Below are 72089 nucleotides of genomic sequence, written 5' to 3'. Positions count from 1 at the left end.
TTTTATTTCATTATTTATTAGTTTCGTTTTGACATCATCAAATCGGGGGATATTGTTGGGTCTCATATTTGTATAGATTAGATGATGCAAAACACATATATTATACTTATAGTTTATCTGCTCAATCTAGACAGTCAGTCTTGTCTAAGTAAGTGTAAATAATATAACTTAGATAAGCTCATTTGTCAGATTTTGTTTAGTTAGTTAAAAAGTTATGTAGATGGAAGTTCATATGTGGAAGACTAAAGATTATCTCCTGATGAGCAAAAGACCCTGAAGACTCTATCAACACCAAAGGCACTGAGAATATTATCAGCACGAAGAGCATTCACTGAAGACCTGATCAGTGTGTCTATATGTTGAAGTCCTTACACTGATGGCACACTGATCAAGTGATACACTGATGATATACGTTGATGGTTATACCCTGCTAAAGCTAAAGTTGCTCTGAGTTGAAGCTAAAGATGATCGGAAAATGTCTCTAAAGCTGATGTTGACTCCCTGACGTTGGTTCTGATATCCGAATCTGGAGCTGATCAGATTTACTTACTGAAGAAGTATTTTAAAGATCTGATCTGATCCATTCCTTAAATACCATATCTGTTATTATCTTAGAAGAATCAATCCAATCAAATCAGGTATTTGATATAACAAAAGATCTAGAGAAGTCTCGTGTAGTTTACATATTTAGATTAGAATACAATCCCTTAATTTTAAGGATTTCTTAGTATATATTCTTGTAATGGGGTCAAACCCTAATTACTGCTTTTTGCAATCGCTTTGTGCATGTCTTTGTGTCAACAGCTTTGTGCACCTCGTTCTCTTTGTGTGAACCTTTCTTATTAAAATATATATTTATGATAATCCTTTCGGGTGCGTTTGGTACAAAAAAATGGAATTGTTGCAGAGAATGGAAATGCGGAGAAAGAGAATTGACTTCGTTGTTTGGTATAACTAAGAATTCACTAGAGAAATGTGTCTGAAAATCATTTCTTTTCTTTGGTAGTATTAAAAAGTGAAATAGAAATGCATTTTTTTTTACCTTGTTTATTTATTTTCAAACAACATGGTTTTTATAAAAATACATTATGATGCACATCTTAGTTTGCCAAAATAAGTGTATTTTATGTTTATAATTTTTTATTAAAACATCACTTTTTACCAAATAATTTATTTTCCTGTTAATTAAAATTATTTTATATATATCTAATATTGGAAAACATATTTCTAATATAAATGAATAATTTACAAATAGATTCAAACTAAAGAAATATTATCACACCACATAATGAATACAATAAAAAAACAAGAATAATGAAATAACAATAGAGTTGTTCAATCATTAAAAATAGTATAAACACCACATAATGAATAATGAAGTTTACATAAAAAAAATGGAATAAATTAATTATTGGCACGCCTTGAATTCCAATCAGTAAACATAGTATTAGCAAGAAGATCTCGACGATCAGTCCCTCCTTGCGAGGTCTCCACAGTAGAAAGAATGTTGTCATGTTTGTCTCCAAATTGGGTGTGATTTGTAGGGATTTTTTGATCAAGGGGGTCTTCCGGAATGGTCGTACGTATGAAGTTAGGCATCAAACAACATGTAATGATTATGCGTGGCATAGATTCTATTGGATGGTATGCATTATCACGTAAAATAGCCCATCTAGATTTAATCAGTCCAAAACATTATTCTATTACGTTCCTTGCTGATGAATGTCTCATGTTATACAACTCTTTAGCATTTGTAGGAGGTCGAGACCAATCGTTAAGATGGTAACGTTGCCACGATAAGGTGTTAAAAACCTTCACAATTTGTATAACCGGCATCACAAAGGTAGTATGTTCCTACAATAGATTCTACATATTTAGTTTGATTATATTGATAATATTATGTAGCTTTATGTTTTATGTATGTCATACCATGGGGTATTTTAAGACCATGTGGTCTACTAATAACATCTCGCAGTACTCGACTATCTGTTGCGGAACCCTCCCATCCTGCTAGTACATATGAACTAAAGATCTCTCGAACACACTCCAAGTGCATTAGTACAAAGCTCACATTTGCGTGTTCAATAAGGTTTTCTCTTTGTTGCGGGGACTTTAAGTTTGATATATGTTCGATCTAATGCCCCTAGGCAACCCTATACATAAAACAAATTATTTAATTAATATTGGAATTAAATAAATGTATAATAACTAAATTCTAACCTTAAACCACCTCCACCTCTCATCAGTTTCGTCATTAGGTATTGGCATAGGTTTCTTGTAGAACTCTTTATGTAATCAACATACCGCATCTAAGACTACCTTGAAATATCGACTTACAGTTTCGCCTAACCTTTTGAATCTTTCTACTATAATCCTATTTTTATTCGTTATGTGCAAGTACATGGAAGAATATATCAACTTGCTCATCAACTAACATGTTTTTGCTATTTTTCAACCCCCCTCTTTGTTCAAGAATGTCACATAGTCTCGTAAATGCATTTCTATTCATTCTTATGTTAACCACACTTTTTTTTATCACTTTTATAAATCATATCATGAATACTATCACGTCCATTATGGTAACTCATTAAATATTTTTCCCGTAATATTGTAGCTTTTTCTAAACGATTCATAGTAAAATCATACATCCACCAACGTATCATGACATACATTGCATAAAATGCTCTTACGGCGGATGTCCTAACAATTTTTCTATTTTGTACAATCCGTTGGTGCAAAGGTGTTCGTGTCATCTACGTATATACAAACAAGGAAGAGTTAGGACAAAAAAGCCAAAAAAAATGCTATAACTATTGAAAGAAAAATCATAACAGCGACTATTTAGAGCTGCATAACTTAGCCAAAAATAAACCAAATAAGCTATTTCTTGAGCCTAACATATAGATAATACAGAAGACTACAATCTGAAAAAAAAATCGCCTCATTCTGAGCCGGTATGAAGATTTTATGATGGTTCAAAGTTTGACAAAAAAAGCTAAAAAAAATGTTGAAACAGTTTACAAATATCATAACAGCCCATGTAGACAAGACACATAACTACAATCTGGAAAAAAAATCGCCACATTCCAAGTTGGTATAAAGATTTTATGATGGTTCAAAGTTGGACTAAAAAGCTAGAAATTGCTGAAACAGTTTACTAAAATCCTAATAGTCCCTGTTTATGGCTGCATAACTCAGCCAATACTATATCAAATAAGCTATTTCTTGAGCCTAAAATGTAGATAAGACAGAGCACTCCAATTTGGAAAAACAATTCGCCTTATTCCGAGCTTGTATGAAGATTTTATTATAGTTCAAAGTTGAACAAAAAAACTGAAAAATGTTGAAACAGTTTACAAAAATCCAAACAGTCTCTGTTTACGGTTGCATAACTCAACCATATCTTAATCAATTAAGCTATTTTTTAAGCCTAAAACATTGTCAATATAGAGAACTACAATATAGAAAAACAATATAGTCATTCTGATATCTTATGAAGATTTTATGGTTTTTCTAATAAGAGAAAAAAAGAAAAAAAGAAAAAACTGAAATTGTAAAAAACAAATGGCTTTTCTACACGAAACTCAATTACAAACCAGTTACAGCTAAAATCACATGTAGTACTCAAAATTGACCTTCAAATAACACAAATTGGATCACAATAACAGATTCTAATAAACAATTGGTTTTCAAGAAACTCAAATTGGAATCAAATAAGAAAAAAGACAGCAACAATTTCTGAGAACGAAATAAAACATACCTTCAATTGACCGACAATTGATCAACAGTAGAAGCATGAGTAGGGTTTGATCGATTACTATTTATCGTGAGGGAGGAAGTCGCAGAGCATCAGGAGGGTTTATGGTGAAGAATTACATGAAGGAGGAATGATCAAACTCTATGAAGTCAAAACAATCTTGATCGAAAATCATGTAACAAGCTTCGAACGTGAGACGGATTTTTTGGAGCCCAATTCTCCGATTTTTTTCTATTTCCCAGGAATTGTTTCTCTCCTTTTCTCTATAAAATAAAGAGAATTAAATAAGTGGAAATGGAATTGACTTATTTCCCATTTCCCCCTTTTTAAGTGCTTACCAAACAAGAGAAATGGAATAAATTCCATTTCTCTGCTCCTGTACCAAATATCACCTTATTCTTCTATTGTTCTTTCTTGTTTGTATCCGATATACGTATCTACAAAGTGTTTGGGACCTTCAACACTACAAGTTGAATTTCGCAACGAAATTCTTTCAATGGGGGGAGAATGTGACAACCGTAAAAAATTGGTCAACGATCATCAATAGCAAACATGACGAATATCGACGTAATGTTTAATCATTTTTAAATGAAAATACAATGTTATGTATTTAAATATATAAGAAAAATCAATCGAAATGTCCAAAAACTAAGAACATATGCATGTGAAATTTGTATTATTATGTAAAAAAAAAAAACTAACATATTCATAAAATACACGTCAACACGATCCCGGAAATATAAAAAATGAAAAAATCTAACTTCATATGAGGAAGTTATGATTTTTCTATGTTTTGCAATCAACCCTACGTAGAAAAATATGTCATAAAAGTTAGAGGAGAATTGGTTGAGTTTTAACCAAAACAACGAAAAAGATAATTGAAGTACTCCTTGATACGAAAACGGCAATATAAAAAACGTCGAAACTGGAGTTGCTATGAGAGAGTTCTAGTTTTTGCAAAATATTTTTTAGTACGCCCCTTATATAAATATAAATTTAAAATAGAGGGGGAATTAGCTAATAAAGTGTAAAGGAATGTTGTGGCCGGTATGAACGCGACTATATAAAGAACGTCGAAAACGGAGTTTGTATGCAAGTTATGAATATTTAAAGATTTGAGAAAAATACTCGCTTGAATCGATTAGATCTCGCCACGTGTCAGAAGACATCCGACCGAAGTCTGCGGAATATGCTAGGGCACAACGTTTCCTCTTCAAAAGCGCGATGCACCTTCCGGTTTTAAGCCCTATAAATTTTAGTTCAAGGTTTAGTTTGAAGGCACACAAAAAAAATCCGTTTCAGTTAAAGCACGCTACGAGGTGAGTCTCACGGCCCATTTTCAAAAACTTTATTGTTTTTTGGGGGCGAATACATGCTTAATTAATTATTTATTTTATATCAATTTCTATTGTGATATTATACATGTTAATGCATTATTTTTACAAAAACTTAGTTTTACGATGTCGTGACTATGTCCAAATATAAAACATTTATACTTTGTCATTATGATGCACGTATAATATGAAATATTGTTATACACTGTCGCTACTCTCTTTGTACAAATATAAAACATTTATACTCTGTCGTTACTCTACTCGTATAATATGAAATATTTATTATACCATGTCGTTACTTTGTCTGTGTGATATAAGATATTTATTATACCATATCGTTCCTTTGTCCGTTTCTTTTTTCAAAGATAATTAAACGCTATAATTATATATTAATATAATTACACTACACAACCTTCCTCTAATAACTTAAACTTATATTTTAAGGCTACAACTATTAAGGCTATTCATGCAATGGTTAAATAAGACAAATTCTTCGTTTACATAATCATCGTCTAAGTTTAATGCTTAGCCAAGACTCATGTCAATAATCGTTAATTTGTAATGAGCAATAGAGTTACATATACATCTTTACGGGTTGACACCGCCACATATGATTGTTAACTATAACCTTGACGGAAGAGTCATACCGATTGATAAATGTTCTAAACACTATGACGTCCGAGGGAGCGTCACAAGGGGAAATTAAACTCGTCAACAACTCGATTATGGGAACTCATTTGTAGCCTTGACATTCACACATTTAGCAAACAAATATGTAAGTTGAAACAGGCTTATATGTAGTACAACACTACTCTTAGATAAAAGTACACTCTCAGTAAACATGCTCTTGGATAAAAGTACACTCTCAGTAAACACACTTTTGGGGAGGGGGTTTTTATAGAGAGAGGTATAAAAGTACATTTTCAGTAAACACACTATTGGTATAAAAGTACTCTCTCAACAAACATACTTTTGGTATAAGAATACACTCTCGTCAAACATATTTTTGATATAAAAGTACACTCTCAAGGTCAACTTCAATCACGAAACAACAAAAAACACTAAAATTGTGACTTTTCAACACAAAAATATAGTTTCCATTCCAACCACACATTAAAACTTTACACTAAAAAAACTTATTTTAATAATATTATATTAAAAAGCAATTTCATCATTATTATATAATTGAATTTAACTTGTTTTTATTATAGTATCTAAATTATCAATAATAATAATAATAATAATAATAATAATAACTAATTAACTAAATGAAAAAAACATTATATGAAAGATAAATTTAAATTTAAATCGCCAATATTACATTACTAAAAAAACATTACATTTAATTCAACTTCCAACATAACCCAAATTTAAACTATTTTTCCGAGTTAGTATACTCATTCCATAAATGTTCAATCAGCGCATTTCGAAGTTCATAGTGAGCGTCTTTATCTTTGATATTTTTATGTCGAGCAAGAAATTCTTGAAAGCGAATATCGTCATCAACCACCATCTCAACTTCTACATTTGGCATTTCACCTCGCTCTTCTATGTTGCATTAACATCACGTTCGTCTTCAATGATCATGTTGTGCATAATGATACATGAAGTCATTATATCATGTAATATTTCTTTACTCCATAAACGTGCAGGTCCTGCAACAATTGCAAAACGTGATTGCAATACTCCAAATGCACGTTCTACATCTTTTCTGCATGCTTCTTGCTTCATTGCAAATAATTTTTTCTTTGGGCCACGTCGATCATGTATAGTTTGAACAAGAGTAGCCCATTTTGGATATATTCCATCAGCTAAATAATAACCCATATTATACTCTTTCCCATTTATGGTATAATTAGCAGGAGGAGCAATACCTTCAGCAAGATTAGAAAAAAGATGTGATGACTCCAACACATTAATATCATTATTTGATCTTGGTAGACCAAAATATGCATGCCATATCCAAAGATCATAGTCGGCTACTGCTTCGAGAATAATAGTCGAGCATCGACTACGGCCTGAATATTGTCCCGTCGAAGCCGTTGGACAATTCTTCCACTTCCAATGCATACAATCTAAACTGCCCAACATTCCTGGGAAACGTCGTTGTTTACCAACTTGGAGTAACCTTGCAACATCATTTTCATTGGGTGCTTGTAAGTATTGGCCAGCGAAAACCTCCACGACAGCACGACGTACAAAATCGCTTCAAGCTTTCTAACACCGTTGAATGTTGATTCACCAATCTTGATATACTCATCAATCAAATCTGCTGGAACACCGAATGCTAACATTCAAAATACGGCAGTTAGTTTTTGTAAACTAGATAATCCGAGTTTACCAACTCCATCCCTACGTTGAAGGAAATAGTTATCATGGATTGCTACAGCATCAACGATACGAAGAAATAAATTACGACCCATTCGATATCGTCGTCGAAAATGCACTTCCAGAAATAATGGATTTTCTGAGAAATAATCTTTATATAGATTGCGATGGTCATTCTCCCGATCACGATTGATAACAATATGACCTGGAATTGATCCTCGATGAGAACCTTGATCATCTTGTATTTGACGAATGAGATAATTGTTGTTGGAAATAACTTGTAATGTTGCCTGCCTACGTAATTCATCGAAAGACTCATCATCTGAAGATGAATTATCACCCATGTTTTATGGTTTGAATAAAAATGTGTTTTTTAAAACGAGCTTTAACTCATGTTTTATAGTGGAAAGTACTTGATTTCATCTATCACACTCAATATTTTTGTAATATTTATTTAATGTTTTTATAATATTTCTATAATATTCTTACAACCTTTAAAGAATCTTATAAGATGTTCCAGGATATTATTCCATTGTCTTGTCCAATATCTCATATTTAAGCTTTTGGTAAGACTTTGTAATATTTTAATAACATTTTCATAGAATTCTTACAACTTTTTTTTAATATTTTGCCAAGAATATTATGTCATTGCATTGTCTCATCATATTACATTGTAATTTTTTATAAGATTTTAAAATATTTTGTAATACTTTATTTTTTCCATATAAATAGAACACTAAAGAACAACATTTAAAGAACAAACAAGCTTAAATATCCATTTTTTCATACAAAAATGTCCTCAAGCAACATTTATGTCATGTATATCTCGACGTATCTCAACATCCAATTATTGGGATAAACCAATCCGAGGATAAATTTTGGTCTTGAAGCACAATATCATGCAATTCAGTCGTTTAAAAATCAACCAAGACCACGGAGATCATTAGAATCCCGCATGGGGACCATCTTGAAAGCGGTATCCAAGTTTAGAGGTTGTGTAAGCCAAATTGAGAACAAGAATCCAAGTGGTGCTTCAGAACATGATATTGAGTATTCTCAAATATTATTTATTTATTTATCTATTTATCCAAATTTTGTAAAACATGTAATGTATTTTGTAGATTGATCAAGCAAAAATTTTATTAGCACAAGATCCAAACTACAAGAGAGGTTTTATATTTGGGCATGTGTGGAACATCCTTAAAGATGTTGAGAAATTTACGGATGCCAATCCAATGCCTGGATCTCAACAAAAAGGTAGTAATATTTCTCACTCTCAAACATCGTCGACTACATCCGTTGAACCCTCGTTTGATATCAATGAGGAGGTAGGCATTAAGTTTACTGAAAGACCTATTGGTGTGAAAAAAAAAAAAAAAAAATCTACAAAATGAAAAAAGAAATATGCTCAGTATATTAGACGCCAATAAAAAAAATGTTTGATGCTGTAAAAATTGGCAATGAATTTGGTTTAAAAAAACTTGAAGCTCAAAATGAAAAAAAAAAAAAAAATGGGTTGCAAATGAAACAAATCGTTTGGCTAACATTACAGAAGAAAACAAAATTGTGTTTACCGATTTAAGCACTATCTCTGATTCCGAGTTTCTTGAGTATATTCAAAATGAAAAGAAACCAATAATAAGAAAAAAAAATAGAAGAATCTCAGGGACAGGGACGGGGACGGGGACAGGGACAGGGGTCTCATTATCAAAGATCTCAATATCGAGCCTCACAATATCAACCACTTCAACATCCAGGATCTCAACATCAACTATGTGAGTACCAAGGATCCCAAGAACAAGAAGAAGAAGTTCAAGAACAAGAACAAGAACAAGAACAAGAATGACCCCAAAATTATAGTTAATACTTTCAGTATCTTGGCGGAGCGAAAAAGGATTTTAATAATTTCTAGATTTGTATCTTAGTTTATGTTTTTTTTTTGTTAATTATCTATGTTATATTTATGAAGTTTAGATTTTTAATATGCGTTTAAATTTATTACGACAAGATTGAATTATCTTTAGACTTCTTAATTAAACAATACCTTAATACTTATAAAATATAATACAATACTTAAATTATAAAAATCAGTCGTTTGTATAAATTATTTTGATAGTTTAAGATGGTTCATTTTTATAATACAATATATGTGATAATATATATATATATATATATATATATATATATATATATATATATATATATATATATATATATATATATATATATATATATATATATATATATATATATATATATATATATATGATAATCTGAAACAAGTCCATTGAATATAATATTAATATATATTGAAAAAGCATTTTGGGGTTATATGGAAAAGGCCTCTGTATTTACATTTACAGGCCAAAATTTGAATATACAATAATACCGGCCCTTTTAGCGATCAATTGGAGCAATAATAGCCGGCATTCCACTATTTTAGTGGGCCGTTGGAATAGCTCTCATTCAACATACTTTTGTATAAAAGTGCATTTTTAGTAACTTTACATTTTGTATAAAAGTGCATATTTACTTTCAGTATAAAAATACATTCTCATTAAATCTACTTTTAGTATAAAAGTATATTTTCAGTAAACATATTTTTGGTATAAAAATACACATTCGGTAAACATACTTTTATTATAAAAGTCTCATTTCCATAAACATACTTTTGGCATAAAAATTCATTTTTAGTAGACATACTTTTGGTATAAAAGTATTTTAGATACAAATGCTACAAACCTGTTAACTCACCAAAATCATGTTCAAGTTTTTAAAATCACACGCATTTCAAGGAAATCAAGAGATGGAAGCTCACACGACCGGAAGACAAGCCATGAAATCGCAATCACTTATAAACTAGTGATGTAGTTCTATTAAGTAGCCTACTATTTAAGGCATGAGATTATTGCAACCATCGATATTATTGTAATATCTTTTCAATAGTAATTCCTTCACTATTTATGTTATATTTTTTTGTATTGTTCAATGTATGTTCAATAATTGTGATCCATGACAACGTCGCACAGTCAGATGTTTCTACCGCCAGCTAGGGGTGTGACCGTATTCGGGTTTCCATCAAATACTCGTCACCCCCGAATATCAAGACAAAGCAACTTTACATGCCCATTTGGCATGTTTGCCTACAAGTAGATGTCATTCAGATTATGTTATGCACCCGCCAAATTTCAAAGGTGCATGGTGAGTATTTTCTCCGATCCATTGATTCTGAAAGTCATGTGCGAAGAGTAAAATGGAACTTAAAAGTTTGGATTAACGACAGATAAGCAATTGAGAGTGACAATATAGCAATGACTTAGCAGTGGATTGGCATTGATAACGGCAGATTAGCAACAAATTAGTGATAGATTATGATGGATTCGCAACGTATTAACGACTTATCAATGAAAAAATAAAACTCTAGGTCCCTTTATGACATGTGCCCTATGCGGTCGCACACTCATACTTTCTTAGGTTGGTACATGTCATACCATACTCACTACACTTTTCTACTGTCACGTCATTTTTTGCCACACCCCACAAAACTGGTGTGTGTCATACCACACTTTACCACAACCACCACATTACACATTTTTATGCATGAAGTACAACATTTGAAGGAGTGCCCTTTTCACGCGTGGTAAATCTATACCACAGTCCAACTATACCACACTTTTCTTTTGTACCTCGGTAGGCTTTTACCACATACCGCATCTTACCACAGTATGCAATATAAGGTGCACATAGTAGTCTTAGGGTTGATCCTATACATGTAACCGCCTATGAAAATCAAGGTGGCCTACAAAAACGTTATTTTTTAGATTTTTCCACATCACTGTTGTTATGGGGAGAACCCAAATGGTATGATAATTCTTATGAATTTCGTATGTGAAAGTAGTGAAGTCTTTTTCATAATTTTAAATAAACGTCCTACTTTGAAGCAAAAAAGAATATAACTTCGTGACATCAAAATTTAGAATGTTATATGTCAATAGATAACCCTTGTTACAAAAAAAAAAACAAAATGAAAAAAAAATAATAAGCTCAAATGGGTTTTCCATGGACATAGATGCTCCAAATTTGATGTCAAAGTCAAATTATTTTAGTTCCAAAAGTAGGTTAGTCAGTAAAAAATATGAAAAAAAAGTAAAAATTAATAAATAATAAATAAATAAATAAACTCAACTTTTATCCTTCATAAATTTTGCATACAAACTTAGTTGGAGCTTTATGTTTTTCATTGTGTTATTTGTAATAAGAGTTGTCAATACATACTATAATAAATGAAGATCAATTTTGTCACATGTCAATCTTTCATAAGTTTTGACACATGTCATTTTGTGATATTTTTAAAATAAAATTATATCCACATGTCAATTTCGAGATTTTTTCAATTTTTAAATTAAAATCACATAATACTTATACTTATATATGTAAAGTATTAAATGTAATAAATGTGATAATAAATTGCAATTAATATGTTTTCATTCCTTATTTCGAAATTTTATTTTAAAAAATATTTATTGTTAACACTTTGGTATATAATCTTTTTTAATCAACCCGTGTATTACACTGGTTTTACACCTAGTATATAACATTCACCGATTGGATGACAAAAAGTCATGTTTTTAGGCACAAAGTGGTGTAGAGGGTAGTCTTTTATGTTTGTTATTCTTAAGGCTAAGCGGAGTGGGGATGTTAAGCCTACTCGCTATGCTCGTTAGCGACTCTTGAACACTGCCCCCTAGTGCTTGCTAGGGGAGTCGCTATCTGATCGTCGTTACCATTTTGGCGAGAAGAGAGAGAGGGTTAGGGTAGAAGCTGATTGGAGACTGGTGGAGACGAGGTGGAGACGGGTGAATGTCCAATTCCTTGTGTTTCTTTTTTCTTTTCTTAAGTTGTATATATTAGTTTCCTTTTGATCATTTGCTCTTCGAACAATCAAAAGCAAGAAATAATATCCAACCCTAAACAACCAAACCCAAAATTAGAAGCGGTGACGAAGTATTTTTCGTTTTCTGAGTAAATCGGGCGAAGCATAAATGAGAGGCGATGATATTGGATTTAAGTTCATAGGTTTCCATTCATAAATTTAAGGATGTTGTTCCTGATTTCCCTATTCATGATTACACATCAAATCCACTACCAGAAGGGGGCGACATTGTTTTTTGGAAGCATCATCTCACATGGAAGAATTCTTGTCCATTATCTTGGTAATTTGCTACTCTTGTTTTAATTTCTATTTCAATAAAATCTAACTATTGCAATATTTTTCTTTTTGTTGTCAAGGGTATATAAGGGTAAGTTGAAATTCCTTTGAAACAGAAGAATTTGAGAGATTACATTTCAAGGTTTGTTAAAAAAATAAGTTCAAACAAGATTGTAGTAAAGGATTTGAAGGAACAACAAACAAAATCTCACAAGACCCATAATAACATCTGATAATTTTTCACCCATCATTCTAGTTTGTTGACACCTTATTTCTGTTGTTTAATTATGTTTCTGTTTAGCTATTTCCTCCATTTGTGTTATTAGTTAGTTAGTTTGTTTTCATTCGGTGATTAGGTTGGATTGATCGCCATTATGTCATTATGTGGTCATACTGATGTAGATTTGATGCACATGTGTTTTGTTTTAATTACATTGAATGTATAGTGTAATCCTTTTGAGGTAAAATGAAGTTCATCTGTTTTGCTTTATTTTCCCATCTGTTTTGCTTTATTTTCCCATCAATACACTCAAGTGTTTGCATATTTGCTTGAAAGAAATGTATACCTAATGTCCCAATCTATTTTTCAATTTATTGTGATTTCTGGATCCAAAACCTTCTCACTAAGCAAGGCAACTTCAAGCTTCTCTACTTCCTTCACAAAAGGCAAAAAGGGCACCAAAGTCTTCTTAATAGTTCAAGAACACCACAAAGAGGCTAAAGGGTTGATTTAGGGTTTTAGAAGGTTTGGGGGCTGGTAAAGAGGCCAACCCTAAAGACTTATGATGCTTAAATAGGGTACACATACTTAAAATTAGGGTTTCTTGCACCCCTCGTACGTCGAGCGTACTCCTCGTATGACTAGCGTACGAGGCCGAGGCTTCGTGATCCTTCCTCCTTGGTACGCTAAGCATACACCAGTGTACGCCCAACATACTGCACTTCACACTAGTATGCCCTGCGTACTCCCTATGTACGCCCCGCGAACTAGGGTTTCCTGTTAAAACCTAAAGTACTCTAAAGGCCATAACTTATTCGCTATAAATCCGATTTCAACGATCCTTGTATCCATGAAAAGGTAACATGAAGCTCTATGCTTTTATCAGCTCATACTTGCCATAAAATTTCCCGAAGAAAAATCTAATTGCCATAATGCACTTCACACAATAAGTGTTTTTATTTATATTCAATAGTTTTGAGACCATAGTTAATTAGGTTACTATTGTGTTTCACTTCACATGTTTTACTTCCCGAATAATTGGATTATTTAAACATCCACAGTCGATCATCCTTTTGGAAGTAAGTAGTGAATTAAGACTGTCATGAATCAGACTGTAGATTGTCTAAGGGTTTAGACATAGCAATGGTTTGCTGCAAAATATTCATGAGTACTTTTGGAATGGGGACTTAAGTATTGGATTAAACCACGCTCAAAGAACTACTTCATGGATTTAATCACAAGTAATTTTGAGACGATAATATCTTATATTCTTGAAACGGACATATATGAGTTGTTGTTTACGAGTCAGTTGTGCATTGATAATACGTAAACGCATCAGTAACTTGATGTTATAAAACATATTGTTGTGCGCCATTTGATGAGTAAATAGTGCAAGCATATAAGTCAAAGTTTATTCGTTCCTTTTGCCCTAATGGGAAAAGTGATATATGTGGGCCCCTTGATGATTTGATGATGACATCTAAAGCGCTTGGCCAAGCCTGGACTGAATTGATGCGTTCAATTAGTAGTCTGATTGCAGTCGTCATAAATGAGAAACCGGGAACAAATCTTGGACAAAGAGAATGATTACAATCCATGTCTCATGTTCATACGATATCTTGTAGAACGAAGGAATATTTAATTACTTATCTAAGGACACGTCACTAAATAGATCAGAGTTCGACAGTGGATTTTGGTAGCTACAATTTGCTAATCAATTTGGTAGTTATACTTGCAGTTATAGTTATTGGACTTATCCAAATAGGAGACTGTTGGGTTAGGTGTCTTCAAACCTGGCAATTGAATAGAATAACTTTTAGAGAGAGAAGAATGATTTATTAATTTATTACTTGGTTAATAAATTAATTATAAATAAAAAAAATTACTTATTAATGTATTATGGAAATAATATATTAATCATAAATAATATTTTTTAATTAATATTTAATCATAATTTGTTTTGGAATTAATTTTAAGATTAAAGGAATTAACTGAAACTGTAGGAACTAAACGTGGAAATGTTCGATATTTGAGCATTAGGCAATTCTAGAACCTCCCTAAAGTAGGGGGACCAAATTCTAGATGCTCTTAAGGTTTCCTTGGGCTCTAAGGGTGCCTTAGATGATATAAGGAGGAAGTTAACGGATTAGGGTTATCTTGGATGTACATGCCTTATTTGATACCTTCCTAGCACCTATATAAACCCTCCTTAAGGTTAAATTTCGGCCTAACCCTTCATTTTAAGTACCTTCGCCGAAATTTCGATCTACTCCTCTCTCTCTATAGTATTCCTTGGTTGCTTGAGTTTTTTTGTGAGCCATTAGAGGCGTGACACCTATAGCGCTTGCTACCAAAGGTCTTTCAAGCAAGGATTCGTGATTGTTTATAATAACAATCTTAAAGGTATGTATTACAAACCTATTATGTGATTTTTGATTATTATCCATAGATATAGGGTTTATGCTTTGTTGTTCATTATTGTATGTTCAATTAGAGAAAATGTAGATCTTCAGTTAGGGTTGCATGCACACATAGGATTGTATTTTTTGCCTAAAACCCATCAATCATGCCACTCATGGCTCCAACAATCTTTCTGATCCAACTGATCAGAACAACTCAAACCAACTGCTGTCGCCAAAACCCATGCTAAAAGTGGATGTTACATGACCACAGTCCTACGAACTGACCCACTCTGGTCCAATCCATCTGAAGAAATCCATGACTAATCATGGATTTGCCACACCTTCACCACTGCACAGGGACCGATGAATGTTAAAGGCAACCCCGCAGTCTTACAACACTCCCATACTAATTACCAACCTAGTGAATGCTACGGGCCACCACGCAGTCTTACAACACTCTTACACTAATTGCCAACCTAGTGAACGCTCAGGTCATGCCTGGAACCCTAACCTGGGTCCATCAAAATCCTACTATCCATCACCAAAAAGGCGTGAACCAACTGCTGGAAGTTTCCTAAACTCCCAACTCACACAATCCTCACTCCATACGGTCACCTGAGTCGTCTTTCCACCCAACGAGAATGTGAATCTCATCCTAGATTAACAACTGATCCCGCCCTAAAAATATGAATGGTTCTCCCCCACTTCGATTCGACGAAGTTCTCCCAACCCACAAACTTTAATGGGTTCCCAATCCATCTTTCCTCGTTAAGGTCGAACCGCCGACAACTTGCGTTTACGAAAACTAGGGTTCCATCACTAACCTATCCCAATGCTAGCACAACTCTTGAAGTCCATAAAAACACTCCCCGAATTCTCGGAAAGTCCGTCAAGTCTAGACGCATTCAATGATACAGCACCTAAATCTTTAAGTCCTTCATGCTGGTGACACAGACCGATGCCCCAGCAATAGATCAATTTCCCTGGCACTCCAGTGGCCAACCAAGCTCAAATGATAAAACCACTGAACCCCGACTATACTGGAGAACTAACCTATTGAACCTAACCATAGACCTTCCATACAACACCCCTGAACTGGTCCCGAAAAAGAACCGGAACAACAACCGAACACAGTGAAACCCGCTCAACAAGATACAACCCCTTCTGACCCATTAATTATTCATGGCATGAAAATAGCATATAGTAATTCTTGATGGTACTACCCAAAAAATTAACATAGAATTAAACCAAAGGTAAAGCTTAACCAAACCGATACAAAATTCCAAGCAAAAATAATAATAACAACCAAAGAGAAAGTAAGAGATAACATACCCACAGTATCACATGTTGGAGTCCTGGCCTCCCCTGTCTGACACTGCAAGGTTCGGCTCCTCCCTGTTGGGGCTCCTACCCTACCCTCACGACCATCAGTGATTCTCAAAGTAACCGGAGCAGGTGCACTCAATACTCCTCCCCTCACCATTGCACATTTGGACTTCTTATGGCCCACTTGGTTGTAGTGAAAACATAATGGGCATGCCCCATGAGGATAATCCCTTCTAACATGACCAACCCTGCCACACTTGTAGCAAACCAAACCCCTAGAACGACAAACCCCATCGTGCAGTTTCCTGCAGGTGTTACACTGACCCCGACCGTGCTAGACCCTCAATCGTTAATCTGAAGTATTGGGTCTCTTTGTGGGACCCTCCACTACCTGCACCTGATCTAGCTCCCTCTTCCCTAGGTGCTCCAAATCAATCTCCCACTCTTGGGCTCTAGAAATCATATCATTTAGGGTCTTGCAACCTGATATACTCAAAAACTCCCTGATGTCATCCCTCAGCATATCATGATACCTTACCTTCTTCATTTCCTGATCCACCGCATACTGCGGAACCAATAAAGCCCCCTCCTGGAACATGGCAGTGATTTCTGCCACAGTCTCAGTAGTTTGGTAGAGATCCTGAAATTCTCACGCCAACTGTTGCACCTCAATCACAGGTGAAAACTCATATCAGAACCTGGTCGAAAAATCATCCCACAACATTGCATCAACAACATTATCACCCACCTCATGTCCTACTTCCTCCCACCAGTCTCGTGCCCTATCCTTCAAAAGGTAGGATGCAAATTTGACCTTCGACTACTCAGGACAAAAACTTGTCTTGAACATGTTAGTCATATCCGCTAACCATCTTCTACTAGCAATGGGTTCCTTCTCCCCAGAGAACGTGGGAGCTCCACAAGCACGAAACTCATATAAAGAAAGGGTGCAAGCACCTACAATAGCCATAATCTCAGCACGGAACATGCCCAAGTGCTCATCCAAAATCTTAAGAATCCCCTCCTTGACCGAACCAAAGATCACAGGAGTCTACTCCAAAATACCGCAGGTAATCTCCGATAAGATGAACTCCCACATCTGCTTGCTAATTGCCTCAACACCTGCACCTGAGCTAGAACCATAACCAGAACCTCCTTCCTGACTGCCCATCACCAAACTGAAATATAACATGCAAATGATTAGAACATACCCAAGAATCCTCATCCCACAAGCTTCCTAGATTTTCCAAGACTTTCCCCAAATCGAGTATGGATATTGTGCTTTCAGTAGTACGGGCCCAATGCTACCTTCCACACATATCCATACTTTTATCAAGAATCATCCTGAATCCTCTAAGTCACCTTTTCAAACTGATGCATTAAATACTCATTAAACATCGAAACTAAACCCACTGAAGCACTTCCTAGGCTCTCATAGGTTCCCGACCTCACCTTGCCATCAACTATTGAAAGATTCTCACCGATGTCAACAAACTGCCTCATGTATATAGTCACATGCAATGGAGATTAGATAATTCAAGTAAAAGACTCAATCCCTAGAACAGATGGACTCAGACAAGAGCTGGGAAATAGAGTCCAATCTATCACGCTGAGATTATTTAACATGTGAAACATTTGACTTAGCATATTCACATAGTAGTTGATCCACATCACTAAGAGTCCCACAAAGCACAATGTAACGACCAAAAATTTCAACCAATTTAAAATTTTTGAAAACAAATCGATTCCATTAAAGCTATTACAAAAAGGTTTTCAATACAATTTATTTTAAGTATTCCCAGAATCTCATCACAACATAAACACGAGGAGCGGTACGATCACGCATTCGCCTTGCCACGGTCTCCTGAAGAACCTGAAAAATAAAACCACAAATGTAAGCCCGAAAGCTTAGTGAGATATCCCCAAAATACCAACCACATATACCATACACGCATAACATGCCATAACATATCCGATCACAGAACAGCCATGCACTTCGGGTCTACTGTGTGACTGGTCCGCCACACCGGCCAACAGTCCACCTGGTCCACCATCTGAGACTAGCCATAAACCTCGAGTCTACAGTGTGATTGGTTCTCCCTCACCGGGCCTTCAATCCACCTGGTCCACTCTCCGAATCTATCCACATACAACGAGTCTGCAGTGTGATTGGTCCGCCCGCACCAGGCCTTCAATCCACCTGGTCCACTCTCTGAGTCTACAGTATGACTGGTCCGCCCGCACCGGGCCTTCAGTCGGCCTGGTCCACTCTCCAAGCCTCGGCACGTCTGGTCTGCCCTCTTGGGGCCTACAGCCTATCCGGACCGCTCGTTGGGCCTTCGGGACAACCGGTCCGCCCTAGGTATCTTGGCCTACAGCACAAAGCAGGACCCGCCTCAACCCAACTCCAGTCCAAACAACCATGTGCACATAAACATACAAACATATAACAATTCACAGTCAACAAGCCGATCAAACAGATCACATAACATATCATCATCCTAACCAGGATACCGACCTAACCGGTCACTAGCATAACATCACCCTACATCTCAGGATACCGATCTCAACCAAGTCTCTAACATATACCATCCTAGCTACCAGGATGCAACATATCAAAGCAATAACATACAACAAATACCCGGATCTCAATCCGATAAAGGGCCGGCCTTGGTGCCTTAGACCCTGTTGATATAGTGAGGATAACTCACCTCGAAACTGCCGACTGAACTGATAACCTAAGCTGCTCCGATCACTGATACAATCTCCACCACTAGGCAACCACCAAGGCACTGAACTCAAAACAATATTCAACAATTACCAAAATGCCCCTGGAAACCACTGGTCAACCCTTGGTCAAAGTCAACCCCTGACTGACTCTACTCGCTAAGTCAACCCGATGACTCGCCGAGTCCCCATGCTCAGCAATTCCCCAATCCGCGACTCAACTCGCCGAGTCACCCTGAGACTCGCCGAGTTCAACAACTCTGAGTCCACTCACACACAACTCACCGATTTGCGGCTCAACCAGAAAAGATTGGGACTCTTCGACTAGACTCGCCGAGTCCAAGAACAGACTCGTCGATTCTAAGGCTATCTTCAACCTACTTGCCGAGTTGTTCTTCCAACTCGTCGAGTTCCAGGCCATCTTCATCCAACTCGCCGAGTTGTTCTTCCAACTCGTCGATTCCCAGCCTATCTTCAAGCAACTCGCTGAGTCCACCCATGTGACTCGCCGAGTACCACCGGGTCTGAATCCATACAGAGGCTTTCCAAGCCATGCAGATGGTCCAAACCATAGATCTACCTTTCCTAAGGCCATCCATCACGTAAAGTGGAAAACTTTACGTGAATCCAAGGAGATCTAGGCCTTTTCACTCTAGGGTTTGGGTTTGGGACAAGATAGCTCCTTCAATCACTCATAAACTGGGACTTTTATGCATTCTAGCCCTCCTTCATTCCAGATCTGAGGTAGCAACCTCAGATCTAACCTCTAAACTCCCATACACCAAAAGATATGATCTCTAACACCCCCAAAATGATGAATCTTAACAACAGCAGCTCAAATAATGATATAATACTTCAAAAGGAAGCTTCAAGAGAAGATTAATCCGGATCCTTGCAAAGCCCTTTGATCCAAGTCTCTTTTCCTTCAAGATTTCTTCAACAACCACCTCTCCAAGCTCCAATTCACTCAACAATGGGGTTTCTTCACGAAATTAGGGTTTCTAGAACTCAAGGGATGATAAGGAGGCTGGGGAGGAAACATAATGTTCTTTATATAGGGATCAACCTCTGGATTTAGGGTTTTCTCCACTCAGCACCAACTCGCTGAGTCCACCCATGCTACTCGGCCAGTTAGTCACTTAACACGCGACTAGAGTCGCGACCCTACTCGCCGAGTCCACTCGTGGACTCGCCGAGTCGCTCTTTCCCATATTACTCTTTTAGCCCTTCAACTTTACTCTTGCTGTTCCAGGATGTTACAACACAAAGCAAGCAGCATTCTAGCAATGGCAAATCTAACCAGCATATCCCTACTCAATCCATTCTATCCACTTTTCTAAAAATCATACTAGCATGTAATTCTAAAAGCTCACACAATCAGGCATATAAAGGCATCTCTCCTATCATAAAATCCTGAGCAGATCCTTAGCCCTAATCTAGCATGCAATTCTCATAATCATATCATAAATCATAATAAACATGTATTGGTATTTTGCGAACCACTTAATTGAGCCCGGTCGATTGCACACATCACACCCCTTTCTTTGATTCGAAAACCTTTAATAAAACAATTATTTTATGAAACTTTTCACCAAACCCTTTGTTTGAGTCCAAGCATACCCAAGAGTACACCCAAATCCCTCAAACCAAAGCTCTGATATCAACTTGAAACATCACAAAATATGAAGGTAAAAATTTCATTTTTAAATTAACCAACACACCCATTTATCAATTACTCATATCCTTAAAGATGTTTTAAAATAAAAACAGTAATCAAAGTACGATCCCAAAATCTAAAGATTGCGGAAAATATAGGTATATGTGCTGCAATCAAGATGGGCCCTTCCCTTTCGAACCGAAGTACCTATAACCATAAACAACAACTATAAGCACAAAGCTTAGTGAGTTCCTCAAATACCACATACCATACATAACATACGAGTCATACATATCAAACATACAATAGGAGGTGCTAGGTGTCAACCATAGTCTTGCCATTATGCTACAAGCCGTATCATGGTCTTCCTTGCCATGTCGGGGACCTAAACCATGGGTCTCACAAAAAAATCCAAGAGCCACCTCCTGATCTTCCATGCACGCATCACAATGAAAACTAGCATACAATCTACAACTACTTATCTACTTAACTGCCAGAGTCCATACTCTGGTCTTGCATACAGATTTTCCAGGAGCCACCTCCTAGTCTTTCACACAAATTCCAAGGGTCACCCCATAGTCTTCCTATAATACATAAACCAATAGGCCAACATTGGTGCCTTCAACCCAATAGTATAGCGAGGAAACTCGTCTCGCATTGTTGAATCACAATGTTAATCCCTGTCGGTTGGTCCGACAATTCCTAAGTTATCAATATCAAATAACACCCAATTAATAATTGGAGTCGAATCTATATCCTTCAATCCATACTTAGGGTAAAAAGACCATTTTACCCCTTACCTAGTTTGGCCCAAGACTAAAGCCTAATCTTTAAATCTAAAAAGGTCCAAAAACCAATCAACCATCTGAGGCCCGCCAAATTGGGCCCAAATCCCTACACGGGCCATAACCTAAGGCCCGCCAATTTTTCCTAGTCCAAAGACCTACATTTAGATGGCCTAACAATGCCACAAGCAACTAAGCCCAAAAGATAACCCAGACCCGAAGCCCAAACAAGCGAGGCCCAACATAATGAATAGATGGGGCCTACTCAGCATGTACGCGCAGCGTACTCGCTTGAAGGATTGTACGTTAATCATACGTGCTTGTACGCCAAACATACTCACCCTTTCAACCCAAAACTTGATTTCAACACTTAATCCCTTAAGACAAAACTCCAAAACATAAATCTGACTTCCTTGAGCTGGATTATAATGTAAAGTTGCTAACTTTATATTCATGCATGGATAAATGAATCTCTTAAGCTTAAAAAGGACTTAATAAGTGACTTAATTCATGCATGTGACCAAAAATCCCATAAAGCTTGCGCCTTTATGCTTAAGGAGACCAATACAAACTCAAATCCAAAAGAACAAGCCCTTAAATCGTCTTAACTCTTCCATCAACCCAAAAGGGACCAAAAGCATAACAAAATAAACTATAAGGAGATCTAAACATCTACAAGCCAAGGTTTAAACTTGATACCTCATAAAGCTTGCATAAAAGATGATGATTGTGGATCCAAAACCTTCTCACCAAGCAAGGCAACTTCAAGCTTCTCTACTTCCTTCACAAAGGCAAGAATGGGCACCAAAGTTTTCTTAATAGCTCAAGAATACCATAAAGAGGATAATGAATCGATTTAGTGTTTTAGGAGGTTTGGGGGCTGGTAAAGAAGCCAACCCTAAAGACTTAAGATGCTTAAATAGGGTACACATACTCAAAATTAGGGTTTCTTGCACCCCTCATACGCCGAGCGGACTCCTCGTACGCCCAACATACGAGGCCGAGGCTTCGCGATCCTGCCTCCTTTGTACACTAAGTGTACACCAGTGTATGCCCAACATACTGCACTTCGCACTAGCATGCCCCGCGTACTCCCTATGTACGCCCCGCGTACCAAGGTTTCCCCTTTAACCCTAAAATACTACGAAGGCCATAACTTCTTCTCTATAAATCTGATTTCGAAGATCCTTATAACCATGAAATGATAACGAGAAGCTCTATGCTTTTATCAACTCAAAATTTCCATAAAATTTCCCGAACAAAAGTCCAATTTCCATAAAAGCTTGTGTTGCCATTTTACCACGATACCGCTTGGCTCCAAAACCCAATCTGAACATTTGGATCATCTAAATTACATCACCCACACCCAAGTGGGTAACGATTAGAGACAGAGCATTACAACTCATCCCCACTTAAAATAGATTTTGTCCTTGAAATCATTACTTATCATTCTCGGCACACCATACAGCTTGAACAACAAATTCACAACCCTAACGCATACCACATCCTTGCCATAGGCAACCGAACCCAACCCTAGCAGAACTCTCCAAACCCGATGAAGAACGAATCCTTAATCCCATGCAAAAAAACCACTTCTACCTTCCCCGAAAACTGAAATCTCAAATTGGTATGACTCCCTCACAAACCGCCCATAATGAATTACTACCATGCCAAATCCTCATTAAATTCCAGACCAAACAAAACGCTTCCAACCCTTGATTATCTTGATGCTTCCACTGGGAACAAAATCACCGACCATTTATTGTTGCATAACACTTATAATTGACAGAAGGCTCAGATAATCCTTCGAATAAAAGATTCGTCCCTGCAATGGTTAGACTCAGATGATAGCTACGCAACAGGGTCAAATCAATTACTCTAAGATTATTTAATCCAAACTGCAAGTGACTTAGCATATTCCCCGAATAACAAGCGACTCCACACACGAATACCAAATCACTAATACTCCCTCGACTCATCTTTCTTCCCCTGGCTGCTTTCCAAAAGAAGCCAAGACCTCCCTAGTCCCAACTTACCTGCCAACTAACCAGTTCATCGAATTTATACTCGGTTGTTGAGCCCAATAGACGCACACAGTCGCCCAATGCGACTTCCGAATAAAAGCCCCATTTGGAAATAACTGCCCTAGTTATCCTGCCACTCATGGCTCCAACAATCTTTCTGATCCAATTGGTCAAATCAACCCAAAACAACTGGTACCGCCAAAACCCATGCTAAAAGTGAATGTTACATGACAACTGTAGTCTTATATCACAACCGGCCTCCAAAGACCTACCGCTTCCTGATTGCAAGCATGTTGTGGCCCTCCCACAGTCTTACAAACTGACCCACTCTAGTCTAATCCATTTGAAGAAATCCATAAACAATCATGGATTTTCCGTACCCTCACCGCTGGATAAAGACCGGTGAATGTTACGGGCCACCCTATAGTCTTACTACACTCCTATACTAACTATCAACCTAGTGAATGCTACGGGCCACCCCGCAGCCTTACAAAACTCCTACACTAACTGCCAACCTAGTGAATGCTACAAGTCACCCTGCAGTCTTACAAAACTCCTATCTAGCCATGGCCACGGCTCATGGTCTTACTGCTTATCTAACAATCCATACATATGTTGGATATAGTGTCTAAGTCCATAACTATATTTGGTATGTACTTGACCCGACCCGGCATGGTCCATTTGGGTTGCACTTCACCCGAACAATTTATGGATAATCTTTTGAGAATAGTATAAGTTATGATTTATTAATATATTATAAGTTCTAATATATTAATATAAGATCATATTATTTAATTAGTATTGATCTATAATTAATCTAGGATTAATTTAGAGATCAAAAGTATTACTAATTAAATATGGGCTCTTATATTTATATAGTGTGGGCTAATGCTTATTTGGAATGGGCTAGGCTTGCATGGAAAGTCCATGGATACTCCATGGAGCTTGAACCCATGGATCTCATGGAAATGAAGAGACATGGGTATTAGGGTTTACATGAATGTAACCCTAATCCACCACACTATATAAAGGAGGCTTTGGTTCTTGAAATCACACTAGTTGTGGCGAGTAAAGTAAGAGGGTCGATTTCAAGATAGTTGTGACTATTCTTTCAAGCGAAACTGCCCAAAGTACCAGCAAGATGTGAAGGATGGGAAAGTAAAACCCAACCATGCAGGTATATACACTATATTGTCTAATAACTCACCTCATTCTAAGTCTTGGGTCCTTGACACAGGTTGTGGTATTCACATATGTTGTGATTTGCAGGGACTAAGAAGAAGTGAGAATGTGGAGCAGGGAAAGATAAACTTGATTATGGGAAACAGGAAAGCTTCACCTGTCACCAAGATAGGAGTTTATTCCTTAGTGCTAAATAGTGGGTTTACATTAGATTTGAATAAGTGTTATTATTCGCCAGAAATGGCAAGAAATGTTATTTCCTTTCATGCATTGTATAAACAAGGTTTTACCTTTTATTTTGATAATAATAATGGTAGTATTGATGCTTTCTTTATTAATGTTCTTTATTTTAAAGCATTACCGTGTGATGGCGTGTATGAAACTGTATCTGTTGTAGATAATCTATGAAATAATGTATTGTGTATTGACTCTTCCACTAGATTAGATAAAGCATCTTTATGGCATTGTCGTCTTGGACATGTAAGCAAGAAACGCATAGGCCAACTCCAAAAGGATGGAGTCTTGGAGTCATTTGACCTAAAGTCAGATGATAGTTGTGAATCTTCTTTGCTTGGCAAAATGACAAAGTCACCTTTTATTGGCACTTGTGCTAGGGGTGAAGGTTTGTTGGACCTCATACACACGGATGTGTGTGGACCCTTCAGAACCGCCACAAGAGATGCTAATCGGTTCTATGTGACTTTCACTGATGATTTTAGTAGATATGGATATGTCTACTTAATCAAGCATAAGTCAGAAACCTTTGAGAAATTCAAAGAGTTTAAGCAAGAAGTGGAGAATCAGTTGGGCAGGAACATTAAGATGCTTCAATCCGATCGTGGTGGTGAGTATCTTAGTACTGATTTCCTTGACTATCTTAAGGAATGTGGGATTATCTCACGATTAACACCTCCTAGAACACCACAGTTGAATGGTGTAGCTGAGAGGCGCAATCGGAACTTGTTGGACATGGTTCGTTCCATGATGAGTCGAGCTTCGCTACCAATCTCATGTTGGGGGTATGCCTTAGAGACTGCCACTCATATCCTTAATCTAGTCCCTACGAAGAAGGTTGCCAAAACACCTCACGAGATGTGGACTGGAAAAGTTCCCAATCTAGACCACATCAAGATTTGGGGTTGCGAGGCTTTCGTGAGACGCGAGACTCACGATAAGCTTGAACCCCGAAACGAAAGGTGTATTTTCATCGACTATCCACAGAAATCCTTTGGCTACATCTTCTACAGACCCAGTGATAATGTGGTCTTTGTAGCAAGAAGAGGATTCTTTCAAGAGAGAGAATTCATGAGACAAGGAGACAGTGGGAGGCAAATTGACCTTGAGGAAATTCAAGAGTCAAGTGGTGAAGGAACCTCAAACCCTAGCCCTCAACCTGAGGAGGAAACTCCTGTTGAGCCGACTGAAGAGTCTATACCTCTGAGGCGTTCCACTAGAGTTAGGAATGCACCTGAGCATTATTATGGTTTCCATATTACTGCAGAAGGTGAGACACTTATCAGTGATAACAGACTGGTAAATCTGGATGAGCCTAACAGCTACACGGAAGCCATGGCAGGCCCTGAGGCTGCTAAAAGGAAAGAGGCTACGGATAGCGAGATACAGTCCATGTATGACAATCAAGTTTGGAACTTGGTTAACAATGTACCTGATTGTAAGATAGTTGGGTGCAAATGGATCTTCAAGAAGAAGACCGACATGGATGGTAATGTACACACTTATAAGGCACAACTGGTTGTAAAGGGTTATTCTCAAACTCCAGGAGTTTATTATGATGAGACCTTTTCACCAGTGGCCAAGATTAAGTCTATTAGGGTTCTATTAGCCATTGCTGCATTTCATGACTATGAAATATGGAAAATGGATGTCAAAACCACTTTCCTTAATGGAAAGTTGGCTGAAGATGTTTACATGGTTCAGCCAGAGGGTTTTGTCAGTTCAGAGTACCCCAATAGAGTGTGTAAACTCGAGAAATCCATTTATGGATTGAAACAGGCACCTCGCAGATGGAATCTTTGCTTTAATGAGAAAGTCAAAGAATTTGGTTTTTCAATGAGTGAAGATGAATCTTGTGTCTATATCAAGGCTAGTGGGAGCATAGTCAGCTTTTTGGTACTGTATGTGGATAACATACTACTCATAGGAAATGACATCCCAACCCTGCAGGAAGTAAAGTCCTGGCTTGGGAAGTGTTTCACTATGAAGGACCTTGGTGAAGCTGCCTATATCCTAGGGATAAGGATTTTGAGAAACAGGAGTAAAAGACTAATTGGACTTAGTCAAAGCACCTATGTGGACAAAGTGTTTAAAAGATTCAACATGCATAACTCCAAGAAAGGTGAGTTACCCATTCAGAGTAACGCCAGATTGAGTAAGACACAAAGCCCTAGTTCGGAGGCTAAGATAGCAGAAATGAGTCGAATACCTTATGCTTCAGCTGTAGGATCGATCATGTATGCTATGACGTGTACTCTACCTGATGTAGCCTTTGCTTTGAGCATGGTTAGCAGGTATCATGGGAACCCTGGCAAGGCACACTGGACTACGGTAAAGAATATTCTCAAGTACCTACGGAGGATGAAGGACTGGGTCCTTACCCTCGGTGGGAGTGATGACTTGAGAGTTGTAGGGTACAGTGATGCTAGCTTTCAGACTGACAGAGATAATTTCTGCTCTCAGTCGGGTTGGGTCTTTACCCTAAACGGAGGGGCAATTACTTGGAAAAGTTCCAAGCAGGAGACGGTGGCTGATTCCACTTGTGAATCAGAGTATATAGCAGCAAGCGAGGCAACAAAGGAGGCTATATGGCTAAAGAAATTCATCAGAGACCTTGGAGTTATACCAGCTATAAAGGAGCCAATGGAGATTTTTTCTGACATCAATAGTGCAGTTTCCTTAGCCAATGAACCAAGAGATTATGGGAGATCCAGACACATAGACAGAAAATATCACTTCATCAAACATCGAATCGAAGAAGGAATCCTCGTGGCAAAGAGGGTATCATCAGATGAGAACCCAGCAGATCCCCTCACGAAGGGACTGACTCGGGCTAAGCATCTCCAGCATGCTCGGAGCATAGGGCTGAAGGATGATATTAGTTTTAGTAGTTAGATAATCTTGAAATTTGTAAAATGTAATTGACATTTGATGATAAATAAAAGCTGTTATTTATGAGTAAAGTGTTTCTATCACTTGTCAATCATTTACTATATTTTTTTTGCATGTTTTGACTTCCAGAATAATTATGTTTAGTATATCATATTATTCGAACCTCCACAGTCGGTCATATGTCGGAAGTAGATATGAATCAAGCCTGTCATGATTGGTTACAGAGGTCTAAGATGTTGGACATGGCTACAACAATCATGAGTGCTCATAAGTTCTGAGCATTGGACTCAACCCACGCTCACTAGAATCACTTCATGGAATTTATCTCGAGTGATCGTAAGACGGTAATATCATATAATTCTTCAAACCTAGAGATATGATTTGTTACCTATGAGTTGGTTATGCATTGATTGTACGAAAATGCATTGGTAACTCGATGTTATAAAACGTACCTTTGTGTGTAATTCAACAAGTAGTAGAGCAAACATATGAGTCGAAGTTTATCTGTTCCTTCTTGGATTAGAAGCGATATATGGGCCCCTCGATGATTTTGTTTTGACCTATGTACCGGGCCCGGTCAGAACTAAATTGATGTGTTCAGTTAAGTTCTATGTCAAACAAATCGGAAATCGGGAAACAAAGGTTGGACAATAAGCAAGACTATGTTCCATGTATTTGTCCGACTGATATCTAGAACAGAGGATTATATGATAACTTATCTAAAATGACGCGTTCTAGTTCAACAGAGTTTAAAGAGCTACGATTGTTGATCGGTTCCTGACGTCATACTTGCAACTATAGTTATTAGACTTATCCAAGTGGGAGACTGTTGGATATAGTGTCTAAGTCCATAACTATATTTGGTATGTACTTGACCCGACCCGGCATGGTCCATTTGGGTTGCACTTCACCCGAACAATTTATGGATAATCTTTTGAGAATAGTATAAGTTATGATTTATTAATATATTATAAGTTCTAATATATTAATATAAGATCATATTATTTAATTAGTATTGATCTATAATTAATCTAGGATTAATTTAGAGATCAAAAGTATTACTAATTAAATATGGGCTCTTATATTTATATAGTGTGGGCTAATGCTTATTTGGAATGGGCTAGGCTTGCATGGAAAGTCCATGGATACTCCATGGAGCTTTAACCCATGGATCTCATGGAAATGAAGAGACATGGGTATTAGGGTTTACATGAATGTAACCCTAATCCACCACACTATATAAAGGAGGCTTTGGTTCTTGAAATCACACTAGTTGTGGTGAGTAAAGTAAGAGGGCCGATTTCAAGATAGTTGTGACTATTCTCTCAAGGTTCCAAAGTTTGTGGTGATTTGTGATTTCCATTTGAGGCATCCATACTATTGGTGCTAGGATCTAAAACTCCAAGCAATCAACTACGACTACAAGGTAAGTAATTCTACTAGCTTTATTTGATTCAAGATCCCCATGCCATGCTAGATAGGATAAGAACCTTGGAAAAATAAGTATTTGCATGTATCTTAGTCAAACATAGATCCAAGGTTTCTAGGGTTGCATGTACAATATAGGAGTGTTAGAATGCTCAAAACCCATCACCATACTCATCCAGAGTCAATCATGCTTCAGACCAAGCGCCCAATCTGGGGCTCAGGTCATGATTAGAACCCCAACCTAGGTCCATCAAAAGCCTATTGTTCATCACCAAGAAGGCGCGAACCAACTGCTAGAAGTTTATTGAACTCCCAACTCACACAATCCTCACTTCATACGGCCACTTGAGTCGTCTTTCCTCCCAACGGGAATGTGAATTTCATCCTAGATTAACAACAGTTTCCGCCCCCAGAAATCTGAACGGTTCTTCCCCACTTCGATTTGATGAAGTTCTCCCAACCCACAAAGTCTGATGGGTTCCCAATCTATCTTTCCTCCTTATGGTCGAACCGCCAACAACCTGCGTTTACCGAAACTAGTTTTCCATCACCATTTCAACCCAATGCCCGCACAACTCTCGAAATCCATAAAAACACTCCCTGAAATCTATGCAAATTCTTCAACTCAAGACACCTTCAATGATAAAGCACCAAAAATCTTGAAGTCCTGTATATTGGTGACACAGACCGAAACCCCAACAATACATCAATTCCCCTAGCACACCTAGTGGCCAACCAAACTGAAATGCTAAAACCACTGAAACCCGACTATACTGGAGAACTAACCCGCTGAAGCTGACCATAGATCTTCCATACATTACCCCTGAGTTGTTCCCGATAAAGAACTGAAACAACAACCGAACATAATGAAACCCGCTCAACAAGATACAACCCCTTCTTACCCACTAATGATTCATGGCATGCAAAATGGCATATAACAATTCTTGATGATACTACCCAACCAATTAATAGAGAATTAAACCAAAGATAAAGCTCACCCAAACCGATACATTCCAAGCAACAAAAATATTGATAACAACCAAAGAGAAATCAATAGATAACACACTCGTAATATCGCCTGTTGGAGTCCTGGCCTCCCCTTTCTGACACTGTAATGCTAGGCTCCTCCCTGCTGGGGACCCTTCCCTACCCTCACGACCATCAGTGATCCTCAAAGTAACCGGAGCAGGTGCACTCACTGCTCTTCCCCTCATCATCGGACATTCGGCCTTCTTGTAGCCTACTTAGATGTAGTGACAACATAAGGGGCTTGCCCCCTGAGGACAATCCTTGCTGACATGACCAACCCTGCCACACTTGTAGCAACCCAAACCCCTAAAACGACAAACCCCATTGTGCAGTTTCCCGCACATGTTGCACTAGCCTCGAACCTGTTGGCCCTTCAATCGCTGATCTAAATTCTTGGGTCTCTTCCCAGGACCCTACACTACCTATACCTGATCTGGCCCCCCTCTTCCCTAGGTTCTCCAAATTGATCTCTCGCTCTCGGGCGCTAGAAATCATATCATTCAGGGTCTTGCACCCTGACATACTCAAAAACTCCCTGATGTCATCCCTCAGCATATCATGATACCTTACCTTCTTCATATCCTCGTCTGTCGCATACTGTGGAACCAATAAAGCTCTCTCCCAGAACTTGGCAGTGATTTCTGCCACAGTATCAGTAGTCTGGTGGAGATCCTGAAATTCTCGCGCCAACTGCTGCACCTCAACCATAGGTGCAAACTCAAATAAGAACCTGGTCGAAAAATCATCCCACTACATCGCATAAACAACATCATCACCCACCTCACGTCCTACCTCCTCCCACATGTCCCATGCCCTGTCCTTCAAAAGGCGGGATGCAAATCTGACCTTCGACTCCTCGGGAAAAAACTCGTCCTGAACACGTTAGCCATATCCGCTAAACATCGCCTACTGGCAATAGGGTCTTTCTCCCCAGAGAACGGGGGAGCTCCACAAACACGAAACTCATGAAAAGAAAGGGTGCAAGCACCAACGAGAGCCATAACCTCAACACGGAATGTGCCAAAGCGCTCATCCAAAATCTTCAGAATCCCCTACTTAACTAAACCAAAGATCGCAGGAGTTTGCTCCAAAATACTGTGGGTAATCTCTGATGAGATGAACTCCCACATCTACCCGCTAATCGGCTCAACACCTAAACCTGAGCCGGAACTAGAACCAAAACCTCATTCGTGAGTGCTCATCACCAAACTGAAATACAACTTGCAAATGATTAGAACATACCTAAGAATCCTCATCCCACAAGCTTCCTAGATTCTCCAAGACTCTCCCTGATTTGAGTACGAAATTCTAAAAGCTTATACAATCAGGCGTATAAAGGCATCTCTCCTATCATAAAATCCGGATCACATCCTTAGCCCTAATCTAGCATGCAATTCTCATAATCATATCATATATCGCCATAAAAATGTATTGGTATTCTAGGAACCACTTACTTAAGCTCGGCCGATTGCACGCATCACACCCCTTTCTTTGATTAGAAACCCTTTTAATAAAACATTTGTTTTATGAAAATTTCACCAAACCCTCAGTTTGAGTCCAGGAATACCCGAGACTATGCCTGAATCCCTCAAACCAAAGCTTTTATACTAACTAGAAACGTCCCAAATACGAGGGTAAGAATTTCATTTTTAAAACAACCAACACACCCCTTTATCAATTACTCAAATCTTTAAAGATATTTTAAAATAAAAACAATTATTAGAGTACAATCCCAAAATCTCAAGATTGCGGAACATATAGGTGTATGCGTTGCGATCAAGCTGGGCCCTTCTCTTTCGAACCAAAAGTACCTGAAACCATAAACAACAACGCCAAGCACAAAGATTAGTGAGTTCCCTAAATACCACATACCATACATAACATATGAGTCATACATATCAAACATGCACTAGGAGGTGCTATGTGCCAACCATAGTCTTGACATTATGCCACGAGCCGTATCATGGTCTTCCTTGCCATGCCAGGGACCAAAACCATGGGTCTTACAGACAAGTGCCAGGAGCCACCTCCTGGTCTTCCATGCAAGCATCATAAGGAAAACTAGCATACAATCTACAACTAATTATCTACTTAACTACAAGAGTCCAAACTCTGGTCTTGTATACAGATTTTCCAGGAGCCACCTCTTGGACTTTAATACAAATGCTAAGGGTCACCCCCTGGTCTTTCTATAATACATAAACCAACATGTCAACATTAGTGCCTTCGACCCAATAGTATAGTGAGGAGACTAACCTCACACTGCTGAATCACACTGATAATCACTATCTGCTGGTCCGACAATTCTCGAGTTATCAATATCAAATAACACCCAATTAACAATTGGAGCCGCATCTATATCCTTCAATCCATGCTTTAGGTAAAAATACCATTTTACCCCTTACCTAGTTTGGCCTAAGACTAGGTCCTAATCTTTCAATCCAAAAAGGTCCAAAAACCAATTAACCATCTGAGGCCCACATATGGCCCAATTTTCCAAATGGAGTACAAATCCCTACATCAGCCTGATCCTAAGGCCCACCAATTTTTCGTAGTCCAAACACCAGCATTCAGATAGCCCAACAGTGCCCACAGCAACTAAGCCCAAAAGATAGCCCAAACATACGAGGTCCAATAGACTGAGTACGCGGGGGTACTCAGCATGTACGTGCAGCGTACTCGCTTGAAGGATTGTACGCTAAGCGTACGTGCTTGTACGCCCAACATACTCACCCCTTTATCCCCAAACTTGATTTAAACACTTAATTCCTTAAGACAAAGCTCGAAAACATAAATTTGACTTCCTTGAGCTAGATTATCACGTAAAGTTGCTAACTTTACGTTCATGCATGGCTAAATGAAGCTCTTAAGCTTAAAAATGTAATAAGTGACTTGATGCATGCATGTGGCCAAAAATCCTATAAAGCTTACACCTTTAGGCTTAAGGAGTCGAATACAAACTCAGATCTAAAAGAACAAGCCCTTAAAACGTCTTAACTCTTCCATCAACTCAAAAATGGACCAAAAGCATAACAAAATAAGCTATAAGGAGATCTAAACATCTACACGCCAAGGTTTAAACTTGATACCTCATAAAGCTTGCACAAAAGATGATGATTATCGATCCAAAACCTTCTTATGAAGCAAGGCAACTTCAAGCTTCTCTACTTCTTTCACAAAGGCAAGAATGGGAACCAAAGTCTTCTTAATATCTCAAGATTACCATAAAGAGGCTAAAGGATTGATTTAGGGTTTTAGGAGGTTTGGGGGTTGGTAAAGAAGCCAACCCTAAAGACTTAAGATGCTTAAATAGGGTACACATACTCAAAATTAGGGTTTCTTGCACCCCTCGTACGCCGAGCGTACTCCTCGTACGCCCAATGTACGAGACCGAGGCTTCACGATCCTTCCTCCTTTGTACACTAAGCTTACACCAGTGTACGCTAAGCTTACACCAGTGTATGCCCAGCATACTGCACTTCGCACTTGTACGCCCCGTGTACTCCCTATGTACGCCCCACGTACTAGGGTTTCCCCTTAAACCCTAAAAATACTCCGAAAGCCATAACTTTTTTGCTATAAATCCGATTTTGACGATCTTTATATCCATGAAAAGGTAACGAGAAGCTCTACGCTTTTATCAACTCATACTTTCCATAAAATTTCTCGAACAAAAATCCAGTTTCCACAAAAGCTTGTGCTGTCATTTTACCAAAATACCCCTTGTCTACAAAACCCAATCCGAACACTCGAATCATCTAACTTACGTCACCCATAACCAAATGGGTAACGATTCGGGACATGGTGTTACATATATTTAATATAATAGTTATTAAAATGCATACCTTTCAACCATACTACAAGAGTATCTTCCCCTTGACTCTGATACGTAAACAATCCTCTGACCCACTCCTCACTCTTACTATATGGAGTCATCCAAATTTGATTATTAGTAAAAGCCCCACGCTTCTATGGTGGATCATCAAGATCCAACAAGCTGGCAGCAGTCCCACCAGATACCAGCTTATACCCGAATGGGTTACCAACTCATGTCCATTTAGAAGAGTTCACGATATGCAGGAATGAAAAAGGGATGTAGCAGTAAGAGTATGTGTGAAAGTGAATGTGTGAGTTGGAATTGAAAAGGAAGCCACATCAGCTTCAAATACTTATCTGGCTTATGAAACCTGTTATAATAGGTAATAATGATTAAAAGAGCAGGTCAACAACAAATTTATTCCCTTAAAAAGCTCGAAAATAAGTTAAGGCACTAAATGGGCAAATTCGATATACATTGTTGGGATAATGTGTTACTTTTTTTTCTTATTACTTTCATTAAATATGACACATATGGCCATTTAACATGACTAGGAGATTAAGTAAAACGAAAATATATAAGGATATTTCGTGTATATATATATATATATATATATATATATATATATATATATATATATATATATATATATATATATATATAGGCTTGGCCACAAGTACATACACTATAGGCTAACATGAAAACATGTACAATGATAAAACCATGCGTAAAGACATGTACAATCTCTCTAATAAATGAATGTTTTTTTTGCCACTTGTCACACTCTCATTCAATTTGTCAAATGTCATTTAATGGTTATTTTGAATCAATTTTTTTCCACGTGTCATTTTATGAGTTTTTCTATTTTATTAAATTTCACATAATATTATAATGTAATAATTACAATAAATGTAGTAATAAATAGATATCAATTTCATTAATAAAATTACCTTTTAATTTCAAAATTCATAAAATTAAAACTTGTTAGTTTCTTTTATTTATTTAAATTTAAAAGATAAAAAACATTTTCATTATAATAATTAATTATTTTTCTTATTTGTTTATAAATTCAAAGTTCTCAAATATTTTCATCTTCATATTTAACTTTTTTTTTTTTTTTTTTAAATTAACCCATGTAATACATGAGTGTCACAACTAGTAATATAACATATGCATAAAGACATGTACAATAATATAGCATATAACATAACATATCATCAAAGTTGTCAAATTCATGATCTTTATCGTAAGATGATACGATCCTATGATTTTAGGTATGAAAAATGAGTCGAATCCTAGAATCAAGATCCGATCCGATCCGATCCCGCCACCCTTGATTTTTTTTTGAAAAAATTATAAAAATTTATAATAAAAATTATAAAAAAAATCCAAAAAAATTGAATTTACCATTGTACGACTTTTACCTTTCACCAGTTTTTCTTCTACCTTTTTTTGTTATGACTAATGTTTAAACGTTTTTATAGGTTTTGAACGAAAAAATAAATATTAGATATATTTTCATATTTTAAACTTATAAGGTAAACTTATGTTTTTTTTTGTGGGTTTTTTTTTTTTTTTTTAAATTAACCCATATAATATATATTTTTTTTAAATTAACCCATGTAATACATGGGTGTCACAACTAATAATATAACATATGCGTAAAGACATGTACAATATTATGACATATAACATAATATATCATCAAGGTTGTCAAATTCACGATCTTGATCGTAGGATGATACGATCCTATGATTTTAGGTACGAAAAACGATTTGGATCATAGAATCAGGATCCGATCCGATCCCGCCTCCCTTGATTTTTTTTTTTTTTTGAAAAAATTATAAAAAAAATCCAAAAAAAATTGAATTTACCATTGTACAACTTTTACCTTTCACCAGTTTTTCTTCTACCTTTTTTTTTTTGTTATGACTAATGTTTAAAAGTTTTTATAGGTTTTGAATGAATAACAAAATATTAGATATATTTTCATATTTTAAACTTATAAGGTAAACTTATGTTTTTTTGCGGGATCTTAGGATCCCGATTTCGATCTTACGATCCCGATATTGTAAACCCAAAAACAGCCTAAAATAGAATCCCGATCTTGACAACCTTTATATAGAATAATAAATTTATCCACCAAAAGGACAAGAGGGTCCTTAAACCATTTATTAGATATCGATCATTTAGGTCTACAACACTCTATTTTCCGAAATTCTTACATATTCACACATCGAGATTCGAGACCAAGATTTTTCTTAAGATTGAAACAATTAAGCAGAAGATTCAGCACTAGCACTACAAACAGGCAAATCATTCTCGTTATTTGGTGGAATATTGAGAATAGGGTTGCTTTCATAAAAGTTAACAGGCTTCAGGTCAAAGCTCGATGATACAGTCGGCATGATTGGGAAGTCCTCTTGGCATGGAACATGATGAAACCCTAATGTATACCACATTACAATGTCCTTGTTTTCAATTGATCGGTCCCTGAAAAGAAAACATATACAGTTTTAAGGGTAGTACTACATGGAAGTGGGGGAAGGTAAAATGTAGAAAACTCAAAGTATTTGATATTCAGTTGACATAACTAATGGATAAAACTACAACTATTGGTATTTGCATTTTAACCCTTTTTATCTTTAAATAGACTAAGGTACAATACTAATATAACGTTCGACTAAGTTTATAGCTTTTTAAAACTATTCATTAAAAACTATGTCGTTATTTTATTGATAATATATGTAATTATATTTAATATACTAGTTATTGATAATGCATACCTTTCGGACCATACTGCAAGAGTATCTTCCCCTTGACTCTGATACGTAAACAATCCTCCGGCCCACTCCTCACTCTTATTATACGGAGTCACCCAAATTTGATTATTAGTAAAAGCCCCACGCTTCTGTGGCGGATCATCAAGATCTAGCAAACTGGCAGCGGTCCCACCTGGGACCAGCTTGTACCCGACCGGGTTACCAACTCGTGTCCGTTTAGACGGGTTCACAATATGGTACTCGGACGGGTCATACAACTTTAATTTCACTTGTGCATCTTTTTCTGTTTTCGCAGTATTTCTAACTGCTTTTAGGTAACTGCGCCTCGGAGATTCTCCAGGCGCAGTCTCTTCACGTTTGATGTTGACTTTGATAAAGGAGTTTGGGGGCCCATCAATGTCCATGTCAAGGTAGAAGGTGATGTAGTGGTCATGGATGACTCCGATGACATTTTCTGATAAGAGGGTGCCGTAGAGATTTTCCTCTTGGTTTACTTGGTTCATGTTGACGTAAGAAGTGCCTTTCACCATCAAGATTCCACTAAGTCCAACCTGAAAAGACAAGTTTTGAGACTTCAAATCATGATTACGTATAGAGAATAGACCACCATTATTAGAATTAGAATCTTTTTTTTTGTAATATCAAGGATATTTTTGAATAAAGATAAAAGTATGGGTTTGTTTATGTAAAGAATCTATTCTAAAATGCTAAACAAATGCTTGGAACTCGAGAACTACCTAATCATAGGGACAAACTAAATCATGCAAATTTCGTTTATGTATTTTTTTTTAAAAGAGCTAATCAAAGATCATCGGACACCCCAAAAAACTATTGAAAATTCCTTGAAAATACTTTAGATAATAATTAATGCTTTTGTGACAGTGTTTTTTGTCTTCTTGTTTACAGTCTTGGAAAAACGTAAACATGATAGAAAACAATGGTAAAAAATCTTTGATTTTTTCTAAAAAATTGTTGATTGACAAAACTTGTTTTGAATCTTTACTTAATTTTTTTATCAGACTATTATCAAAAAAAATAATAAAATAAAAAATAAAAAATATTTCATTTCCACCCGGGTTTGTTTGTTTTTCTTTTTTAAAAAATGTCAAACTATTATTTTGGATTCTTTCATAAAATTTTGACGCTTCCCTAAAAGATTTTACTATTAGAATTTATCCATTTTCTAATTAATATTTTACCTACAAAATTTTACATAGAAAAGTAACTTACCAAATAAATGAATAAAGCAAATTGCATAAAATACATAAGTTTAAACAAAATTTCGATTTTCACGTTAAAAAGAAACTGATGTGGCTTCACATATGATTCTAGTTGGAAAATATTTATGTTAAATTAAACTCTTACGTAGATTTGTACTCAGTTTTCCTTATTTCTTCTTCTCTTTATTTTCTCTCGCATAACGATTTTGTATAATGATTTTCTAAGGTTGTTCAAGTGGATTGATATAAACCAAGCAAAGAAGATTTCTTTAAGGAGATTGTTATTGTGGACAACTTTTCTTGTCTTATTTATAGCTATCTTCGAAAGCCATTGCACAAAATTATTATGTTATGCAAGAAGAAAAGAATAAGAAATAAGAGAAAATACGTACATGTCTACGTGATTTTTAAATTTAACCTAGATGTTTGCAAACCATAATCATACGTGGAACTCTCATTCACTTTTTTGCCTAATCAATAAGTGGAATACATGAAATAACCGTGCAAACCGGTGAATGGGTTAAATTTGCAACAAAATTATAAAATTAGTTAATGACTTAATTGGAAAAAAAAAATACAATTTCAAAATCAAATTTTTATATAAACTTAATGTCATGCAAAATAAAAAACCAATTTTACATATAAATTAACTTCTACCTTACTAAGTTATGTATTTAATTTAATTATGCATGACATTTCACAAGTTTAGCTTTACGTAATTCGAACTTCGACTTGAAAATTTTCTAGTTTTTAGATAAGGTGTGTGCAAATAAGCTGACCTTCACTCTAATCAACCCATCCGTCTGAAACTCCCAATCCACAATATAATCATAATTCGCAACGGAAGCTGCCATTCTTACAACTAGCGTCACCTTCGGTCTCACCTCTCGTATCTGCAAATCCACATCACCATGAAAATTCCACTCAAATAACCTTCAAATCATACTACAATTTAAACATTAGGTAGAAATCGGAATCCTATTTTACCTCCAGTCCGGTGATCGGACTTTCAGAGTGTCGCCACCCAATATCGCCGGCGTAACTCTCAAAAACACAAACCATATTTGACCGGACATACGGCGTCCCGTCGCCGGCGGCGAACACACCGTCCATATAATAAGCGTTACGTGGGCAATCATTAAGTGGGTCCAACGGCATCGCCTGAAGTCCGAACCCGTATTCACCGGCGTCCATATACGTCTTGAAATACCAAGCGTCGGTAGGATCCATATAAGGAACAAATAGCTCCGAAGTAAACCCTTTATACATCACATTCCTCATCTCTCGGGTAATCGGATCTATCACCTTGACCCGAGATATCACCACCCCTGCTCTCGGGTCGGGTTTGAGGTGAAATTCCCAGTTTGCCCATTTCACTAGATGATCATCTTCAATGGTGAAACTCGGACCCTTCGGTTGCTCGATGGATATCGGGTTTACAAGATTTATTTTGGAGTTTTGTGCGGAGAAACGATAGTCTGTACCTGCGGCCTTTGGTATCGGGATGTTCTTCCCTTTATCGATGATCTCCACCACTTGTTTTGTATCCATATCGAGAACAACTGTCAGCCCTTCGATTGGTCTCATGTAGAAATTTGCTGTTCCTTCCATGGAGTAACATTGCACCTTAATCAGCCGCCGGTTTTCCTCTTTTTCTCCGAACCACCCAAGTGAAATCGGCAGACAAGCGAGATCCTTTAGATCGACGCCACGTGCCAAAATCGAACGGTTGAAATCAGCGTTCCCAAGTGGAGCCCATGTTGATGACGTCATGTCTTCAATTGTCATCGTTGGGTAACCGGAGTGTTCTCCGACGTCGACAAGACTCACCTCTCCGGAACCCAAATCAACGCTGAACACGTGTGCTTGGCCGTTGACACGTGCAATGACAGACGCCTTACGTGGTGGCAGAGGCTCCCCGTGGTTCCACGCCAGCACGACGGACTTGTCTGGTTCTTCGAGCACGACGGAGTGAAGTGCGTAGGTGTTGGAGTTCAGGAATAGCGCGTGGGAGAGGAGGATGGAGCGGACTTTGTTGAGTTCGTTGAGGGTGAGGGGGTCCAGTGGGTGGTGGGGTACGTCGGCGGTGTGGAGGCGGGTGGTGGGTTTGGGTGGTTGTTTGATATTGGATTGAAAGAAACGGTTTTTGGAGGTGCACCACCGTGAGTTGGTGGAGCAGTCGAGTAACTCCTCCGCTTTGTTGGTGAGTGGCAGGGTATATGGTAGGTTGGTAAAAGTGAACAGGAGGAGGAGGGCGACGATTACAGTGAGGAAGAGAAATCGGATGAGATTTCTTGTCTCCATGCTTGTGAGTCACCGGAAGTAAGAGTGTAAGACAATAAGTGTATGTGAGTGTTTGCACTGGATGTTGAAGATGAAGACTACATATACCAGAGTACCAGACGGAAAGTGAACGAGAGTGATGAACACTAAGTACACTGATGTTAATTTGGCTTTTATTATATGATCGATATTTCATTATTTCAAGGGTTAATTCCTAAAACTAGAGATGTCTTTATCAAATGATAACGTCCGGAAATTATAACAAAATGTAAACAAGTTAATCCGTTATATTCACCATATATCATATATATGTGGTGAGTGTCATATGAACATCACAATCCCTACCACTAACTAACATGGGATAGCTATGATTAACACATCACTCCACATCATTGTTTTTATTTATTTTTAATTCAAAAATACAATAAAATTATATTTTTTATAATTAAAAAGCATTCATTTTTTTAAACTATAGTTTCATTAATTATAAAAATAAAATTACAACTTCAAACTATATTACTTAGTTAATTTAGAAAAAAAAATTACATTAATTAAAAAAACAAAGAAACATACATATAAAAAACCTAATCGTCGTTCATGTTATGTTGGTACAAATGTTCTACGACATCTTCTCGAATATTGAAACACGTTTCACTGTTATGAATTTCAACAACTCACTCTAAAAACGCATTCGTTCCGGGTACGAACTCCTCAATTGGAACGACAACGTCATTCGGATCATACGTGCAAATCGCTTGACCTTCATCTTCGATAATCTTATTATGCATTATCATATATGTTAGGACCATTCGTTTAATTCTTTCTTTATCCCAGAGTCGTGTAGCATATTTCACTACATGTCATGACTGCTTAAGGACTCCAAATGCCCTCTCCATATCCTTTCTCGCCGATTCCTGTTTTTTTGTAAAAAACATTGCCTTTCCACTTCGAGGAACCGAGTATGCCTTCGTCAATGTAGAATAATTCGGGTATATCCCATCACCAAGGCAGTAATTGTATTTGTACGCGTGCCCGTTCACCGTGAACGTCAAATCAGGTGCTTTGCCGGTCAAAATATCGTTGAAAAGTGGAGAATGACCAAGAACATTAAGATCGTTGTTAGACCCCGCTACTCCAAAAAAGGCATGTCATATCCACAAATCTTGAGATGCAACAACTTCTAGGATGATAGTTGGTTCACCTATATCTCCTCGAGTGAACTGACCACGCCATGCAGTTGGACATTTTTCCCAAGCCACATGTGTACAATCTAGACTGCCAAGGATACCCGGAAATCCATGTCTCTCTTCATGAGCCGAATATAATCTCTCAATATCACGTTGAGTAGGTTTGCGCAAATATTCTTCGTGAAAAACCTCATAAACACATGCAGAAAACCAATCTACACATTCAACTGCGGTCCTCTCAGATACTTTCAAGTATTCGTCAGCTGCATCGAATGCTATACCGTATCCCAAATACCTAAGAGCAGCCGCACATTTTTGTATACTACTAAAACTCATTCTTCCTCTAGCGTCGGGTTTTCGTTTGAAAAAATCATAACGAGATTCTAAGGCATTACTAATACGTAAAAATATAGCCTTATTCAAACGGAAACGACGTTCGAAGGAGTCGTCATTATAAAGACAATTATCGGCAAAGTAATCACGTACCAATAAGTCATGTGCGGCTTGGCGATCACGATTGACGACCGCCCTTGTACGAGCTGCATTCGAACTTTCTTCGTCATGAATGTGTTGCACAACGTTGAAGAATGTGTCGACAAATTCTACGTCGTCATCCGAGTCAAAAGCTTTTAGAAATTCAATATGTTTTGTGGAATCCATGTATATGTGTTTTGTGGTTTTAGAGAATGAAGATTAGAATGAGGTGTAAGTTTTGGTGAAAATAGAAGGTTTATTTATGTAGCGAACTAAGTTTGAAAAAAAAACGGTCAAAATAGTCATTCAACGGCCAAATAAACCAACAACCAATCATCTTCTCCGTTTGATTTTGTCGTCGGGAGCACAGATGAGCATGAGCACGAGCACGACCACGCCCGACCACGGAACATCGGGGTGGTGTGCACAAGACTTTCTCGTGGCCAGCTAGACCACGATTTGCTTCGTGGTATGTATACCACAAGGTCTAATAGACAAAAGTGTAACATGTGATATGTAGTTCTTTTGGGTTTTAGTTTAAACCGTATTTTTTATTGACATTTTTACAATGTTTTATTTTGATCATTCAGAAATTTAAAAGGATTAAAATATTTTTTTTTATACATTTTATATGTTTTTTGTATTTAATCTAAAAATTAATTAAGACAAAACTTCAAAAATAGTCTCTGTGGTTTTCAAAAATATCAAGTTTAGTCCCTAAGTTCAAAAAATCTCACAGATGGTCCCTGTGGTTTGAAAACTTTTAACAAATGGTCCTTTTCGCTAACTCCGTTAACTTTTGACAGTTAAGTGAAGGGTATTTCAGTCATTTCACAACCACAGGGACCATTTTGACAATTCTGATAATTGAAACAAGGGTCGTCTTCTTCATCAGATAGGTAAGAGAACGGACGATAATTCGATGGCAGGGAATTGGTGGTTCGGTGGTGGCAATCGATCACAAAGAGCAAAACAAGAGGCTGATTATCAATAACTATAAATGGGGGGAAAAGGATCTTTGATTCTTAGTCTTCTCCTTCATCTGATCAGGAAGGAAAGAAACGAGCGAGGCGGACAATTGGAGTCTCCGACACTGGCTGGCAATCGTGAGGAGGGGTGGCGTCGATCTCCGACGAGCCCTCTTTCACTGTTACTTTTCCCGATCCAACATCAAGACACACATGGGAGGGAGGCAGCTGCAATCACCAATCAAAGGGAGTGTCACAGGTGCTCAATCGCACTGATGAAGGAGGAATAAGATCTGAAGTAGCAAGGGCTGCTTAAGCATTGACCTACGAAGGAGAAGGAAGGAAGGAAGATCCAAGGGAAACAGGTAAGCTGCGCCTGCAACTCCGGTGAGGAAAGGTGCGAAGGGGGGGGGGGAGATGCGATGAACGACCGGAGGAGGTGGCGAGGCTGCTCCCCGACGAGCCTCATCGTGGTTTCTTCCTTGTCACCAATAGCAATGATTCGGAAGGGAATCAGAGCAGCTGCAGCAACAACGATTGAGGTGGGGTGTTTGGGGTTGAGCTCCAACGAAGCTAAGGAGGTAAAGTGGTGGGGATGAATTCTTTTTCCGGTGAACCTTCCTCGGTCCTTTTGCCTCGTCTCCGAAAATAATTCTCAACAGAAAAGTAGCAGCAGCAGGGGCGTTCGGATGGAGCTTCTCAGATACGAGTGTGTTGCAGTCAATTGAAGAAGAAAATGGAAGATGGAGAGAGAGAGGCCCTTTAATATTAAATAATTATATTTATTTTTCTTTTTTTAAAAAATTGAAGGCAAAACTTCATAAATGGTCCCTGTGGTTGTGAAATGACTGAAATACTCTTCACTTAACGGTCAAAAGTTAGCGGAGTTAGCGAAAAGGACCATTTGTTAAAAGTTTTGAAACCACATGGACCATCTGTGAGGTTTTTTGAACTTAGGGACTAAACTTGATATTTTTGAAAATCACAGGGACCATTTTTGAAGTTTTATCTTTAATTAATTAAAAAATTAACCCTCTCTTTCTCTCTCTCTCTCTCTCTCTCTCTCTCTCTCTCTCTCTCTCTCTCTCGTTCCAGTTCCGTCGCGAAACTCCGAGGGTCATAACTTCTTCGTTATAACTCGGATTTCGGCGTTGTTTATATCCTCAGAATCCTTGTTTCGACCACTACAACTTTATGTAAAGTTATCAGGTTTATCTCACACTTTAATTTTGATGCTTATTTTTATTCTTTATTAATTATACCTTTATAATTAAGTTATAACCACATAAATGCACACAATTCACATAATACTCAAATAATTCATCTTTATTACTTCAAAAAGAGTTACAATAGTTGACCTAGACCATTACATCGTCTAAAATGTTTAGCCCTGAAACTCGGGCGTTACAATTCTCTCCCCCTTAGGATGATTCCGTCTCGGAATCACGCATCAGCAAACAAATGTGGGTGGCGACTCCTCATGTCAATTTCTGTTTCCCAAGTGAGATTCGGCCCATTCAAATGTTTCCATCGGACTATGTAAGGTCGAACCTTATAATATGATGATATTTGAGACTGATCACTCAGCGTCAGCGTATGACTCAGTATCAGCATCAACGTCAGCGTTCTAATTGTTCAGTGTATAGTTTTATATTCAACATTTTGTAACAAATTTAGTACTTATCTAGTTTCCATAGTTATCGTCTATTAGTTAGCTGGTATATCCCTAATTTGTAGGGATTGCCTAGATTAATTATATATAGTCTTTTGTACAAGTTTGTGAAAGATCATCTTTCACAAACCCTAATAGCCGCTTTGTGCATTCGATAATCTATTTGTGAGATTATTATTCTTAGTAAAAGTTTTTCTTCGTGAATCTTCGTTGTTCTTGTTGATAGTCATTGTTTGATCTTAGGCCCTTTCAATTGGTATCAGAGCAGGATTCTCTTATCAAACAAATGGCTTCATCATCTTCTTCTTTAAACTCATCAAATCATCCTTCTACTAAAATTCCTCCATTTGATGAAACCAATTTTGCTATGTGGAAAATCAAAGCTCTCTATGCATTAGAATCTATAGATGAAGACATGTTGGACATCATCGACAATGGTCCATATGTTCCGATGTATCAGCCCTTGAAAAACAATGTTCTTGATGGTGTCATGAAGAAAACACCTAGAGAAAACTGGACAACAGATGACAAAAGAAAGAACGGTCTAGATGTTCGTGCTCGGGCTGCAATCAGCTATGCTTTGCCATACAATATCTTTGGGCTGGTTCAGAACTGCATCTCAGCAAAAGAAATGACGGACACGCTGACTGTAGCTTTTGAAGGCACTGAGGAAGTCAAGGCTACTCAGATAAATGATCTAAACAGAAGGTATGAACATTTCGTTGCAAAGAAAGGTGAAACCCTGACTCAAACCTTCAACAGGTTTAATACTCTTGTTAATGATCCGCGGAGACTAGATCAGTTGAAGCATCGAACTGTTCTAGTGCAGAAGTTTTTAGATTCTCTGGGTGCAGGTTGGGAGAATCATGTTGATGTGCTTAAAAATAGTGAGAAGATCAGCACAGTGGACTTACAAAGTCTTTATGGAAACCATCGATACTATGAGGAATCCAAGCTCCATAGAAAGGAGCTGATGAAGGACGCTCATCGTGAGTCATCAGTGGCATTATTTTCAAACAAAAATCAATTGTCAGAGTCAGACACTGAAAACCATTCAGACACTGATTCCTCTAAAAGTGAGACGAATGATATGGAAAAGCTAGTTGCTAATGTTGCTTTCATTGTGAAAACTTTTGAGAAATCAGGCCGTAATTTCTCAAAGTTTCAGAAAAGGATGGATGGGAAATCTTTGAAAAAGTTAGATGCCAACAAGAAACATGTTACCGAAAAGAAAGGCAAAGCTCAGTTCTTTAACTGTGGTAGCACTGATCACTTTGCAAAAGAATGCAAGCAAAGAAGAATCCAAGGCTTGGAGGAATACTGGAAGCAGAAGTACAACAAGTTGGTTGAAAAGCTGAAAGCAAAGAACTTGGAACATAAAGTTCTTGTCGCTGAAGAAGAAAAATGGAAGACTAATGAGGAGTCATCAGATGATGAAGTTAAATGTCTGATGGCTAAGATAGAAGATGCTGATGAATGTGAAGTCAACAACAGTTCGTTTGACGCTGATATGTCTGATGTAGTTGAAAACTCCAGGAAGCATAACACTGATTCCCCTTCAATGTATCAGGTTCAAAATTTTGTTTCCTATTCAATGAATGAAAAAATCAAAATGTTTGAGTATTTGGGTGTTCTTAATTCTAAGAAGAATCAAATCATAAGAGATATGCAGAATCAAATTAATCTTCTTAAAACTGAACTATCCTTGAAAAATAACATTATTGACACTACTCATGAAAATCTAAGAGTTACTAGCTTATCAAATTCTTCGCTGTCTACTGAAATTGATAAAGTTAAAGACATCTTGAACAAAGAACAAACTGTGCTACAACTTTGGGTTAAATCTCACAAAAATGCAAATTATGTCATTTCTGCTCAAATACCTCATTCATGTGAGAAAATTCTTGGGGGAAATTTTGCTGAAGCTGAAAAAGTTTTTAAATCTCAAGAAAAAGAATCTAAATTTTATTCCATGAATGAATTGAAAGATTGTTTCAAAAACAAATTTATCAGCAACACTTTTGTTAATCAAAGTCTCATTGATGAATACTGTGTTACTGATTCTAATGGTGTTACTGAGTGTGATATTGAAATTACCGGAATTGATCCTACTTCTTATCCTGCACATCTTGAGAGACCAACTCCTCTCACTGAAAATATTATCGCATTTCCTATTTCAAATGGAATATTTCATGCTGTTCATGAACAACTTAAGTATTATCCTGATTGCAGTGTTTCAGTGCATAAGTCTAAATCTGATACTGATGTCAGCTCTTCATCCATTACTGATCATAACTCTTCTGAAACTGAATTCAGTTGTAATTCAATGTCAAATAAAAGGACTCAAAGTTCACTTGGTGGATCTTACAAATCCAAATGTGTTGAATCTAAAAATCTGCTCACCAAGAAAAACTTTGGTACTAGAGTTTGTTACAGATGTGGTGACACATCTCACAAGATCAGTGAATGCAAGTTTGATAAAACATCTTTAAGAGCTAACAACATCAAAGTTAGAAATGAAAGATGGACTCTTAAATCAAATTCTTTAAACTGTCTTCCTAAAGAATGCTATAATCTATTGTCATATAACTTTGTGAATGACCCATTTTACAATGGGTCAGTGTGTTCTAACTAGTTTCTCAGCACTGCAGGGTCAAGAGCATCTTTGGTACTTAGACAGTGGTTGCTCAAGACATATGACAGGATCCAAGTCTCTCCTGGAAGACTATGTCAAGAAAACTGGTCCTGCAGTAACATACGGAGACATTGGAAAGGGGTTTACTAAAGGATATGGGAACATCAAGTGTAATAATGTGGTGTTTCAGAATGTTTCATATGTAAAGGGTCTCAAACACAATCTTATCTCAATCAGCCAATTGTGTGATGCTGATTATGAAGTTCATTTTACAAAGAAGGAAGGAAGAGTCATCAACACTGACAAGAACATTGTACTCTCAGCAAGTAGAAAAGATGACATATATGTTCTTGACATGTTCTCAAGTGACAAGGCACTGATGCAATGTTTCTTTACCAAGTCTCAAACCAATCTCAGCTGGATTTTGCACAAAAGGTTCTCTCATTTGAACTTCAAGAATCTATCTAAAATATCTAATCAAGATCTAGTTAGAGGTCTCCCTAAATTCAGCTTTGTCAAAGACAAGATGTGCTCAGCGTGTGAACAAGGAAAGCAAACCAAGTCATCATTCAAACCCAAGTCATGCTCTAGCATATCTGTTCCTCTTCATTTACTACACATGGACTTGTTTGGACCTATTCCTGTTCGTTCCCAAGGAGGAAACAAGTATACGCTGGTGGTTGTTGATGAGTTTACCAGATTTACATGGGTAGTTTTCTTGAAGAAGAAAAGTCAAGCTGCACAGGAAATTATCTCACTGATTCATCAAAACGAGACACTGACTGGTCTCAAAGTTAAGCAGCTAAGGAGTGATCATGGCACTGAGTTCCGGAATTCGACTCTTGAAGACTTTTGTGATTTTCAAGGTATTTGGCAGAACTTTTCAGCTCCTCGCACGCCTCAGTAAAATGGAGTTGTCGAACGAAGAAATCGAACACTGATTGAGGCAGGAAGGACCTTAATGATTCATGCTGGTCTTCCTATGTCGTTTTGGGCTGAAACTGTTGATACAGCATGTTACACTCAGAATCGCTCTCTAATTCATAGGGTTCACAAGAAGACACCATATGAGATGCTGAAAGGTCGAAAGCCAGACGTATCCTTCTTTCACGTGTTTGGATGCATTTGTTATATTCTTAATCAGCGCGACCCCAGATCAAATCAAAATTTGAGCCTAAGGCGGAAAAAGGTATTTTTGTTGGATATTCATCTATTTCAAAGGCTTTTCGTGTTTTTCATGTGAACAGGCAATGCATTGAGGAATCCATTCATGTAAAGTTTGATGAAGAATCCTACACTGATGAAAAAGTAGCTCATTCTCCTTCTATTTTCAAGAGCTTCTATCATGTCCATTTGATGAAGTCTCACATACTGAAGAAGAAGTGGTCATTCCTGATCCTATCGTTCCAGACCCAAGTCCTGTCAATCAAGGCACTGCGGTCAGCATGACAACTCTTTTGTCAGATGCTGATGAAACCCTTGAATTTGAAGACTCTCCTATAACTGATGTTCCTTTCATTGATAACTCTTCAGCGTCAAACTCATTGGAATCAGCTCCAGAACATCGAGATCACCCTGTTGATCAAATTATTGGGAATCTTCATGATGGTGTCCAAACCAGATCTCGTGTATCTAATAATTTTTGCATGTATGTTAACTTTGTTTCAATGATCTTACCTGACAAGATACACTCAGCACTTCAACACGCTGACTAGATTAAAGCCATGCAAGACGAGCTGAATGAGTTCAAAAGGCACAAGGTTTGGACTCTTGTTCCCAGACCATCAGGAAAGACCATCACAGGAACACGCTGGGTCTATCGAAACAAGGTTGATAAAGATGGTGTTATTACTCGCAACAGAGCAAGACTTGTTGCTCAGGGGTTCACTCAAATTGAATCTATTGATTACGGAGAGACTTTTGCTCCAGTTGCCCGCATTGAAGAAATTAGACTATTCCTTGCATATGCTTCATACATGAACTTCATTGTCTACCAGATGGATGTCAAAACAACATTTCTTCATGGTGTGTTAGAAGAAGTATTTCTCAAACAGCCCCCAGGCTTTGAAGACAAAGAGCACCCTGACTATGTGTACAGACTAGATAAAGTTGTATATGGACTGAAGCAAGCTCCCAAGGCCTGGTATGAGACACTGACATCATATCTCCTTGAAAATGGCTACAGAAGAGGAGCAATTGATAATACACTCTTCATCAAAAACAAAGGCTCAGACATGATTCTTGTTCAAATCTATGTCGATGATATCATCTTTGGCTCTCCAAATGAGAAGTTGAGCAAGGAATTCGCTGAGATCATGTCTCAAAGGTTCGAGATGAGCATGATGGGGAAGATGACCTTTTTCTTAGGTCTTGAGGTTCAGCAACAAAAATCAGGTATCTCAATTTGTCAAAGTAAATATATTGCTGACATGCTTGTTAAGTACTCTCTCAGCGACTGCAAACCGGCCTCTACTCCGGTGTCCAAGACTGATAAGCTACATGCTGATCCCACCGGCACTGATGTTAATCACTCTCTTTATCGAGGAATGATTGGATCTCTTCTCTACATCACTGCAATTCGCCCTGATATCGTGTTTGGAACCATTCTCTGTGCTAGATTCCAAGCTAATCCCATGGAGTCTCATCTCATTGCAGTTAAACGCATCTTTCGATACTTAAAGGGCACTCAGAACTTGGAACTGTGGTACCCTCGTGGCTCAGCACTTGAACTCTTTGGATACACTGATTCTGACTATGCAGGATGCAACTTAGACAAGAAGAGCACGTCAGGTGGGTGTCATTTCCTTGGAAAGCGACTAATCAGCTGGTCTAGCAAGAAACAAAGCTCAGTAGCTATCTCCATTGTAGAAGCTGAGTATGTTGCAACTGGGAGATGTTGTGCTCAACTCTTATGGATTTAGAATCAACTTTTAGACTATGGGCTTAAATTCACAAAGACTCCTAGATACTGTGATAACACCAGTTCCATTCAGATCACACAGAATCCTGTTCAGCACTCAAAGACAAAGCATATCGAGATCAGACATCACTTCATCAGAGACAATGTTGAGAAGGGCAAGGTTATTCTAGAACATGTCAAGACTCCAGATCAACTAGCTGATATTTTCACCAAGGCCCTGGATACTTAAACTACTGCTCACATTATTGGAGAACTTGGAATGATCACTCTGGATTAAAAAATGTTTTACTAATGTTTGCTATTGTCTTATAAACTAATGTATTTTTTTTGTTGATGATGATGTGCTGATTATGTTTACCATGCTGAGTACATTGTATGATCTCTTATCTCTATCTCTTCTACAAATCTTCTAAACTAAAGTTGAATGATTCACTGTATTAAACCATACACTGACAACAACTTGAAACTCTTTGCGGATGGTTAGACCAAAACACCAAGGTCTATCACACGCAACTATCCCTTCTTACCAATCTTACACTGATTCTGTGATTCAGTGTGACAAAACACATGCTGATGAGAGTCTAACAGTCTTTTCCAATGGTTAGACCAAAACACCAAGGTCTATCACACGCAACAATCCTCTCTTCACCTTCTTCTCACTCAGTGTCTAATGATTTAGTAAGAAGCAACACTCACTGATAAAGACTCAACACTCTGTGCCGATGGTTAGATAATTAAACCAGTATCTATCATACGCACCAATCACCTTGCTAACCTTGAACAAGCAAGTTGAACCTTGAATTGACGACAGATTATCCTTCAGCATGTAACTTTTAGTGACACTGATCTCAGCGCTTCCACAGACACTGATTGTCGTTTCATCTTCAGTATAACGACTCTTTTTACCCAACGGCTATTTTGCGGATTTGACAGTTTGTTAAGATACACAGTTATTTTCGAAAAGGATAATCATTACCTTTTTAAAACCGTTTAATCCCATATTTAAACCTCATTCCCACCTCTCTCCCAAACTTTCCTCCCATAATTCAAATTTCCTTCTCTTCTCTTCAAACCCTAGAATCCAAACTCTCTTCAATGGCGGCTTCACTGTTTACCTTCTCCTCCACCTCAAGAAGAGTCATCCCAGCTCCAAACTCTCCTCCCCTTCCAATATACATCAAATCTACAAATGTTGTCTTCAATCCTGATATACCAGATGTTCATCGCGGTCTTGGATTTGACGATTTTGTCAATTTTCTAGTATCTTGCAGACTTCGATATGCTATCAGTGAGGTTCCATCAGAGTTCTTTCCTGAACAAGTATGTGAGTTCTACTACACCGCAACAGTTAATAATGAAAACAACGTCATCTCCGACACTATTGGGCGTGGCCGTCGCTCAGTTTTCGTCAACGCTGATCTACTCCGTACTGCACTCAGGCTACCAATTCTTGAACAATTCTCTGAGCTTCTAACTATTGAATGCTGTCGATGCCTCTTTGATCAACTGGGATATGATCACTCCAAGGCTGGTGCTCAACCAACTCTCATTCTACGTCAATGCATGACTCCTGGATGGAAGTTCTTCACCGGGGCGATTTGTAAGTGTATAGGCCACAAATCTCGTAGTGGTGATCAACTGAGTGCTTTTGAACAACAAGTGGTATGTTCACTTCTCCTCAACAAACATGTTGATTATGGGGCTTTCTTCTTCGATCAGCTTGTCCAACTTCTTCGAGCCAATGTAAGAGCTGATCATGTTCCGTTTCCACGCTGGATTGCTCTTTTCTTGGATAAATTTTATGCTGAAGCCTATTACTCACACGCTGGAAATCCCATCCAATGCCCACGCATGTCAGTACGAATGTATCAGGATGATCCACTGGCCAATGACATCGGCATCTCTGATCGGATGCGAGAATGGATCGCGAATCCATATACCGTTCCTTCACTAAACGCTGACACTAACAAAGGAGCTTCTAATACCGACGAAACTAATGCTGAAATTCAAGCTGATTCCAGTCAAGAAGGTGGTCATATCTCCCCTCAACTTTCTCATCATACCATTTCTGTCACTGAAAGGATCCATTCAGCTCATGGGAAGTCATCTGCTCTGGGGGAGCAACCATCTCAGGGGGAGCAGCATCGATCACAAGAAATTTCAGGTACTCAGTTCATTCAAATTCCGGAATCAACGTTTAATGAGCTTCTTAACCTGACTCGAGATATGAGTCAACGTCTTTTACGTATTGAGGCTGATGTCAACCAACTGAAGGGAGTTATTCTATTAACTCCTCCCCTCGGCCCAAATGATGATGATAAAAAAGGGGGAGAAACTAATTCTGTTGATAAAACCTGTGAGTATGGATCTGGGGGGAACATTGTAAAACAGATCAAGCTTTCACAGCCTGAGCACGAGTCTGAGAGACTAGCAGAAACTGAAAAGCCTACTGAAGATAGTGAACCTGATGATGAAGATAAATCTTCACAGCCTCCTTCCAGTAGCAGTAAGTCAAGGACTGATAGTGTTCTTGATAGAATCGATCGCAAAAGGTTTCAAGATGTTTTCAAACGAAGAGTAAGCAGTGACAAGATCATCAAAGTTAAAACCTCAAAACCTCGTGACGAGAAAATCCTCACTTTGCTGATCACTCGTGAAGGTCCTCAACATCCGTATACTGAAGTTATAAAGAGAGACGAGATGATAAGATACAGATACTTTGAATGGATGGAACTGCTCGAGTTGGCATCCAAGCAAACTTCAGCTCTTTCTTCATAACTGACCTGTGCTCTTCACTTACTGATCAAGAAAGTTCAGCGTCTTGATCTTGTTCCTACAGAGCGTCCTCAGTAGCAAGGCCCGAGTTCCTCAGTTCTAAGAATCAGAAGAACTAGATTTCAAGTTGATGGTGAAGACGTATTGGTTCTAAATTTTGGTGCTGAAGAAATAAACAACTCTCTTCCTATTGGTGTTGAGCCGGTTCAACATCAGTTCATTTCTATTCCTGAACATGGAATGTTTTATCTTGATAAGAACAGGAAAATGTGTTTTCAGCGTACTGTAGAGATTCCAAGGGCTCCAACAGAACATCTTGTTGGTTTAAGACAAATGTGCATGAGTTATCAGAATCTATCTGGAGTGTTTCATATACTGATTGCTATGGAGTTACTGAATAGAAGACAGGAGCTGCTAGATAGTCCTTACTGGCCAGTGAAAGTAGAAGCTGAAGCTGAGTGTGAAGAATTTTTGTCCAGAGGTGTTCTAGTCTAGCTGGTTTTGAACATCATCATATTGGGGGAGATTGTAAGGTCGAACCTTATAATATGATGATGTTTGAGACTGATCACTCAGCGTCAGCGTATGACTCAGTATCAGCATCAGCGTCAGCGTACTAATTGTTCGGTGTATAGTTTTATATTCAGCATTTTGTAACAGATTTAGTACTTATCTAGTTTCCATAGTTATCGTCTATTAGTTAGCTGGTATATCCCTGATTTGTAGGGATTGCCTAGATTAATTCTATATAGTCTTTTGTACAAGTTTGTGAAAGATCATCTTTCACAAACCCTAATAGCCGCTTTGTGCATTCGATAATCTCTTTGTGAGATTATTATTCTTAGTGAAAGTTTTTGTTCGTGAATCTTCTTTGTTCTTGTTGATAGTCATTGTTTGATAAATTGTTTGATCTTAGGTCCTTTCGGACTAGCACTAAGTCGACCATCTTGTGTCGTAGCTTCTTAGTCTTACGGTCAAAAATTGCCTCAGGCTCTTCGATCAGCCTCTTATTCTCTTCCGTTCTTAACTCTGAGATTGGAATTATGTCGGTAACTTCTCCCATGAACTTCCTCAAATAACACACATGGAATGTGTTATGGATACCATCTAGTTCTTCTGGTAGTTCTAGCTTGTAAGCTTGGTTCCCAATCCTCTGAAGAACTTTGAACTGTCCAATGAATCTTGGACTCAACTTTCCTCTTTTCCCAAATCTTATAAGTCCCTTCCACGGTGAGACTTTAAGCAAAACCGAATCCCCAACTTCGAATGTCACCGGTCACCTCTTCTTGTCAGCATAGCTCTTTTGACGATCCTGAGCTACTAACATCCTTTCCCTAATTACTTTCAGCTTTTCAGCAGTCTGATGGACTATCTCGGGGCCCATAAACTGCTTTTCTCTGACTTCAAGCCAACAAGATGGTGTATGACACTTTTGTCCATATAAAGCTTGATAAGGTGCTATCTTGATGCTCGAATGGTAACTATTGTTGTAGGAAAATTCCACCAGAGGTAAATGTTCATCCCAGTTACCTTAAAATTCCAGGGTACATGCTCTCAGCATATCCTCTAGTGTTTGAATCGTTCTTTCACTCTGACCATCGGTTTGCGGATGGTAGGATGTATTTAAACACAACTTTGTACCCAATTCCTCTTGTAGACTCCTCCAAAACTTGAAGTGAAATGACTATCACGATTTGATACAATCGTTAAAGGAATACCGTGAAGTCTTACTACTTCATTCACATAAGCATTGGCAAGCTTATCCATAGACGATCTTTCATTGGCTGCTATGAAGTGTGCACTCTTAGTGAATCGATCAACGACCACCCAAATCATGGCGTGACCGTCCTTCGTTCTGGGCAGTTTAGTGACAAAATTCATGGTAATGTCTTCCCATTTACCCATGGGTACAGGTAAAGTTTCTAAACTCTCATACGGTTTCTGATGTTGTGCCTTAACTCTCGCACAGGTTACACACTCGGCCACATACTTCGCAACATCGAGCTTCATCGTCGGCCACCAGTAGTATGGTTTCACATCCCTATACATTTTTGTGCTGTCGGGATGAATCACGTACATGGTCTTGTGAGCTTCTTCCATCAGAATATCTCTTATTCCTCCCGTTTTAAGTACCCAAATCCTATCTTGGAAGACCTTCAATCCTTGATTAGTTGTGCCGAACACCAGCGTTTTGCCCAAACACTCTTCTTTTCGGTCATTTTTCTCTGAAGCTTCTTTCTGAGCTTTCTTGATGCTTTCCACAATTGTTGAGACAACTTTAATTCTTAATGTTCTTGGACTTTTCCTTTCAAGGCTCACTTTTCAGCTCAAAGCATCAGCTATGACATTTGCTTTACCAGGGTGGTAAAGTATCTCGCAATCGTAATCCTTAAGCAACTCTAGCTAGCGTCGTTATCTCATATTCAATTCCTTCTGATTAAAGATATACTAAAGACTTTTATGATTGGTGAAAAGCTTGTACTTCATGTCGTAAAGATAATGCCTCCATATCTTTAGTGCAAATACCACCGCTACCAACTCTAGATCATGAGTAGGGTAGTTCTTTTCATGTTCTTTTAGTTGTCTCGATGCATATGTTATCACCTTATCCCTTTGGGTCAGAACGCAACCTAACCCAACTCCAGATGCATCGCTAGAAACTATGAAGTCTTCAACTCCCTCGGTAAGAGAAAGAATCGGTGCTTCACACAACTTCTTCTTTAGCTTCTCCAATGCTTCCTCATGCTTCTCGCTCCAAGTATAAGCGGCTGCTTTATGAGTCAAAGTTGTCAATGGAGAAGCTATTAAATAAAAGCCTTGGATAAGCCTTCAGTAATATTCAGCTAATCCCAGAAAGTTTCTCTCCGTGGGACTTTTCGGTCGTTCCTACTTTATTACAGCTTCAATCTTTGCTGGGTCAACCATGATCCCTTATTGGTTAACCACATGACCCATGAATTGGACTTCTCGAATCCAAAAATCACATTTGGAGAACTTTGCATACAACTTCTCCTTCTTCAGAACTTCTAACACTTCTCGCAGGTGCTTGCCATGCTCCTGCTGGCTCTTTGAGTAAACCAGAATGTCATCTATGAACACTATTATGGATTTATCGAGGAATGGTATACAAACCTTGTTCATCAAATCCATGAATGTTGCTGGAACATTGGTTAGTCCAAACGATATAACCAAGAACTCATAGTGTCTATATCTTGTTCTGAATGTGGTTTTCTCAATATCCTGCTCTCTCACCTTCAGCTGATGATATCTTGACCTAAGATCGATCTTGTAGAAATAGCTCGAACCTTGCAGCTGATTGAATAGGTCATCAATCCATGGCAATGGATACTTGTTCTTCACCGTTGCCTTGTTCAGCTCTCAGTAATCTATGCACATCCTCATGCTTCCATCTTTCTTCTTTACGAATAATACCGGAGCTCCCCAGGGTGATGAAATAGGTCTAATGAAACCGTTGTCCAACAACTCCTAAAGTTGTGTCATAAGCTCTTTCATCTCCGTCGGTGCTAATCATATGGTAATTTTGCTATTAGTGTCGTTCCTAGTAACAAGTCTATTCAAAACTCTACTTGTCTATCAGGGGGTAATCCAGGAAGATCCTCGGGAAAGACTTTCGGATAATCACACACCATTGGTATTCTTTGCATTTCCCTTTTCGCCATCTTAGCATCGATCAAAAATGCCAAGTATGATGTGCATCCTTTGGACAAACATTTTCTAGCTTTCATTAGGGAAATGATTCCAGAATTCACTCTATGTTTGTCTCCATAGACCACAAATGACTCTTTCCCAGGCGGGTACACTCTTACTATCTTCTTCTTGCACAATATCTTGGCATCATTGGCGCAAAGCCAATCCATTCCTAGTACGATACCGAAACCATTCAGCTCAATATGCAACAGCTCCTCGTGGAATTTGCTTCCTTTCAAGTCGATGACGATATTCCTAATGCAATCTTTAACAGTTATAAATTTTCCACTGGCAACTTCTACAACTAGAGAATTATCAATTTTTTCTATAGGCAATTCAAGTCTTCCACCAAATTTACGTCATATAAAGCAGTAATTTGCTCCAGAATCAAACAATACATTGGCAGCCAATCTATTTACAAGAAAGGTACCTGAAGCAACGTCCACTGATTCCTTCGCGGCTTCGAGTGTCATCTAGAAATCTTTGGATTTTGGCTTCGGTGGGACATTACGCCTTGCTACCTCCTTCTTCTTCGGGTAGCCACTCAAGAGGTTCCCTTCCTCATTACACCCATAACAAACTTTCTTGTTGAAGGTGCACTCATTGGCAAAGTGCCCAGGCTTTCCACACTTAAAACAAGTGACCTCCCCATCACATTTCCCATGATGTTTCTTTTTGCGCGTTTCACACCATTTGTCTTTGCCTCGTCCTCCTCTCGAACCAGACTTGGAGGATTTACTTTTCTTGTTGGATCTCAAAGATCCCTCGAACTACCTCTTCTCATCCACCTCAGTTCTCTCTAGAACCTTTTCCTTTAACTAGGTCTCAACATTCTTAGTTGCTCTAACGGCTGCCTTCAACGTGCTTGCCATTTTGACTGTTGGGCCAAAGTCTGATGGCAATCCGTTAGCAAATTTCTCTATCTTGGCGAGCTCAGTCGGCACCAAGTAAGGAAATAGCTTCATATTCTCAGTAAACGCAGTATCATAGTCATCAATGCTTATTTTCACCTTCTTCAAGTTCTGGAACTCATTGTATAGATCGATCAGATCTATCTCGGAACAGTATTGCATCTTCAACTGCTCCAAGAACGCTTCCCAATACATCTTCAGAGCTTCTCCTTGTGGCATCGTATCCGCCAACAATTTCCACCAGCTCAAGACTCCAGTCTTTAGTTGTCGAACCACAAAGACGGTTTTCTGCTTATCACTATAGTTGCAGCTTTCAAATACCATCTCCATTTTAGAGATCTAGTCCTCAATCTCTGCAGGCTTTGGGTTTCCGAAAAGTCTTGGTGGTTTGGAACTCAAGAAGTTCTTATACATACGTCCATCTCGGTCGATTTCCCTCTCCGGGTCATTCATTCTCTCTACTGGGGGGTTCAACTTGACTGATAGTGTAGTTGTACTTCCCTTCCTTTGAATGTCCGTCATTCAGTTCCGGTTGTTCAACAGGAATTGAAGGTTCATTTTTGTTATTCAACAATAGTTGTCTCATTTCTTCCCTCTGTTCATCCATATCATAGCCTGAATCATGGATTATACTCCAACCATTGTGACTGGCTCAGGTGCAACTTCTACTATCGGCACCTGTTCAATCACTTGGGGGTTGAGGTCATTGATTCCTGTTTCCATTTGCGTCTCCCGTTCCACTTCGGGTTCTTCCCATTTAGATCTATACACCAAATTAGGTGAATTTAGATCGTTATTCACGATAGACATTTAAATTCTCCTTATCACGCCGAAACGTTACATGCTAGTTCTAATATCATATTCGAACGCTTAGAATCCTAAACACATAAGGTTTCCAGATCCGGTCGGCAACCAATGTTTTAAAACCCGGGTCGACCCAGCCGGTTCAACCGGTTGGACTGTGACCTGGGGTAGAAGGCGGGTCAATTAGGAACAGTTTTTTGTAAAAATATGGACCGGATTGAACTGGCCGGGTATACCCTAAACCGCGGTGGCACCATTTATGTTGAACCGGTTAAAACCGGATTGACCCGTTTTAATAGGGCTTGGATGTAAGTAGCGAACGCCAAAAATATGTTTTATTTTGTTATTTGTACTCTATGTGGTTGTTTATTGTGTTTAGTTTGATCTATATCATGTTTTGATATGTTTTTCAATGTTTACATTTTGTGGACATCAAATTATTGGTTTTATATGTCTATGTATTTTGCTAGAAAGTAAAAATATATGAAAATAGAAAAATACCATAAATCGGGTTGACCCGACTGTTCAACCGGTTGACCCGTGAACCGGTCATCACACTGGTCAACTAAAAACCCGGGTTTTAAAACATTGTCTGCAACAGACCGTAGATCCGAACAAATAATAGCATACAAGGCAACATAGAACATTTAGCACATAAAAGCTTTTTTGGCATCTTTCCTAAAATAAACTCGTGCTCGTGTCTAAAATATGGAAGACACTCATCTCACGATCATCGCTTAGCATTCTAAGTTTAAGTCTAGAAATCCTACAAATTCCTAGTTCGCTTAAACTAATGCTCTGATACCAACGGTGATATCCCCATTTTCACGGCCAGAAATGACCGATTTCGTTTATGCTTTTATAATAAAATCAGAGTAATCTTTCAAGGAAAAGTGTTGCAGAATTTGTTCCCAAAACAAAATATGATAAAAATTTATCAAAGCATTTCTAAAAGAAATGTATTTTTATTACATTACAAAAACTCGGGATGTCAATCATTGATACAGATCATAAGCATAAACCAAAAAAATCGTAGGCCGCAAAACACAATCTGGCCTCAAAACAACATAGGCCTTACAACATTCCAATTATTTTCTACTAGCCTAAAATCCATAATCTCTCGTCAAGTCATCCAACTATGCTTTTGCCACTACCTCTAATACAAGAAACTGAGTGGGTCAGGCTGGGGATCCTGGTGAGCATGTAGGGTTTTCAACCCACAATAAATAAGTGTATTATTTTCAACAATTATTAAACCCGATTACCCGTTCCCGTTATCCTCACCTTACGTCCCTAAAGCATCAATCGTTAGGGACCTATCCTAAGGAATTTCATCGGGATGGACCCTACTGCTAATGGGATTCCTCAGCCATACAGGTCCATAAAGGAACCATGGGGGGATTGAGTACACCAGTAAACACATTGTTCACAAACACCTATAGGTTGCGAGCCTGCTAGCGTTCCACTAGACTTCCTAGAAAAGTCTGTGGTCGTCATCCATACTCCTCTAGATGACTGGATCAACGTCAACATCGAGGCCTCTCATTGTTTTATTTCATCACACACCAACTGTTTCATCTACTCATGTTCTACCCAACATAATTGTAGATATAAAATACATATCCAATTATGATCTGGAAAAGAAAGCTTAAATCTTTCATACATCATAGATCTCAAAGTATAAAACATACATATACATTTTAGATCTAAAAAGTTTAGATCTGAAGTGAGAAAGTCTAGATCTGAAGGAAAAGGGTTCAGATCTGGAAGAAAAGTTTAGATCTAAAAGAAAAAGTTCAGATGTAAGAAGAAAGAGGTTCAGATATTTCATCCAGCATAGATCCCAAGTAAACAGATAATATATATACACATAGCACGTAATTTATATAAATACTCCATATTTATGTGTAATATGAAAGTGACTACACACTCACCAGAGAAGGAGTGATTTGGATAGCACTTCGCTTGTTAAAATAATCTTCTTTGAAGAAACTGGGAAGTTTTCTTGAAAACCGGGCTCCGCGTGGGCAGAGTTTCAAACCGAAAAACTCTTTTTCTCGGAGATTCCGAGCTCTCCGAGGCTTTCTCCTAGAGCTAGAAAGGCTCCATAGGCTTAGGGGGGTTGGGATACGCTAGAGAGAGTAGAGAAATAAAGAGAAAGGATTTGGTGTAATTTTGGAGGCAGCCCTCGCAGCCCTTTTATAGGCGTGCGAGGCCTCAGTACGTTGCGCGTATAGCAGCTCTACGCGGGGCGTAATGCTCGGATCGTACGACATGCGTCGGTCTTGGGATGGATCGTTGTGGTAGGCTCCGGACCGCAGAAGAAGTGAAACCACTGAGCGTACCTTCGGTGTATGCAGGGCATACTTGGTACGCGAGGCGTAGCCTTGCATCCAACTTCGTAAGTTGCACCTACGACTTCTAAAATTCGTAACTTTCACATACAAGATCCGTTTTTGACGTTCTTATAGCCATGTGTAGGCGGGACCGTACTCTACGAATTTCGTTTAAACTTCGTCTGCTAATTCTCGACAGATTTTAAATTCATATTCTTTAACAGATCGGGACAATAAAGCCTGTTAAAATTTCATAACTTCTTCATCTGACGTCCTTTTTCGTCTGTCTTTCTACCGTTGCGCTACTATTAAGGATATCTTCGATTCTCGTTTAGGTTGTGTCGGCCAAAAATTGTCCGATTTATTATTCGAACTTCGGGGTGTGCACTGCCCATCCGAAACTTAGAAAAATCATAACTTCCTCATACGAAGTCGGATTTGGGCGTTCTGTTTATGCACGCTCTCGGTTTAACGAACACTAAGACTTTCGATTAGATCGTTAGGGCTAAAAATTACTCTGTTGTAAATTCACTATTTACGTTACGCAGTGTCGTGCTGGTTCTGTCACGAAACTTCGACAAGCCATAACTTCTTTGTAATAACTCGGATTGCGGTGCTCTTTATATATCCGTAATCCTTGTCATGACCACTACAACTATCTTCATCGATATCGGGTTTATCTAACATTTTATTTTTTATGCTTATTTTGTTATCCTTTATTTATTATATTATTCTAAACAAGTAACAAGCACACAAAAAAATTCACATAATATTCAAGCAATTCATCTTTATTACTTTAAAATTGGTTACAATGGTTGACCTAGACTATTACATCGTCATTAATGCTTAGCCTAGAAACATGGACGTTAAAATATGATAACTTTTGTAAACCTGCTTTGATACCAATTAAAGGTTTGTATGGATCGGATGTACTCAAGTATGAATAACAAAAAACAAACAAACAAAGAAAAGATTAAATAGAAAGTGGAAGAACACGTATAATCACTAAGATACTTTCACTAAGAAAGAGGGTTCTCACAAAGAGACCGAGAGAAAAAAGTTGGCACAAAGCATACACTAGGGTTTCACCCTAATGTAGATTATATACGATTACAATAACAAGATCCCACTAATTAGGGGATGTATACCTATCTAAGTGAAGGTTTGATCCTAACCACTAAGATTACGGATCAGATATCTATTATATATATATATATATATATATATATATATATATATATATATATATACGTATAACTGTATAATATACATAAGATCACTAAGATCATGGAGTTCAGGCTGACGTTGATCGTACTGAAGCTGGCGTTGGTGCTGGTGGTGAGCGTGTAGTGTTTGAATCATCATGTTGTGGCAAATCATTTATCAAGAATCATCAATAATGACAAGTCATCAGACATTATTCAAGAAAACTTTTCATATGAGCATATTCTTGATGTAAAAACATTACCATGGTTTGCTAATTTAGTGAATTATTTTGTGATAGGAAAAACTCCACCATATTGGACCGCTAAAAAGGAGGTTCTTCATTCGCAAATGAAATATTACATATGGGAAGACCCATATCTTTTCAAAGTTGAAGTGGATCAAGTGATAAGGCGATGTGTACCGCATACAGCGCAAGAAGATATTCTTCAACATTGCCATTCATATACGTGTGGATAGCATTTTAGTTCTAAAAAGACAAGGCATCGATTTCTACGAAGCGGTTTTTTATGGCCCTCTATCTTTAAAGATGCACACATATTCATGAAAGCATGTATTCGTTGCCAACAAGTAGGGAGGATCTCACATCGGGACATGATGCCAATGACCCGAATTTTATTTGTAGAATTTTTTGATGTATGGAACATTGATTTCATGGGTCTGTTCGCCACTTCTTTTGTCAATCTATAAATTCTTATAGCCACTGATTATCTATCAAAATGGGTCGAAGCTGAGGCTACACGCATGAATGACCATAATGTTGTTTGTAAATTTGTCAAAAAGAACATCTTTTCTAGACATGGAATCCCTCGAACTATCATTAGTGATGGGGTTCCCATTTTAAAAATTGGCATTTTGCAAAGTTAATAAAACGATATGGTATCACATATAGGATTTCCACTCGATATCATCCATAAATGAGTAGACAAGTAGAAGTATCAAATAGGGAAATAAAATGCATCGTGGAAAAGAGTGTCCATCCCGATCGAAAAGATTGGTCATTAAGATTAGATGATGCATTATGGGCATATCAGACAACTTACAATACGCCCATTAGAATGTCCCCAGACCGGCTTGTTTATGGAAAGCCATTCCACGTGGAACACCATGCCATGTGGACCATAAAAATGCTAACATTGAATTGAGTGATGCAGGTATGGACAGAAAACTTCAAGTTGTTGAATTGGAAGAGATTAGAAGGGAAGCTTACAAAAGCTTAAGGATCTACAAAGAAAAAACAAGAGCATATGATCGGTTCCATGATTTGGTGCCTTTAGTAAAGGCATTACAGTGGATCATCACGGGTAATGTGAACCCGAGCAGTAACAAGCCTAGGACGGTGAGGACACATGATCTTTATGTATTGTATAGATTGATGACACGATCTATCTTTATTTATTATACATACAATGCAATGTGAAACATATAGTCATCGTTTGATATCCCGAACATAGTCACTACCCCCATGTTGCCTTGATATCGGCATATCTGACTAGGGAGTTGGGAAATAGGATCAGGTTCCCACGAGTTACATCATATCATTATATTATTCTCCATATTGGAATGTTTTTTAGACACATCTCATTTCATACTAAAAATAAGAGAAGTATTCTGAAGGACTCTGCTACGAATATGACTTACATATCCCCACTTGGTGTGGGGGATGATGAGCAATTTATTGGAGATTTTCAGGGAGATCATCCACATCAACAGGGACATGCATCAGGACAGGTCTGGAACATGCAAGCAACATGGTAGGAGTTTACAGGGAGGCAAAAAACGTATGACCCGGAGGTGCAAACTTGGATAGGGATGACAAATATATAGATGGAGGGTGTCGACACGACACTAGCTGATCTTACTGAGCAGATACGACAGATTGGCATTATAGCTGACAACACTTATATGTTGCTACTCATCAGTTGTATGAGCAAGAGTACCATGTAGACATAGCCTACAAATATATTCCTCCACAACATGACCATATGGACCTAAGTGAGTATCCACCACCATCGGAGTATGGGAATTATCATTCACCATCAGCTACAGAAGACAATGTTCAATTTGATGAATTACTAGGATCGTTTCTTGGGTATCCTCCACCATACCTACGATATCCGCCATAGCCACCTCAACAGTAAACCTTGGTGAGATGCTCTTTTGATTTTCGTTTTTATGGTTGTGTGGTTAAGACATTTTCCTTTTATTTTTATATTTTTATTTAGGATGAATATATTGCTATCTTAAACTCATATATTATTATCCTTCTCTCTTGGGTTGATTCTATGAAATCTGTTATGAGTTAGTAGCTTCTCTATGTCTTGAATGTAACTCGCCAAGATGGAAAATAATAGGAATTTTGTACATTGAGTCATAATATATAATTTGTGTTGATTTTGTGGGTTGCTCGGTCCGTTTGCAAAAATTTATATATATATATATATATATATATATATATATATATATATATATATAAATTGTTATGCGAAATACCCAAATGTTTGAAAAATGAAGGTTTTTGGCTCGATCCTACAATCTTTTATTTGAGTACCTAACCGAAAAATATGTGTCATCATTCTCTTAGTACTTGGTCTTACTTAATCCTGCACTTCTGGGGTTAGAAGGGGGCTATTATTGTTTTCACACAACCAAAAAGCATCAGAAGACATTAAAGAACTTCCAAGTATCTATGCTCAAGCTCAAGTCAAATACAAATAAGATCAAATCTGATGAACCCATCAAAGAACTTGAAGAATGCACAATCAAGATAAATATGAAGAAAAGTTCAAGTGGAAGACACTGTGTGCAGCAATATGTGACCCCTAAATAGCGGGTGTATGGGTTGGTCTAGTAAGTGTTACCGACTGCACTAACTATGTTAGTGAACCTTGAAAACGGTACTTCGGCAATGAGTACAACTGATTACTCATGAGGTTCATTATTAGAAAGGGTTCAAAAAGTAGAGAGTTTCAAACAACAAAGTAAAATAAGTATAACATGTATTTTGTGCTTAAAAGTCTGGATAAGCAACTAATAATCCCCAAAATTGATATATCGTGCTTATTGAAAATGTTTTGATAAATTGAATGGAATTCATGATTCCATTGAGATTTTCTTAGGACTAGAGAGTAAGCCTACACTGATTATTCCAGGCGGATTTTGTGATGACTTTGCAATAATGTTGGGGAGGTTTGATCGGTCTATATTTATAACACAATAAATCATATTAAATATATTGAATTGATGTGTGATTCCCCAAGAAAGACATCACTTTGGTCGAAAGTTGAACATTATGTGTAGGCAATTATATAATCTAAAAGTGGGCAAACCTGCAAGGAAAATGAGCAAAAGAAAGCTAACAAGCATGAGGGCAACTTGCACAAAGTTATGAAGAAAATCGTTGTTGTAAAATTGACCACTATTCAATGTTTTGGTCATATCTCAAGCTTTGGAGCTCCGATTTACTTGACACAGGAAGTTTTGGAAGCTAGAGACAATTTCAAAATACTTTCATGTTTCTTATTTTCTTTGATTGTGTTGTTTTCATCACCAAAATGTGCTTGGAAGACGAAGGATACAAATTAGGCGTCTATGACGCCCTGAAGGACGCCAAGGTCAAAATAGTCAACGTCTCAGCAGATTTCTGAGCAGAGACAACAAGGACAGGCCCATAAATGTCCTAGTAGGCGTCTATGAAATCATCAAGGATGTCTGGGCGTTATTGAGGTGTCTCGTGTTGGAACGGCTTGTTACGTTAGGTGCTCCATATTTTTGAAGGACATCCTACATAGCGTCTAAGACGTCCCCTAGAAAGCCTACCGTTTATAGTCAATTTTCTAGTGCAATTCAAGGATGACAAAGAGAATTCAAAGACGCATAAAGGACTCTAAAGCATTATACATGGCGTCTAAGACGTCTCCTAGGACGCCCAACTTCTTACATCGCCTAATTTTACTATTCACTGCCACACAATATAAATCGGGACTTATGCACTCGCTTTTAGTGTTCTCACTTCCAAAAATCAGAGTTCTTACCTCCATTTTTTAGGCTTCTAAACCCTTATAATTTTTTTAAACGCAGTTCCATTCCATTTCAATCTGGATTCAAGGCGAGATCTCATTCAAACGTTTGGAGATCATTCAACTGATGAATCTCATAAATTCCAGTAGTTTTTAGAATCTATTGCTTCTTCCCCAAGGTTTATTCGATTCGTCCTTTGATAATATTTAGGCTACATTTGTTGGATAATTTGAAGTTTGTTTATGAATTCTACTGTGCATTTTATTCATTTCATCCAAGTTATTGTTTTTATGAAATCAATGGAAGGCTAAACCCTTAGGTTACTTCTAAGGATGTTTAGGACTTTTGGATGAACGCACTTAATTATTATTTGGGTCTAATTAATTTCAATTGTTATTTTGTGTTTCATATGATAATCTCCTAGTGATAATTATTGATATTGAGTTGTGAATTTGTTTGATTTCATAACTAAAATAGTGCATTGTCAATTCATCAAATGTTCCAAGTTCAAGTAGTTTATGAGCAAAGACAATTGGTTGAATCTACATGTGTTAGTCTAACTTGTGATATTGTAATAGGTAGTTGCAAGACATTCTATTGTTAATTCCCTAATTGTTCCTAATCCAGTTAGACCTAGGGAGTAAGAATACTAGTTGAATGAACATATGATGTAGCCAAAACTATGTTTTACAAGATAATGAACCTCAATTGCATTTAAGTAAATGAACTATGATTTTAGGGAAGAACGTGTGTGAATTTGAACTGTCTGACAACCAAACTGGGAGTACCTTACTTTTCTCATTGAGAGCTTCATTGTAATTAATAAACTTCCAAGATTATTGGTTTACTCTTTGTTTAAATCTTTTTTGTGATAATTATGAGTATTATTTCTTTTTCATTGATTACTATAACACAAAGTTTGACCACAAACTCCTCATGGATTCGATCCGACTTACCTTATCTACATAGGCTAGTTGGCTTATTTTGATTGAGACAACGACCTCGATCAATCATCTTAAATTTTTGGATGTGGTTGCCTTTAGTTTTAATTTGTCTTCTTTTCATTTGATTTGTTAGTCTTCTGATTTTTATCTTGGGCATTATTCTCGTTTGGGACTTGTGTCAGTGTCACATTTACATTTTTTGGTCTTTATTGGTGTTGTATTTCATTTGAATAATTGTTATAACTCTGAATGTAGTGGTTGTAAACTGGCCAAATTCTCTAATTTACCATTTAATAAAAGTGTCTTTTATTCCCTTTATTATTTTGATCTCATGTACTTTGATGCATTGGGTCCATACCCAGTGTGTTCAAAGGGAGGATCCACCTATTATGTCGTTTTTATAGATGATTACACTTGTTATACTAGGGTATATCTCATGAAGCAGATGACTGACTTTTTGACAATCTATAATAACTTTAGAGTATTTGTCAAGACACAACAATCGACTATTATAAATTATTTTTTTATGTGTCTTAGGGGGATATACCTCTAATAGTTTTAGGTAGTTACTTTCATCATATGGGATATTACACTAATGATATTGTACCGATACCCTTAAAAATGGTGTTATAGAAAGAAAACTTAGACATCTTATTGAAATTGGCCACTCCTTGTTACTACCCTTTAAGGTTCTTGGTGAATTTTATGGAGAATCACGTCTAACCATTGTCTATACGATCAATCATATCCCTAATTCATATAATTTTACGATGTATCTGATTGAAAAATTATATGTTCACTGATAAGTTAAAACTAACTTGAAGATCGATTAGATCTATAAAACAGGTAAAGAAATAAACGAATAAACAGCAAGAACACAAGAATGGATCAAAAGATGTCGAATGATTAATAAACAATCCTCAGAAGAGCTCGATAAAGAACTTCTACTGTAGAGGATTTAGGGTTTACAAGAATGATGAAGAAAATCTGTAAAACTATCGTAATTGCTATTCATCTTTTTTCTAATATGCATGCAAGCACATTATTATATACTAAACCCTATCAGCTCACGGTTGGACAGGCCCAAACCGGAGTACAAAACATGGACCATTAACTGAGCCCAATAGACGCAATACATCAAAAATGCTACGCTATGCTACCCAAAAATCTCCCCCTTTGCATCAAATTGGAGCGAGATCACTTTGTCTTCTTACTTGGACCAGCAGCTGTGACATCCCCAAAATCTCGGCCAGAAAAGACCGATTTTCATTTATGCTTTTAAATATTTTCAGAGTAAATCCTTTTGATTTGAAAGAGTTGCGGAATTTGTTCCCAAAAACAAAACATGATAAAACATTGTTTACCGAAGCATTTCATAAAAGAAATGTATTTTTCATTATGATCAAAACTCGGGGTGTCATGTTCCGATACAGACCAATAAGCATAAACGAATACATTACAAGTCATATAACAAATATAAACATATGCAGACTTGTAAACAAAACAACTTGATGGTTCATCCATCTCATGCCCTTCTGCCACTACCTGTAATACAATTTAAAACTGAGTGGGTCAGGCTTGGGAGCCTGGTGAGCATATAGGGTTTTCAACCCACAATAAATATCATATTTAATTTTCACCAACCAACAATAACCCAATTACCCATTCCCGTTATTCTCACTTTAATGTCCCTAAAACAACTAACATAAGGGACCTAGTCTAAGAATATTTCATCGGGGCGGCAACACATGCTTCGGGGGTACCTCAGCAATATAAGTCAAATAAGGCAACCATGAGGGGGATGGAGTACATCGAATGAACACCCAAGCTCATTAACACCTACAGGTGGCGAACCTGCTAATGTTTCCACAAGACTGTCTAGAATAGCCAGTGGTCGTCATCTAAACTCCGCTAGATGACTCAATCAAACAACAACGAGGCCTCTCATCTGTTTATTACACACCAACTGTCTACCCATGTTCTACCCAACATATTAGTAGATAAAAATATACATTTGTATACATAGTTTAAAACCTGTATAGCATGCTTTAATCAACACATATATCACATAACAGATGAGGCACACACACACACATAACACATATCTCATAGAGAAATAATCAGATCTATAAGATAGAAGAGAGTGAATACACATTCACACGTAACACAACCAAATATATACACATAGCACGTATTTTATATATAATACTTCGTATTATTGTATTTGGAAGAAAATAACTACACACTCACACTTATAAACAACAATACACTTAATACACTCGGACCAAACTTGTATTATTATCGTGTTTATGAAAGTTAGTATACACTCACTTGATCAGAAGATGATCCGACAGCACTACGACTTATAGAAGTAGTATTCCTCAGCAGATCTGGAAGATCTCCTCGAAAATCGAACTTCTCACGGGCAGAGCTTCGACTCGGGAACCGCACTTCTCGGGATCTTCGGGATCTCGGGACTTGCCTCGGGGCTAGAGTATGATATCGGGGCTTCGGGGTATTTCTGGCACGCAAAATGATGCAAAACGGGAGGGAGAAGAGAAGAAATGAACAAAACTCTCGGCTGCCTTCGGATCCTTTATACAGAGGCTGGAGCCTCGGAGTACGCGGGGCGTACTGCAGTACGCAGCGCGTACTGCTTCCGAAATCGTCACTGCATGCGTCATCCGAAGTGTCGACACTATGCTGAGTACGCGGTAGCGTACTCTCATACGCGGGGCGTACTCCGGATCACACCGGTGACTCGCCTTCGGATAATACCTCCGAATTTATAATTAAATTTAATTACAAAATGATTAATAAACTTCGGAAATTCATAACTTCTTCATACGAACTCCGTTTTCGACGTTCTTTATATCCACGGAAAGGTGAGACCACGCTCTACGACTTTCGTTTAGACTCCGTTGGCTAATTTTGACTTTATTTTTATTAATTATTTTTAATAGGCTGGGACAGAAACTTTCGTTATAAATTCATAACTTCTTCGTTTGACGTCCGTTCTCGCCTAACTTTTTATCGCTTCGATACCAACAATGAGATCTTCGATTCTCATTTAGATTGCTTCGGCTAAAAACCGCTCGATCTCAAATCGAGTAAAATAGGCTGTATACCGCTAAGCCGGAACTTCGATAAATCATAACTTCCTCATACGAAGTCAGATTTGGGCGTTTTATATATATTCGGAAACCTCGTTTCAATTACTACAACATTAACCAAATATATTAAGTTTATTTACACTTAAATTTTTGACGTTTATTTTTATTCTTAATTAATCAAACCACATAATTAAGCAATTAAGCACAAAACACATAATACTCAAATAATAAAATCTCATTATTTCAAAACGGGTTACAAAGGTTAACCTAGACCATTACATTGCTAAAAGTGGCAAGCCCGGAAACACAGGCGTTACAGCAGCAGCAGCAGGAACCTTCTTCTTTACAGTCTCAAACAGACGAGAGATAAGCGCGAGGATTGTCTGTCTGAATCGGATGTACCATTGTATCATATCGTCAAAATATTTGATATCATCCGCTGTATTTTCTTTGCACCTGTGGATGATCCCCAGCACATGCTCAAGACAAGCAGTGGTATAAAGATGTTTATCAGCTAAGGCAAAGAGACATTTCTGTCCTTCACTCCTAGTGAACATGACGGAGTTTCGCCTCGGGTCAATTTTTCCCATCTTCATCTGGTTTAGATCACTAGCCGAGCCAACAGGAGAGATCTTCGGTTTCTTCTTGAAGACAGTTGCAATCTCCTGATCCATCAGGGCGACCTCCATGATATAGCACACCAACATCCTCTTGAGATGGTCAATGATCGGACCATATTCAGCTTCATTAGTCAGAAGGATGTTGTGCAGAACGATCCAGTCATGGGGGTTGAGGTTCGGTAGATCTGCTAAACAGATGGCATGTTCGGTTTTTGCAGACCCTCTGAGCACTTTGAACCGAACGTTGATAAATCTCCCTTCAGTATATGGCTTCAGAACCCGAACGTTGATGATCTTCTGAGCGCTCCAGGTTTGGTACTGGGGTTGAGCGGCCTTCAGATAGAACTCAATCAATTCCCGATCAACCTCCGGATGAGGATGAGGGAACTCAGCAACGTTGGCGAAGGCATGAAAGATGAACGCCTTTCGGGTTAAGGGCATGTCGAACTGAGAGTCGACGGAGTTGTAGCAGTCAAAGGAGATTACCGGTTCAAGCTATAAGATACTCGGAGTATCGATTGCCTCCTTTATCATCCTCTCGAGAGTCCAAGCAGGGAAAAGAGTCTTCCTACTCTCGAGAAGGTCGTGGGCTTCTTTCTGTTTGCGCTCAGCTTCTTCAGCTTCTCTCGCCACACGAACATTATCGTCTTCAGCATTGCGTCGATTTTGCGTTTCAGCAAGTCGACAATGGTTTCGTTGTCTTCTTCCTCTTCTTCCTCAGCAATTTTCTTGCCTTTGTCCTTCACACCCGAACCAGAGGCTTGGCCTGTAGAAGGAGGTTCGGTTGTGTGAGTTGCCTTTGAGGAATGAGGTGGTTGCAATCCGGACTCCTTTTCTCCCCCTTGTTTCGGAGTGGACACGAAACTGGGTAGCCCTTCAATTTTACTTAGCAGATCCAGGGCAGGAGCGAGTTTCTCTGCAAGGGTACACCTTACAGAATGGTTCAGGATCGGATCGTGCGCTTCAAGGATGTTGGATATAGCTGAGTATATGTCCGAAACACACGTCCTGATTACCTCCCGTTCGGATCGAAGAGTGTCAAGTTGTTGTTGAGAATTGGAGAGTTGAGCACTCTTGACCTTTAGGGCAGTGGTCTTCTTTGCTAGAACGTCCATCAACGAGTTTTCAGCGGCCAGATCCT

At 37.9% G+C, this 72089-nt stretch overlaps 3 protein-coding genes and 2 pseudogenes across 3 annotated transcripts; 2 read left to right on the top strand and 3 right to left on the bottom strand.

The window, feature by feature from the left end:
- Positions 1–6438: 6438 nt before the first annotated feature.
- On the bottom strand, positions 6439–7763 carry LOC111904229 (uncharacterized; annotated as a pseudogene).
- A 485-nt stretch (positions 7764–8248) lies between these two features.
- Positions 8249–9393, top strand: LOC111904219 (uncharacterized; annotated as a pseudogene).
- Positions 9394–36485: 27092 nt separating this feature from the next.
- Positions 36486–40812, bottom strand: LOC111903738 (amine oxidase [copper-containing] gamma 2). Its single transcript, XM_023899499.3, has 4 exons — positions 39342–40812; positions 39134–39247; positions 37138–37685; positions 36486–36844 (listed from the first exon to the last, which is right to left on the bottom strand). Exons 1-4 carry the CDS (start codon positions 40656–40658, stop codon positions 36628–36630), a joined length of 2196 nt encoding a protein of 731 aa, XP_023755267.1. The 5' UTR covers positions 40659–40812; the 3' UTR covers positions 36486–36627.
- Positions 40813–41497: 685 nt separating this feature from the next.
- LOC111904210 (uncharacterized) lies at positions 41498–42484 on the bottom strand. Its single transcript, XM_052765079.1, has 2 exons — positions 41839–42484; positions 41498–41766 (listed from the first exon to the last, which is right to left on the bottom strand). The coding sequence occupies exons 1-2, from the start codon at positions 42482–42484 to the stop codon at positions 41498–41500; spliced, it is 915 nt and encodes a 304-aa protein (XP_052621039.1).
- Positions 42485–49924: 7440 nt separating this feature from the next.
- Positions 49925–50494, top strand: LOC111904199 (uncharacterized mitochondrial protein AtMg00810-like). The gene has a single exon (XM_023899980.1). The coding sequence runs from the start codon at positions 49925–49927 to the stop codon at positions 50492–50494; it is 570 nt and encodes a 189-aa protein (XP_023755748.1).
- The last annotated feature ends 21595 nt before the right edge of the window (positions 50495–72089 follow it).

This window comes from Lactuca sativa, chromosome 6, assembly GCF_002870075.4.
Source record: "Lactuca sativa cultivar Salinas chromosome 6, Lsat_Salinas_v11, whole genome shotgun sequence".
NCBI lineage: Eukaryota > Viridiplantae > Streptophyta > Magnoliopsida > Asterales > Asteraceae > Lactuca > Lactuca sativa.
Note: the sequence above shows the minus strand (reverse complement) of the source record. Positions and strands in the feature narration are given on the sequence as shown.

Coding starts and splice junctions, on each gene's coding strand:
- LOC111903738 (XM_023899499.3), bottom strand. CDS start 40,658: ATGGAGACAAGAAATCTCATCCGATTTCTCTTCCTCACTGTAATCGTC. Junction 39,248..39,341: donor GTCCGATCACCGGACTGGAG/GTAAAATAGGAT, acceptor GTGGATTTGCAG/ATACGAGAGGTGAGACCGAA. Junction 36,845..37,137: donor CTTGCAGTATGGTCCGAAAG/GTATGCATTATC, acceptor TTTTCTTTTCAG/GGACCGATCAATTGAAAACA.
- LOC111904210 (XM_052765079.1), bottom strand. CDS start 42,484: ATGGATTCCACAAAACATATTGAATTTCTAAAAGCTTTTGACTCGGAT. Junction 41,767..41,838: donor GTTCACTCGAGGAGATATAG/GTGAACCAACTA, acceptor TTTTTGGAGTAG/CGGGGTCTAACAACGATCTT.
- LOC111904199 (XM_023899980.1), top strand. CDS start 49,925: ATGACCTTTTTCTTAGGTCTTGAGGTTCAGCAACAAAAATCAGGTATC.